The 62,800-nt window shown below is 44.8% G+C and overlaps 1 protein-coding gene across 1 annotated transcript; it reads left to right on the plus strand.

Moving 5' to 3' along the window:
• Nucleotides 1–1,499: 1,499 nt before the first annotated feature.
• LOC115458829 (retinal guanylyl cyclase 2-like) lies at nt 1,500–52,147 on the plus strand (the record flags this gene model as incomplete). The annotated part of the gene is made up of 11 exons (XM_030188648.1): nt 1,500–1,676; nt 9,982–10,138; nt 13,118–13,267; nt 15,867–16,015; nt 22,794–22,957; nt 28,852–29,044; nt 34,611–34,785; nt 38,386–38,484; nt 41,465–41,559; nt 50,326–50,411; nt 52,063–52,147. Coding segments are annotated over 11 exons (1,530 nt in total), but the record flags the coding sequence as incomplete, so codon positions are not given.
• Nucleotides 52,148–62,800: the final 10,653 nt, after the last annotated feature.

Consider the following 62,800-nt stretch of genomic DNA (forward strand, 5'->3'; position numbering starts at 1 on the left):
ATACGGGGGAGAGGGGATGTTTGGAAGACCTTATTGCATGCAGGTGAGAGAGGGAGAAACCAAATCACTTGTAGAAGAAGGTGGAGTCTGCCCACCCACCTTGGGTCCAGGCCCACCCAAACTTGGGTGTCTGGCTATGCCCCTGGCCAGAAGAGATGCGATTTGCGACTGCCGCTTTGAATGAAGGGGGCCTGGAGCCGTGGAGGCAGGCAGGTGAGACCGCAGACTGCAATGGCAGGGGGAGCGACGGGGGGGGGGGGGGGGGCGGAGACGGGGCAGCCTTGCCCTGGGCCCAGCCTAGTCTCTCGGTGGCCCTGCCCAACTTGGCCAAGTTTTGTCAACCGCCTGCATCTCTAACACATAGAAGGGCTCATTTTCAAAGCACATAGACTTACAAAGTTCCATAGGTTCCTATGGGGGCTCATTTTCAAAAGAGAAAAATGTCCAAAAAGTGGCATAAATCTGCCACTCCTCTCACCAGAATCGCTTATATTTATGTTTATTACAAGACTTGCTATACCATCCTTTGCAGGAAGCCTCAAAGAGGTTTACAAAATAGTAAAATGCTCATTGAAAAATCAGAAAATATACAGAAGAAAATCTGATGGCAGCTGGTGCCATGTCTGTTGCTGAGCCTAGTCTGTCAGACCCCAAATGGGGAGCTAAAGTAGGTGTTAAGACCAGACTTAAATCTAGACATTAAGGTGCCAATATGGAGAAGGGAAATGGGACTTGATATACTGCCTTTGAGGTTTTTTTTGCAACTATGTTCAAAGCGGTTTACATATATTCAGGTACTTATTTTGTACCAGGGGCAATGGAGGGTTAAGTGACTTGCCCAGAGTCACAAGGAGCTGCCTGTGCCTGCAGTGGGAATCAAACCCAGGATCAAAGTCTACTGCACTAACCACTAGGCTACTCCTCCACTCACAATAGTGTCCTGTCAGGTGGTGGACTGACCATTCGGTCAACCGGGCAGTGCCCAAAGGCTCTGCCCTGATGACCGGATGCCCGGCGTACCGCTGGTGATCTATTGGCCACAGTGGTGGGGGGGGGACATGTTCTTTGCTGCCCGGCCCGCTGGGCTGACACTATTTCCCCCGCTCGGCACCACCGTATTATAAAAATGGCGGCCAATACTCCCTCTTGAGACTGTCAAGACCCGCGAGACTACTGCGGGAAGTCTTAGCCGCCATTTTGAAAACATGGTGGTGCCAGCTGTCAAGGGAATAGCAGCAGCGCAGCGAACAGGAATGAAACTCCCCCCCCCCCCCCCACACACACACAGAGGCCACCAGACTACCAGGACCCCTCAGTTAGGACCAGGGCAGTGGGAGCAGCGGCGGCAGCGGCAGGGGGTGCAACCGGGTAGGGGGCCCAGACCACCCTCAGTCCGCCCCTGGGTTCCTTAGTAGTACAGCCAGAGCGCAGAAGGTAGAGTGACTGTTGTTTGCCTGCAGCTGGGACAGATTTTTATTGCAGTTTCGTTTTTCTCTCAGCTGAAAGCATTGCGGAATGAAAATGTGAACCCATTCCTGGGCTTTTTCTCCGACTGCGGCTTTTTCGCTATTGTGACTGAGCACTGCTCCCGAGGTAGCTTGGAGGACCTGCTAAGAAATGAAGATGTTAAACTGGACTGGATGTTTAAAACATCTCTCTTATTAGATTTAATTAAGGTAACTCACACTTCTCAAAGTACCTTCACCTATTTTTGTGATTGTGGATGAAAGTTTAATTTGTTTAGTTTTTTTATTTGGGGATATAGGAGGTATGATGCTCAGGCAATAGCCACATTGGTTTCGGCAGCCGTTGAGACTAAATAGTGCTCCCAGTATCAGATATCATAAAGATGTTTATCATAAAGATGCTACCAGAGCCCTTATCCGCACCCTTGTCACCTCTCGCTTGGACTATCGCAATTTACTTCTCACTGATCTTCCGCTCAGCCATCTCTCTCCTCTCCAATCTGTCCAAAATTCTGCAGCATGACTTATTTCCCGCCAGAATCGTTATACCCACACTAGCCCACTTCTCAAGTCACTTCCCTGGCTCCCTGTCCGCTTCCGCATTCAGTTTAAACTTCTCGTACTGACCTTTTAAGTGCATCCACTCTGCAGCCCCCCATTACCTCTCCACTCTCATCTCTCCCTACATTCCTCCCCGTGAACTCCGCTCACTGGACAAATCTCTCGTCGACCCCCTTCTCCTCCATTGCTAATTCCAGGCTTCGCTCCTTTTCTCTCGCGGCACCTTATGCCTGGAATAGACTTCCTGGACCTATACGTCTAGCTCCATCCCTACCTGTTTTCAAATCTATGCTGAAAACCCACATTTTCACTGCTGCTTTTTAGCTCCCATTACTCCCTCACCCGTAACTGTCTTGTCAGTCTGTATTATTTAGATTGTAAGCTCTTTTGAACAGGGACTGTCTCTTTGTATCAGGTGTTCAGCGCTGCGTGCGTCTGGTAGCGCTATACAAATGATAATAATAATAATAATGTTTATTAGAAATCAAAGAAGTCTATGAAAGACCAAGAATAAAACCATACATGGCCATGTTTTGGCAGGGATAATGTTCCAACAGGAGAAAGTAGAGACTGGCCAAAAAGACGATCCACCACAAGAGATGTAGGCAAATAACACTTTGGGCCCCTTTCACAAAGTGGCAGTAAGCCAAACACGGGCTTACCACTTGCTAAAAAGGAAGTAACGCTGGGCTATCCCCCCCCCATGCGCCATGATATCCAGCGCTACAAATATATATTTCTTTTTGTAGTGCCGGTGTGTAGCTGGCGGTAATTGGGCAGTGCCACGCTGGGTTAGCGCGGGAGCCGTTACCATTGTTGGAATGTAATTGTATTTTACATGCATTGCCTGTCACCTATTATTTCTCTGTGATTACTCTGTGACCTCTGATGTGAATTACTTAGAGAGGTCACACAGCTATGCAACTTCCTGTGGGGGTTAGATGCAGCAGATGCAGCACATGGAGCACATGGAGCTCATGATCTCTCCTAACCTGAGAGGATCTATGGTGGTGTGAGCATCCATTACCATCTAAGCACATGGAAGGAGCTGATAATACAAATGTATAGTAATATGTATATATAAGCCTGTCTGATTATAATCTAACTGCAAACTGTGAGTAAACAGATGTTTTGTTACTTCAACTTTAAAGTGACTCAGCAGTGAATTATTCAGGGGTGAATGAGAGAGAGATGAAGAAAGAAATTAACATTTCTAAAGCTGAAGCTGTGTGTACTAAAATCTGCTAATTATTTACTACAAATAATCCAACAAAAGGGTTATGGGCCCAGGGCTCAGGAATTGAAAAGAAGAGAAATATTACCAGGCAGAAAAAAGGCCACATTTTTCTCTTAAGTTTTAAAGGAAAGATTCAGTCTGTCTCTCTCCCCCCCCCCCCACACAGCAGACAGAAGGCTAAGAAAATGGCTGAGGGAAGAAATTCACCATTTTTCTATTCTCTCAAGGTGCCTAAATTAACTGAGTTTAATTATCAGCAGTGGGAACTAAGATTCATATGTCTCCTTCGAGCAAAAAGATTAGATATATGCTTAGACCAAGACAGAACAGCTGAAAATATGGCTGAATGGGACAATGCAAACTATTATGTGAAGTGCATGCTTTTGGAAGCTCTCTCAGAGAAACAAGCCATATTAGTGGAGGGAAAAGATACACCAAAGGACATTTTATATAAACTGAGAACTATGTATGCAACTACATATGCAAAGCAGCAACCAATTTGGCTGGCAGAGTTGAATGAAACCAAATTAAGGGATAAAAGTAAATGTAATGATCACATTATGCATCTTATGTCTTCATTTCAAAAGCTAGAACTTTCTGGAATTCCCATGTGTGATGCATTGAAAAGAGCATTTCTTTTTACCTCACTATCAAAGAAGTTTGATGTTTTTAGGTCTGTAAATGAGGCCATTGAAGGGCAATCTTTTGAACAGGCAACATCAAAACTAAGGCAGGAATGCATAATAAATGATTCTGAGGAGATGTGTTCTCAAAGCAAGTCAGAGAGAAATGAAACAAATTTCTTGGCAAAGAACAGAGGAAGGCGGAGCTATGGGAAAACTCCACCCAAGGGCAAGCTGATTTGCTACTCATGTGGAAAGGAAGGACATGTATCTAAATGGTGTAAGGAAACACAAAACACTCCCTCTAGCTCACCTAAGCCAATGGAACTAAAGAATTTTCAAACCAGGAAATGTATGAAGGACAAAGATAAACACAAGGGCTTTCTAATGGCAGAAAAATCTTTGACTATGGTAAATAATAATTCAAATGAAAGTACTTGGATTTTGGATTCGGGGAGCACATGCCATTTAACCAATTGTAAGGATTTCTTTCAGGAAATGTGTCCAGAGGAAGGTATTCTTAAAACTGCAAACGCAGGGACTGCTAAGATCCAAGCAAAAGGTATTGGATTCTTAAAATGCAAAGTGTCTAATGAAGTTAAAGAAATTCCTGTAAGTGATGTCTTGTATATTCCCCAAGCAGTTTGCAATATGCTTAGTGTATCTACATTAGATAAGAAGGGATTTGTGATTCATTTTGAAAACAGTAAGTGCACAATCTCTAAAAATGATGAAGTGTATGCTGAAGCTTTTATGCATAATGATGTTTATAAACTGAGCATTTCAGGTGAAGCCTCACATATGGCGCAAGTAAGGAAGAATGATGGTAAATGTAGTCTGGAAATCTGGCACCGCCGCCTGGGACATCGTGATTCTAAGGTGATCCAGGATCTTTACAGTAAGCAACTGGCCACCGGCATTCAGATAAGTGCAGATGCTGGTAAAATTGAGAAATGCATAGACTGTGTTACACAAAAAGGTGTGAGACCCTCATTTCCTGCATACACAGGAAATAGGAGTAATAAAGTGCTGGACTTATTACACAGTGACTTATGTGGACCGTTTAATATCCCATCATTGGGAAATAACAGATATGTGCTAATATTCTTGGATGATTTCTCTAGATATTGTGTGGCCTATTTGCTGAAAGAAAAAAGTCAAGTCACAGACATGCTGAAGAAATACGTAGCCATGGTGAGCAATAAATTTGAAAGAAAACCAAAGGTTCTTCAGACCGACAATGGTGGTGAGTTCACTTCACAAAGCATGCGCACATTTCTAGAACAAGAAGGCATTCAGCATATCACAACAGTAGCTTATACACCAGAGCAAAATTCTGTTGCAGAGAGAAAATTTAGGTCACTTGTGGAAATGACCAGATGTATGCTGTCAGATAGCAATCTCCCTAAAAGACTATGGGGGGAAGCCATTCTCACAGCAGTGTACCTACAAAACAGAATGCCAACTAAAGGCGCTGAGCGCACACCACATGAGACATGGCATGGTAGGAAGCCAAACCTGTCACACATAAGAACATTTGGAAGTACAGCATATGCTCATGTACCAAAGCAAAGAAGGCATAAGCTGGATTCCACAACAGAAAGGGGCATTTTAGTTGGCTATGCTCCAGGACACAAAGGATATAGAATTTTGAATCTGAAAACTGGCATTGTTGGCATAAGACATGTTACATATTTTGATGAAAACAAAAGGGTTGATAAAGGCTGGATTATCCCAGATGAGCCTTATCATCCAGAATATGAAACTAGAACCATAATAGACATGCCAGTGTATATAAATGCCATACCAAGGCAGATGTCTGAAAGCAACTCATCTGTATCTAATGAGGAACAGGCAGAGGAAGCAGACACAGAAAGGATCATTGAAGAAGACAGTATAGTTGGAGAAGGGGAATCAATTGGAGAAGGACTCTCAGATTTAGAGGATGCAGAAAGGTCGGACCAACCTGTAGTCAGACGCTCATCCAGGGAAAACAAAGGTGTTCCACCCCCAAGACTGTCTTACCTAACAAAGTCAGCAGAAGCTCAAGAGCCCTTAACATGGGATGAGATTGAGAAAATGCCAGCAGAAGAAGCTGCTGAATGGCATAAAGCTGCACAAGAAGAAATTGATGCATTGGATAAAAATAATACTTGGATTCTTGCAAAATTACCTCCTGGCAAGAAAGCTATAGGATGCAAATGGGTATTCAAGTTAAAAAGGAATGCACAAGGAAAAGTGGAAAGGTATAAAGCCAGATTAGTGGCAAAGGGATATCTTCAAAAATATGGAGAAGATTTTGATGAAGTGTTTGCACCTGTAGTGAAACACACGACAATCAGAACACTTCTGAGCATTGCAGTCTCAAAAGGCATGCAAGTCAACCACATTGATGTGAAAACAGCATTTCTTCACGGAGATATAACTGAAGACTTGTACATGGAACAGCCAACAGGTTTCATAAATACAAAACAAAGACAGCTAGTGTGTAAATTAAACAAAGGTCTTTATGGATTAAAGCAAAGTGCAAAATGTTGGAATGAAAAATTGCATGAAATATTGACAAATTTAGGATTTAAGCAAGGTGAAGCAGATAAATGTTTGTACACTAGGTGCACAAATGGACAATATGCATACATTTTAGCTTTTGTTGATGATCTGCTCATTGCAAGCAAAAGTGAGCAAGAGTACAAGGACATTGTAAAATATTTAAACCTTAATGTTGAGATAAAAGAACTTGGAAATGTGTCATACTATCTTGGTATAAAAATTGAGAAACAAAGTGATGGTTCTTATCTTCTAAGCCAGAAGCAGAAAATAAATGAGCTTATTGAAAGTTTAGGTATGCAAGATGCCCAAGTTGTAAGCACTCCCATGATCACTGATTTTCTGAAGGATGAAACAGTAAGAGAACCTTTACCAAATAACATCCAATATAGATCAGCCATAGGTAAGCTTTTATATCTAGCTACCACATACAGGGCTGATATAGCAAATGCAGTAGGAATTTTGAGCAGAAGGGTCAGCTCACCTACCAAATCAGATTGGACTGCAGTTAAAAGGATGGTAAGGTATTTAAAGGGTACCATTGATTGTAAATTAAAGATTTCAGCCAATAGTAATCCAAAGCTAATATGTTACTGTGATTCAGATTGGGCAGGGGATCATTCTGATTATAAATCCACAAGTGGATATGTGTTTATGTATGGAAATGTACAAATTTCATGGGCCAGTCATAAACAAAGTATTGTGAGTTTGTCTTCTACAGAAGCTGAATACGTGGCCGTATCGGAAGCGTGCAGAGAACTGATGTGGATTGAAAAACTTATGCTGGATTTCGGAATAGCTGAAAAGAGACCAATCCAGATAATGGAAGATAATCAGAGCTGCATCCGACTGTCACAGAATGACAAGGTTCAGTCACGCACCAAGCACATCGCAACGAAATACCACAACGTGCGAGAGTTGGCGAAAGAAGGGGTCATCAGTCTACACTATTGTCACACCAGTGAGATGACAGCTGACATCATGACCAAACCGTTACCCAGAGAACATTTTGTGAATCTGCGTATAAAGCTTGGACTTTGTATGAATAAATAATTGCATGACAGTAATGCATGAGAAGGGGTTTGTTGGAATGTAATTGTATTTTACATGCATTGCCTGTCACCTATTATTTCTCTGTGATTACTCTGTGACCTCTGATGTGAATTACTTAGAGAGGTCACACAGCTATGCAACTTCCTGTGGGGGTTAGATGCAGCAGATGCAGCACATGGAGCACATGGAGCTCATGATCTCTCCTAACCTGAGAGGATCTATGGTGGTGTGAGCATCCATTACCATCTAAGCACATGGAAGGAGCTGATAATACAAATGTATAGTAATATGTATATATAAGCCTGTCTGATTATAATCTAACTGCAAACTGTGAGTAAACAGATGTTTTGTTACTTCAACTTTAAAGTGACTCAGCAGTGAATTATTCAGGGGTGAATGAGAGAGAGATGAAGAAAGAAATTAACATTTCTAAAGCTGAAGCTGTGTGTACTAAAATCTGCTAATTATTTACTACAAATAATCCAACAACCATCACCTCAATGGGTGGCTTTATGGACTCCCCTCCAAAATGGCTGCGTGGCAAGTGATTCAGTTGCCGCACGGCCATTTCTTAAAAAAAAAAAAAAGATCTACCTTTTACCTGCTGCGGTAACAGGGGCCCTTTGTTAGCTAACAGGCTTATTTTCAAAAGAGAAGGGCGCCCATCTTTCGACACAAATTGGAAGATGGGCGTCCTTCTCCCAGGGTCGCCCAAATCGGCATAATCAAAAGCCGATTTTGGGCATCCTCAACTGCTTTCCGTCGCAGGGACGACCAAATTTCCCGGGGGCGAGTCGGAAGCATAGCGAAGGCCGGACTGGGGCGTGCTTAACACATGGGCGTCCTCTGCCGATAATGGAAAAAAGTAGGGTGTCCCTGACAAACACTTGGCCGACTTTACTTGGTCCTTTTTTTTTTATGACCAAACCACAAAAATGTGCCCTAAATGACCAGATGACCACCGGAGGGAATTGGGGATGACCTACCCCTACTCCCCCAGTGGTCACTAACCCCTTTCCACCCTAAAAAAATAAATTTTAAAATATTTTTTCCAGCCTCTATGCCAGCCTCAAATATCATACCCAGCTCTATGACAGCAGTAAGCAGGTCCCTGGAGCAGTTTTAGTGGGTACTGCAGTGCACTTCAGGCAGGCGGACCCAGGCCCATCTCTCCCCTACCTGTTAAACTTGTGGTGGTAAATGTGAGCCCTCCAAAACCCACCACAAACCCACTGTACCCACATCTAGGTGCCCCCCTTCATCCCCAAGGGCTATGGTAGTGGTGTACAGTTGTGGGGAGTGGGTTTGGGGGGCTCAGCACACAAGGTAAGGGAGCTATGCACCTGGGAGCTTTTTCTGAAGTCCACTGCAGTGCCCCCTAGGGTGCCCAGTTGGTGTCCTGTCATGTCAGAGGGACCAGTGCACTATGAATGCTGGCTCCTCCCACAACCAAATGGCTTGCATTTGGTCGTTTCTGAGATGGCCGTCCTCGGTTTCCATTATCGCCGAAAACCAGGGACGGCCATCTCTAAGGACGACCATCTCTAAGGTCGACCTAAATGTTGAGATTTGAGAGTTCCCAACCGTATTATCGAAACGAAAGATGGCCGCCCATCTTGTTTCGATAATACAGGTTTCCCCGCCCCTTCGCGGGGACGTCCTGCGAGGACGCCCTCAGGAAAACTTGGGCACCCCGTTCGATTATGCCCCTCCACATCTCCTGTGGTGGATCGTCTTTTTGGCCAGCCTCTACTTTTTCCTGTTTGTGCCTTTTTGAAGAGGTTCTTCCTGTTTGCTGTGCCTGCGTTTGGTTTCCAGGGATAACATTCTACCACATAAAAAATTATGGGGCCCACTTATGGCAATCCCATAAGTGGGCGCCTGATCTTAGGCACTGTCAACAAAAAGCAGAAGAAGCCCCCAAGCACACCAACAGAGACAACAAGAAAAGAAAAAAACGAGGGTAGACCAATTCAGTTCCAACACAAGGGTGCTTTTTATTTATATGTAATCTCAAGAACTCTTGACTGCTATGCACAATAGACTCGACACACTCCTGCGTTTTGGCACAGCAAGCGCCTGCTTCAGGAGTGAAAGCAATTCAGGTAAGTTGATAGCACAGGAACAACAGTCAATAAGTCCAAAATAAGGAAACAACTGTAACACCATCAGTATGGAATGGCAATCGGCAAACTCGTTGCTAGAGGATGTGGTAACGGCGGTTAGCGTATCTGGGTTTAAAAAAGGTTTGGACAAGTTCCTGGAGGAAAAGTCCATAGTCTGTTATTGAGAAGGACATGGGGGAAGCCACTGCTTGCCCTGGGATTTGTAGCATGGAATGTTACTAATTGGGTTTCTGCCAGGTACTTGTGACCTGGATTGGCCACTGTTGGAAGCAGGGTACTGGGCTAGATAGACCATTGGTCTGACCCAGTATGGCTATTCTTATGTTCTTATCATTCCTGTAAATGTATTCTATTATATTTTTTCACAGGGCATGAGATATTTACATCATCATGATTTCCCCCATGGACGTCTCAAGTCTCGAAACTGCGTCGTAGATGGGCGTTTTGTGTTAAAGATCACCGATTGTGGATATAATGAGATTGTTGAGGCACAGAAGTGTCCATATGTTCAGCCACATCCAGAAGGTCAGTGAACTAAGCAGGAAAAACATCTGTATAGGCTATTTTCATTTCTATCTGCAGTACTTAAACACCATCCCCCAAATTCTATAAAAGTCGCTAAAAATTCTTTGTGCAAATTTGTGCACGTGCCCAATTTGCATGTGCAATTTAATTGAATAATGATCTAATTAGTGTTGATAATTGGTTTGTTAACAAGCAATTACTGTCACTAATTAGATTTAGTTGCAATATTTATGCATAAATTTAGGCTCAGGGTCTGCACCTAAATTTTACACGTGAGTTCAAAAAGGGGGTGCAGAAATGGGAGGGTCATGGATGGAATGAGGGTAGAATGAAGGTATTCCTAAAATGTGTGTGTGCAGTAGAATAATGGGGATACACATGTAATTTAGGCATGACAATTTGTACCACGTTTTCAGTTGGCGCATATGGCATTCCTAAAATTAGGCATAAATCTTGGGCATAAGCGCTATTCTATAAACCGTGCCTATCTTTATTGGGGCCTTATACTAAGCCATGGTAGCATTTTTAGCGCACGCTAATGATTAACACTCCCTAAATGCTAGAGACGCCCAGGGTGTCTCAATCATTTATTTATTTGTTACATTTGTATCCCACATTTTCCCATCTATTTGCAGGCTCAATGTGGCTTACATAGTACCGTAGATGCATTCGCCATCTCCGGTGGAGAAACAAATACAGGTGGTATTGTGGTTGAGTAAGGAACATATGTTTCAGTTACAATGGGGCTCAAGGAGAGGAAAGATTAGGTAGTGTCTATTACAAGCTTTGGTTATGTTGTGTTGCAGAGTGCAGGCATTTATGTTGGGTCGGTGGGGTATGCCTTTTTGAACAGGTAGGTTTTTAATGATTTCCTGAAGTTTAGGTGGTCGCAAGTTGTCTTCACAACTTTTGGCAGTGCGTTCCATAATTATGTGCTTATATAGGAGAAGCTGGACGCATAGGTTGTTTTGTATTTAATTCTTTTGCAGCTTGGGTAGTGGAGGTTTAGGTATGTTCGAGATGATCTGGTTGTGTTTCTGAGTGGTAGGTCTGTAATTTCTGTCATATATCCTGGGACTTGGCCATAGATAATTTTGTGGACCAGGGTGCAGATTTTGATTGGCAGCCAATGCAGTTTTTCTCGGAGGGGCTTTAGTACATTCTAACCATTAGCACGCGCTAAAAACTCTACTGCAGCTTAGCAAAAGACCCCGTAAGTGCAGTTTATAGAATAGCACTTATTGGCCCCGTATATAAAATTCACCCCCATATCCACTTAATTCTTGTTTGGTGGGATAGGTGGTACTGAACTACAACGCAAGTAAAGATAAATATATCAAATCCCATTGAAAATCTTTTAACGATAAATCACGCTTATGGGGCCCTTTTACTAAGCCGCGTAAGTGTCTACGCGCACCCAATGCACGCCAAAATGGAGTTTACCACCCAGCTACCGCATGGCTCTTGTGGTAATTTCATTTTTGGCCCATGTCCAACATGCACATCTGAAAATCATTTTTATTTTGGGACGTGCGTATTGGATGCATACCAAGTGGCGTTTGACGCACGTAGGTCATTACTGCCCGGTTACTCCATGAGACTTTACCGCTAGATCAATGGCTGGCGGTAAGGTCTCAGACCAAAAATGGATGTGCGGCAATTTTCATTTTACCACAGGTCCATTTCGGCAAAAATTTAAAAAAAGGCATTTTTTACAGGTGCGCTGAAAAATGATTCTGCGCGCACCAAAAACCCACGTCTACGCTACCGCAGGCCATTTTTCAGTGTACCTTTGTAAAAGGCCCCTATGTTTGTTCGAGTACAAGTCCTGCATGTCTGTGCTTAGACCGCTGTAAACACTCAAGACGTGCAGACAAGTCAAGGTCAAATTTGTCCAATTTTAGCCTATTTTGACCTTGCCAGAATTTTTGGATTCTCCCCAGATCTCCTAGGGCAACTCTTATATTTCTTACCAGCAAATCTGTGGAGAATTTGAAAGAATCTGGAAGAGTTCAAAGGAGGCTGGGGAACTGGCCTTGGAGCTTTGAAAATTCAGAAAGTAAATTTGCCAATTTGACAAAATCTGAAGTAAATTTGTTTGAAAAACCCAAACCAAGCTTCAGGTTTCTTTAAGAGGTTTGATGAACCAATTTGACAAACCATTGAAAGCTTTTGATGAATTCATTATATTTTTCAATGAGGTTTGAAGGTGTTTGCCAGCCTGCATGCCAGCCTGAAATGTCATACCCAGCTCCCTGACAGCAGTATGCAGGTCCGTGGCGCAGTTTTAGTGAGTGCAGTGCACTTCAGGCAGGTGGACCCAGGCCCATCCCTCCCTTCCTGTTCCACTTGTGGTGGTTAATGTTGAGCCCTCCAAAAAAAACCAAAACCCACTGTACCCACATGTAGGTGCCCCCCTTCACCCCTTAGGACTATGGTAATGGTGTAGAGTTGCGGGGAGAGGGTTTTGGGGAGGGGGGATTTTGGGGGCTCAGTACCCAAGGTAAGGGAGCTATGCACCTGGGAGCTTTTTTTTTTTTAATTTTTAGAAGTGCCCCCCTAGGGTGCCTGGTTGGTGTCCTGGCATGTGAGGGGGGCCAGTGCACTACAAATGCTGGCTCCTCCCACAACCAAATGCCTTGCATTTCGCCAGGTTTGAGATGGCCGGGCCCGGTTTCCATTATGGCTGAAAAAGAAGCCAGCCATCTCCTCTACACCCGGCGATCGATTTAGCCGGCCCCAACCGTATTTTGAAACTACGGTTGGCTCCGCCCCCTTGTGGAGCCGGCCATCTATTTGGCCGGCGCCGTTCAATTATGCCCCTCTTAGTATGCTACATTACAATCTCAACTCAATACACAATAAACGTTTTAACTGACAGCATAGGGTATAAGCAAAGATAGAACATGTAGATAGCTAAGAGAGTAAGAGGAGTTAGAAAATAAGGAGACTTTTAAAAGAAAGTATTTTGTCTTTTAGACTTGTTTTGGATGGCTCCTGAACTGCTAAGAGATCAAATGCTGGCTAGAAGAGGCACATTCAAAGGAGATGTCTACAGTTTTGCAATTATCTTGCAAGAAGTAGTTGTACGGGGTCCACCGTACTGCATGTCAGGTCTGCCGCCTGAAGGTATGAAAAAGAAACTGATATAACAAGCAAAAGTAGTGGAGACAGCCAAGGAGTGGGATGATAGACAACTCAGGAGTCCACTACGATACAAGGATTTAGTATAAGTCCCAAAAGAACACCAAATGGTTCTTGGCATTCGCAGTGACCCGACACAGACATATTCCGGTATGATGTGCCTGCATCAGGGTCCACAGTCTGTAATATTCTCTCCCTTTACTCTCTATCTCAGTTGATAACACCCTCATCATCCCCGTCTCATCTGCCCGCAACCTCGGCGTCATCTTCGACTCCTCCCTCTCCTTCTCTGCGCATATCCAGCAGATAGCCAAGACCTGTCGCTTCTTCCTCTACAACATTAGCAAAATTCGCCCCTTCCTCTCTGAGCACACCACCCGAACTCTCATCCACTCTCTCATTACCTCGCGCCTTAACTACTGCAACCTACTCCTCACCGGCCTCCCACTTAGCCACCTATCCCCCTTCAGTCCATCTAGAACTCTGCCACATGTCTTATCTTCCGTCTTGACCGATATACTCATATCACCCCTCTCCTCAAGTCACTTCACTGGCTTCCGATCAGATACCGCATACAGTTCAAGCTTCTCCTACTAACCTACAAATGCACTCAATCTGCAGCCCCTCACTACCTCTCTACTCTCATCTCCCCTTACGTCCCTACCCGTAACCTCCGCTCCCAAGACAAATCCCTCCTTTCAGTACCCTTCTCCACCACCGCCAACTCTAGGCTCCGCCCTTTCTGCCTCGCCTCACCCCATGCTTGGAACAAACTCCCTGAGCCCATACGCCAGGCCCCCTCTCTACCCATCTTCAAATCATTGCTCAAAACCCACCTCTTCAATGTCGCTTTCGGCACCTAATCACAACACTTGTACTCAAGAAATCTAGACTACCCAACTTGACATTTCGTCCTTTAGTTTGTAAGCTCTTCTGAGCAGGGACCGTCCTTAGTTATTAATTTGTACAGCGCTGCGTAACCCTAGTAGCACTCTAGAAATGTTAACTAGTAGTAGTAGTAGAAATTCTTGGATGTTCTCAGGTTTTATCAGAACTCACAGCACATAAGTGACAGCTTCTAACAAATGCGATTAACAAAGTGAAGTTGTGCCGAAACTCCTGGGTCATCACTGCTGTTTCTTCTTGCCTTCACTTCTGCAGGGAATGTTCTTCTTGTGTTTTCTGCTCTTCATATTATAAACCACTAAAATAAGTTATAAATACACGGGGGGGAGGGGGGGGTTGAAATTCAGCTGGTGGTACTTAGCATTTTGCTCACCGTCACCGGCATTATTCCTGGACATTCAGTGCAGGACCCTGTCTGGGCTTCGAGATTGAATATCCGGTTATGCAAAGCTGACTGACACATACCGCCAGGTAACTCCCTGCATAAATATTTTACAAATATTTCTGCTAGCTCCAGAAATGGTGTTGGGCCAGCAATAAAAGGGACCCTTAACTTGCTAGGAACCGTTTCTGGCCAGTTAAAGTGCATTGAATATTGAACCCAAGATAAACATATTTCAACTGCCAAGTTAAAGCAAAATATGAAATATTGTCAAATATTGCACATATGTTTATCTAGCTAACCAGATATTGCAATATATTTATATTGGATGACCTATAATTTGTATAAATATATACAAATATATAATCACAGAGCTATCAGAGCAATTTTATAATGGACTTGAGCATATCGACCAGTGATTTACATGCTCTAATGGGATCTTATAAATTCGATGGGGGTACAGGTGCATAGAAAGTAGGCGAAGACATAGGGAACAATTCTAAAACCAGGTGCTATAATTTAGGCACTCAAGTGCTGGTCGCCTTATCGCAAAAAGATATAGCGGAATTGGAAAAGGTTCAAAGAAGAGTGACTAAAATGATAAAGCGGATGGAACTTCTCTCGTGTGAGGAAAAGCTAAAGCGGTTAGGGCTCTTCAGCTTGGTAAAGAGACAGCTGAAGACGGATATAATAGAGGTACATAACTCCTGAGCGGTGTAGAACAGGTAAGCTTAAATCGATTTTTTACTCTTTCAAACAGTACAAAGACTGGGGGACAGTCAAGGAAGTTACATGGCAATAATTTTAAGACAAGCAGGAGGAAATATTTTTTTCATTCAACGAATAGTTAAGGCCTGGATCTCGTTGCCGGAGGATGTGGTATCAGCGGTTAGTGTATCTGGGTTTAAAAAAGGTTCCAGGAGGAAAAGTCCATAGTCTGCTATTGAGACAGACATAGGAAAACCACTGCTTGTCCCTGGGGTCAGTTGCATGAATCTTGCTACTCTTTGGGTTTCTGCCAGGTACTTGTGACCTGGATTGGCCACTGTTGGAAGCAGGATACTGGACTAGATGGACCATTGGTCTGACCCAGTATGGCTATTCTTATCTTCTTATGCTTTTAAATGGCATGCCAATGTGGCTGCCCTGTTAAAGGATTGCCCTTCATGTGCCTTCATTTACTTCTCTATACGAGACTTTCTTTTGAGAACTTAGAGCGGAGAAATCTTACACTTTTCTGTTCCGCACACCACAATTTCCTCTTGGATGGCTGATACAATTTTCCCTTTGTTCCAGAAATTATAAGAAAAGTGATGAAACCCCCACCATTATGTCGCCCAACTGTGGCCCCTGACCAGGTCCCCATGGAATGTATCCAGCTGATGAAACAGTGCTGGAGTGAACTGGCTGAAAGGAGACCCACGTTTGATGAGATTTTTGATGAGGTCAGTACATGAGACCTTCCACCACTGTTCCCTCTAAGCTGAGTGGGAGTGCTCCACCTATAGTCCTGCTAGTGTCTGTGTGTGTGGGGGGGGGGGGGGGGGAGGGGGTGCTGTTTCACTATCACTTTCTCACAGTGAGAGACAAGGCCAGCTTTGCAGGACTCCAGGGAACCTGCCTGTCCATAGCAGTAGCGTACCGAGGGCGGGCCGGTAGGGCAGTCCACCCCAAGTGGCACACTGCAGGTGGGGTGCAGGGAGCAGTCGCATGGCTGTCGGCTCTAGCAGTTTCCTGCTCCCTCTGATATTACTTCCTGTTCCGGGTCAGAGGGAGCAGGGAACCAGCGGAGCCGGCAGCCACGTGGGTGCTCCCAGCAATAAGAACAGTGCACCTGGGGGGGTGTTTCAAGGTGATGCACCTGGGGAGGACGATGCTGCACCCTGGGGGGAGGGGGTGCGCGGGCGGCAATCCGCCACCAGGTGGCAGCCAACCAAGGAACACCACTGGTCCACAGTGATTAAAACACAGTATTGAGCAACCACCCCCCCCCCTGGCAGGAATACAATTGGAGGGACTGCGCAGCTTAGAGGGAACAGTGGCTTCCACTGCACTAGAGTTACCATATGTCCTGATTTACCCGGGCATGTCCTTTTTTTGAGGGCATGTCCGGGCAACCGGGCGGGTTTTGCCAACCTGCCTGTTTATCCAGAAATCCGGACAAACGGGCAGATTGTAGCCTCCCCTCCCCTTACTTACTAGTGCTCTGGTGGTCTAGTGATCTCTACCGCCTTCGGGGAAGGAAAGAGCCCCTCTTTCCTGCCCGGAGCGCTGCTCTGCGTGCAACCTTCCTGTTGCTGATCCTCGGCGCCGATTCCAAATGGCCGCCGAGAGTTGAAGTGACCTCGTGAGACGTCAACTCTCGGCGGCCATTTTGAATTGGCACTGAGATCAGCAACAGGAAGGATGTATGCAGGGCAGCGCTCCGTGCAGGAAAGAGGGGGCTCTTTCCTGCCCCGAAAAGGTCACTAGACCACCAGGGCAGTAGTAAGGTAAGGGGAGGGGGGTGACGGGGAGGGGGGGGCGATGGGGTATGTGACAGGGGGGAAGGGAAAATGTGACAGGGGGTGGAGCGAGGGTGTGAAAGGGGGCAGGGCAGGGTGTGAAAGGGGGTGGGGTGGGTGTGTGGTGGGACGGGGCATGTGTCCTCCTTTTGGGGGGACAAAATATGGCAACCCTACATTGCACCCTGGCTGTAAAGGCCTCTTCTCTTAGGCCCAGCACTGACAATTTGCACAGTGTAGCTTCTTGGTTTGAGTTTCTTAGGGTCCCTTTACTGAGCTGCGGCAACACATGCTTATCGTGGGCTGTGCTCAGGCGTCCCGCGGTCATTTTGGGTTGTGCACATGCTACCCACATGCTAAGAAATAGAATTAATTTTTTAGCACTGGGTCTGGGGATGTGGACTAGGCATGTTCTGGGCTTATCAGTGTAGCTACATTGCCGAGCGCTGACCAATTGTTGTGTGGTTAACACACGAGACTTTTTCTGCCTACAACATAGGTGGCAAAAAGAAAATATCCCCCAAACAAAACAGGGATGAAATAATACTGCAAATCAAAATAAACTGAATTAAATGAATGCGAAGAAAATGGTGACTCTCAGTTATCTAAGCAATGACGCACACAGCATCTAAAGCAAGAAGGACTCTGAGCCGTCTATTTCAGGCTCTTAGATTTGGTGTCCAGATACATCCTTGAGTTCACCATTTCCATGCATGTATATTCAAATTGATTAATCACCTCTCAATAATGGCACAGCCTAGTGGTCTACATGGCAATACACATGTAGGACTGGATTCAGTAAATGGTGCTCAAAATTCAGCGCTAAAAAGAAACTTGGCACTCATTGCTATTCTGTAAAGGATGATCTGGGATGGACGCCCTTTGGATTTATTACTTATAACCTGCCCTTATTCAGGGTGGTGAAACAATACTACTACTACTACTTATCATTTCTATAGCACTACTAGATGTACACAGCGCTGTACACTTGAACATGAAGAGACAGTCCCTGCAGACAGAGCTTACAATCTAATTAGGACAGACAAACAGGACAAACAAGAGATAAGGGAATATTAAAGTGAGGATGATAAAATTAGGGGTTCTGAACAAGTGAATCAGGGTTAGGAGTTAAAAGCAGCATCAAAAAGGTGGGCTTTTAGCTCAGATTTGAAGACGGCCAGAGGTGGAGCTTGACGTACCGACTCAGGAAGTCTATTCCAGGCATATGGTGAAGCAAGATAAAAGGAACAGAGTCTGGAGTTGGCGGTGGAGGAGAAGGGTGCAGATACATACATAAAATCACAATAAAACAATCACAATAACTTCTTCATAATACACAGTCAAAAAAGAAAACTAAAAAGATTAAAAAAAAAAACAATTTCCAGATTCTCTAAATGGATAAAGAATCAAGACCAGCGAGCACATAGTGCACTAAACATAACTTATGTGATTTCAATTGTCGCTTAAATATTTGTGCACGACGCTCATTTTAAAGTCCACTTGGCAGCTTATTCCACTTCGATATCCAATTACTGAAAACGTTCCTCTTCTAGTTATATCCAAATATACTCGGGTTGAAGTAGAATAGCGTATAGCACCAGGATCCATGGCAAACTTTGGGCATGAGGATTTACACCAACTGAAACCCTCACACATTTATTAGGCGCAGGTCCCCGGAATTCTGTAATACTGCGTGTATCTTTAGTTAACGTCCCGGACCTGTCCATGGCCACACTCCCTTTTCACTTGTACACTAAAAAATTTGCATGCGCATCTTTATAGAATAGCGCTAAGTAAGATGTACATGCACATCCTAATTGGAGCCAATTAACTGCAATAATTGCTATTACACAATCATAAGCTCAACCCATACATATATGCAGACGATGTCATGATCTACATTCCATTCAAACACGACCTAAAGGAAATCACCAATGAAATCAACCAAAGCTTTCAAATCATGCACTCATGGGCGGACGCATTTCAACTGAAACTCAATGCAGAAAAAACACAATGTCTCATAATAACCTCACAACACAATACAAACAAATTCACCACCATAACCACCCCAAACGTCTCCCTTCCCATTTCAAACAACTTGAAAATCCTGGGAGTCACCATTGATCGAGACCTCACACTTGATAATCACGTGAAGAACCCTACTAAGAAAATGTTCTATTCCATGTGGAAACTCAAAAGAGTAAAACCTTTCTTCCCAAGGGACATTTTTCGGAACCTGATACAGTCAATGGTAAGAAGTCACCTGGACTACTGGAATGCACTTTACACCGGTTGTAAAGAACAGACCATCAAAAAACTTCAAACAGCCCAAAATACCGCAGCCAGACTCATATTTGGGAAAGCAAAATATGAAAGTGCAAAACCCCTAAGAAAGAAATTACATTGGCTCCCACTTAAAGAACATACCACATTCAAGATTTACACAATTGTTCATAAAATCATTTACGGAGATGCTCCGACCTACATGCTAGACCTCGTCGACCTTCCACCCAGAAATGCTAAGAAATCTTCCCACACCTTTCTTAATTTACACTTCCCCAGCTGTAAAGAACTGAAATACAAACTAACACACGCAACCAGCTTTACTTATATTAGTACGCAGCTATGGAACTCACTTCCAACCCACCTGAGAAAGATCAACGAATTAACTAACTTCCACAAAGCCTTGAAAACTTACCTCTTTAACAAAGCCTACCAAGAGAACCCTTAACTAACTACAACACAATACCAATCCTACTTTATTCAGGATGTATCCTTCTACAATTGCTTGAACAAACCCTCTTGTCTTCTTTAACTTTAACTTCTTTGTAACACCAATTGTATGATGTAACCTGGTCTGGCATTGCCATAACGGGTCGCTGTAAGCCACATTGAGCCTGCAAATAGGTGGGAAAATGTGGGATACAAATGCAATAAATAATAATAATAATAATTGATTGTTAGTGCCCAATTATTGCTAGTTATTGCTCGTTACTCAATTTTGGCTGCAATATATAGAATCCAGGGATAATAATTAAAGCAAATTAAAATACAGCTGGGTCCAATATTCAAAAGCACTTATTCAGATGGCAGCATCTGGTATCCAAGTAAGTGCCACTGACCAGGATATCCGTCTAATGCTTCTACAATACATAAAGGGGCATAATCGAACAGGGACAACCATCTCTAAGGGCATCCAACTCTAAGGACGTTCCAGCGAAGGGACGGGGAAACCCGTATTATCGAAATAAGATGGATGTCCATCTTTCATTTCGATAACACGGTCGGGGATGCCCAAATCTAAACATTTAGGTCGACCTTAGAGATGGTCGACCTAAATGTTGAGATGGTCGGCCATAGAGATGGTCGTCCCCGGTTTTCGGCGATAATGGAAACCGAGGACGCCCATCTCTGAAATGACCAAATCCAAGCCATTTGGTTGTGGGAGGAGCCAGCATTCGTAGTGCACTGGTCCTCCTCACATGCCAGGACACTAACCGGGTACCCTAGGGGGCACTGCAGTGGACTTCACAAATTGCTCCCAGGTGCATAGGTCCCTTACCTTCGGTGCTGAGCCCTCCAACCCCCCCCCCCCCAAACCCACTCCCCACAACTGTACAACACTACCATAGCCTTTAGGGATGAAGGGGGGCACCTACATGTGGGTACAGTGGGTTTTGGGTGGGTTTTGGAGGGCTCACATTTACCACCACAAGTGTAACAGGTGTGGGGGGGCGGGGTGGGCCTGGGTCCACCTGCCTGAAGTGCAATGCACCCACTAAAAACTGCTCTAGGGATCTGCATACTGCTGTGATGGAGCTGGGTATGACATTTGAGGCTGGCATAGAGGCTGGAAAAAATGTTTTTTAATTTTTTGGGGGGTGGGAGGGGATTGGTGACCACTGGGGGAGTAAGGGGAGGTGATCCCCTATTCCCTCCGGTGGTCATCTGGTCAGTTCGGTCACCTTTTCGAGGCTTGGTCGTGGAAAAAAATGGACCCAAGTAAAGTATGCCAAATGCTTGTCATGGACGCCCTTCTTTTTTCCATTATCAGCCAAGGACGCCCATCTCTAAATCACGCCCCAGTCCCGCCTTCGGTACGGTGCCAACATGCCCCCGTGAATTTTGGTCATCGCCGCGACAGAAGCAGTTGAGGACGCAAAAAAATCGGCTTTCGATTATGGCGATTTGGGCAACCTCGGGAGAAGGACACTCATCTCCCGATTTGTGTCAGAAGATGGGCGTCCTTCCCTTTCGAAAATAAGCTAGATAGTATCATAGTAAGTGACGGCAGATAAAGACGTGAATGGTCCATCTAGTCACATCATTCTCAATTCAAGATTAATTACGTTTAGTCTGCTGAGTCTTCTAACCTTATTATGCTCAATGAGAATTGTAATTATAGTTGGCGGGTCCGCTAGCAACTTGTATGCTGTGGCTCTTACCTACATTGATTCTAACAACTGAATGCTGTTTTTATTTGGCGGGCATGCTGATTTTATCTTGATTTTATTTTGAAGCATAAATTCTATGAAACAATTACAATTCTCATTGAGCATAATAAGGTTAGAAGACTCAGCTGTGTTCTCCTGATGAAGGCTTTTATGCCGAAACACGGCCTGTGTTGAGGACACCTTGTGTACCTTGCAAGAATAAAGTGTTTTTGCCTTATCCATCCTGGTATTTAGTCTTCTTCTAGTCCTATGGTTCCCTTTTCTAATGGGTTATGCATGAGAAAGGGTCTTTCTCTATATAGTGCCCGTCAAGTGTTCACATAGGTATCAATATAGTCACTGTGAATTTTTCTTGCTGGCTGTAGCTATTTCAGGTACTTCCTGCCACCTCATGCTGCTGTTTCAGCAGGCCCTGCTACAATTAGCCCTGCATCGTATAATAAATAGTTTATTTATTTATTTATTGCATTTGTATCCCACATTTTCCCACCTCTTTGCGGGCTCAGTGTGGCTTACAATAAGATATGAAAAATGGAAATACATTTGTTACAACTTGGTTATGGGTTACATTGTACAAGTTGTGTGAAACCATCGAAGTATCATTAAGAATATAACAATGGGACATCAACATTGAAACGTTGGAAAGAGACAATGGGAAGCTTAAAGGGCAGTATTAAGACACAGAGACATATGGTGTACATATTCCTGTGAGTAAATGTATGAGTGATGTGGAATTACGGGGGATGAGGGTTAGAAGTGGATGTATGATGCATTGATGATCAGTGATTGTGGACTCTATGTGTTTTTGCTCTTGCCATAAATTGTTTCAAACAGATGGGTCTTCAGTAATTTGCGGAAGGAGGCTTGTTCATAAATCATTCTTAAGTTGCGCGGCAGTGTATTCCAAAGCTGCGTGCTCGTGTGAGAAAAGGTTGACGCGTGTAGCGTCTTGTATTTCACGCCCTTGCAGTTCGGGAAGTGGAGGTTGAGGTATGTTCTGGATGATCTCTTAGCATTTCTGGTTGGTAGGTCTATCAACTCGGACATATAGGCAGGGGCTTCACCATGAATGATCTTGTGGACTAGTGTGCATACCTTGAAAGTGACGCGTTCTTTAAGTGGAAGCCAGTGTAGTTTCTTTAGTAGTGGTGTTGCCCTTTCATATTTTGGTTTTCCGCTCTTTTGGTTGTAATAAAGCTTTTTCTTCTCTTTGACTATTGTAGTGGTATGAAGGAAAATAATTAACACCCTGGTTTGACTTTCAGTTTAAAACCATCAACAAAGGCAAGAAAACCAACATAATCGACTCCATGCTGAGAATGCTGGAGCAATATTCAAGCAACCTAGAAGATTTAATTCGAGAACGGACCGAAGAGCTGGAAATTGAAAAGCAGAAAACAGACAAACTTCTCTCACAAATGCTTCCTCCGTAAGTCACATTTGCAACATGTTTTGAAATAGCCATTTTTGCTGCGTGCCAGGGCCCCTTTTACCACAGTGGGGCATAAATCCCCCCCAAAAGAAATGACCGTGAGGTAAGTTCACACTTGCCGTGTGGCCATTTCAAAGGGAGCGCTTACCACCAACCACCGAAGTGGCGGTAAGGACTCCCGCGTTAACCCAGCAGTCACCGAGCAGCATGCGGCACTACCCTATTACCGCCGAGTAACCCCCTGCGTGAATATTTTTCAAATACTTCCGCTAGCGCTGGGCTGGTGATAGTTCCGGATTGCCGTGGGGCAACCTTTTAGTAAAAGGGCTCCAAATTCAGTTACGGTTGATTCCTCCCTCTCTCGCTCTCTTTCTTCCTTTCTTCTTTCTCTCTTCTCTTTCACCCTATATCTTCGAAGCTTCTTTCTTTCTTTTCTTTCTCCCATTTCTTCTTTCTCCTATCTTCTCCCTTTCCCATCTTTTTCTTTCCAACTCATTTATCACTCTTATGAAGCTGTTTCTTTAGAACCAAGGATTTCTCTAATTACAACAACAAGACTCCATAGGCTGAGAGATGGTATGGATGAAATCTAGAATGGAAAACCCAATCCAGTCTTGAGCTTGGAAATAACTGTTCTGAGACTGTCTGATCTGCCGAAGATGACCTTTATTGAGTAAAGAAGCTCTTGATCTGTGCAATATCGAATTTGAACATATGGTTAAAAGGTGGGGATTTTTTTAAGCCCAGTGATTTGATTTAAGGGATATCTCGAATTATAGGGGGAGCCCATAAGTTTATTGATATAGTCACTGAGGGGTCCTTTTACCAAGCTGCGGGAAAAAGGACCCTGCGCTAGCATCGGGAGCCATTTTCCCCGCAGCAGGTAAAAAGCCCCCAGACAAACATGGCCATGTGGTAAGAGAACTCTTACTGTGTGGCCAATGCGGTGGAGAGCCCTTAGCGCCACCCATTGGGCTGGGACTTTCCCGTTTTCAGTATATCTCCCCTTGTTTGAAGCGCTTGAAGTGGCTGCCAATGCAATGAAGGATATTGTACAAATCGCTGATTAATTACTGTGTCTTATTCTATAGTCTTAAACCAGAGGAGCGGCCAGAAGTTGATGGGGGGGGGGGTACCAGAGTGAGGACTGGGTGGCCAAGCATTTCTTCTCAAGTCCCTCCTCGCCCCGCTGCCACCATTGCATAAACGCCAGATTTGGAATCTTTTACCTAGCGCGCACGCGAGTCACTTTTAATAATAAAGCCAAAGATTTCACGGAGCCGGATGCCTCGGCTAATTACTTGGAGGAAATACCTCCGCGTAAAATAGACGTATCGTGACAGTTTAACTTTCAGCATTATTACCTAGTACTGCTCTCCGGGATCCAGATCCAAATCATGCAATATGCAGTTTAAGATGGATATAAATTGCATACGCAAGTCTACTCTCTTTTCTATACAAAGCAAGGTTGATTACCTGTATCAATGCTGTCATAATGTTTTCCTGTCAAATTCATACTTGAGTTGTGTAATCTCATTCACTATAAATGATATATTCATATAAGTCAGTAATTACTATTATTTTACTGTAGTAGTTGTTGATATGGGACATTACTCTGAATGCGAGATATGTAACAAAGAAAACAAAATGGTGGGAGTCTCTCCTAATGCGCATTCTCTTTCTCTCTTTCCCATGTGTTCTTCATCCTGTACCATGATACTTGTGCATTTCCGTTTTTTTATGCACAAGATTAGCAGTTATGCACGTCTAAGTATCATCTTCATTCGATTGTTAAGATGTCTCTCATTCTCTTTGTTATGTCACAGTGTTTATTCTAGAACAAATTTCAACAGAATATCCCTAAAATTCTTAGAATGTTCAGTGCAATAATATCTTTTAACTAGTAAAACAGGCCCGTTTCTGACACAAATGATATGGGCGCTAGCAAGGTTTTCCTCGGAGTGTGTATGTTTAAGAGAATATGTGTGAGATTGACTGCGTGAGAGAGAGAGTGAATGTGCGAGTGTGTGTGTGTGTGACAGAGAGAGAGACTGCTGGGTGTGAGTGTGTCTCCTCTGTCCCCCCTCCAGCCACCCAGCGATTCTGCTCTCTCCCCTGCTCCCCCTCCAGCCACCCAACGATTCTACTTTTTCCCTTGCCCCCCTCCAGCCACCCAGCGAGTCTCCTCTCTCCCCTGCCCCCCTCCAGCCACCCAGTGATTGTCCTATCTCCCTGCCCCCTCCAGCCACCCAGTGATTCTCCTGTGTCCCCTGCCCCCCCTCCAGCCACCCAGCGATTCTCCTTTTTCCCTTGCTCCCCTCCAGCCACCCAGCGATTCTCCTTTTTCCCTTGCCCCCCTCCAGCCACCCAGCGATTCTCCTCTCTCCCCTGCCCCCCCTCCAGCCACCCAGTGATTGTCCTATCTCCCTGCCCCCTCCAGCCACCCAGTGATTCTCCTGTGTCCCCCGCCCCCCCCCTCCAGCCACCCAGTGATTCTCCTGTGTCCCCTGCCCCCCTCCAGCCACCCAGTGATTCTCCTCTCTCCCCTGCCCCCCCTCCAGCCACCCAGCGATTGTCCTATCTCCCCTGCCCCCCCCCCTCCAGCCACTCCTCCACTTTAATCAGCATATATTAAATTCCCTCCATGTGCTACAGAAAAGCACCAAGCACATCCTATATAACAAAAAGCACCTCCAACGTTCTGAAGCCGTATTTCCGGAACATTGCAGGAATGCTTCAAGGCTTGAAGGCTTCACTTTCTCGGCTTCAGAGCGTTGGAGGTGCGCTTTATTATATAGGATGTAAAGGGCTTAAAGAATCCTATCAAGAGAAAAAAATCTTAGCTCATATTTCAAAATTAACTCCTGATATAATTATGTTCCAAGAAACTCACTTATCTGTAATCGAGTCTAGTAAAATTTCCATTAAAAATTTCCTACCTCCTATATTTTCCCCAGCAGTAGGGAATACAAAATGGTGTTATAGTGTTAATTAAAAAAACATAAGGAGTTGGATATACTTTCTTATAAAACTGACCATATGGGCAGATGGGTTAAAATATTCAATAAAAACAATTTCCTTACTTAATATCTATGCCCCCAATATTGATTCAGCTGAAGTTTTTCTATCTTTAGCAGATCTGATTGCATCTGAAGGTAATACTCCTTGCATAGTAGGTGGTGATTTCAACCTCATACTAAACCCTTCGCTAGATAGGAAGTCTCAATATCCATATAAAACTCCTAAAGCATGGCAAACACTTCAAGATCTAATGTCGCAATTTAAGCTCTGTGATGTTTGGAGATTAACACATGCATCAGAGAATGATTATACGTCTTTTTCTAATCCTCATAATTCTTACTCCAGAATTGATTATTTCTTAATCAATGGAGGAGTGGCCTAGTGGTTAGGGTGGTGGACTTTGGTCCTGAGGAACTGAGTTCGATTCCCACTTCAGGCACAGGCAGCTCCTTGTGACTCTGGGCAAGTCACTTAACCCTCCATTGCCCCATGTAAGCCGCATTGAGCCTGCCATGAGTGGGAAAGCGCGGGGTACAAATGTAACAAAATAGATGCTATTGGAGATTCTACATGGAATGTTGCTACTATTGGAGATTCTACATGGAATGTTGCTATTCCACTAGCAACATTCCATGTAGAAGGCTGCGCAGGCTTCTGTTTCTGTGAGTCACGTGCAGGACGTCAGACTCACAGAAGCAGAAGCCTGCGCGGCCACATTGGTGTGACTCTGGGCAAGTCACTCAACCCTCCATTGCCCCATGTAAGCCGCATTGAGCCTGCCATGAGTGGGAAAGCACAGGGTACAAATGTAATTAAAAATATTGTCTTCCCTGTTACCTGATGTCTATCATACCAGTATTGGTAATATATTATTATCTGACCATGCTCATATCACTCTCCAACTTCATAAAGGTCATTCATCAGAAAATAGACCTCGTTGGAGATTTAATTCTTTATTACTAACTAATAAGAAGTTTATAGAAAATATTTCTGAGGAAATACAAGAATATCTTTCCTTCAACTCACCTAACCATACCTCTTGGCATAATTTCGCCTTCAAGGCTTTCATTAGAGGTGCCATAATTTCATTTGCTGCATCGAGAAATAAAGAAAAAAATAAAGAAATTATGCTTCTGGAAAATAAAATAAAATCCTTGGAAGCTAGTCATATATGTGATACTGCTAATATACAAATATTAGAAGACCTCAAATCATCCAAACTTAAATATAACTCATTACTTGGCTCTAGGGCCAGTAAGGACATCTTTAGCAAAAAGGGTCAATACTACTACGAAGGTAATAAAGCAGGCCATCTACTAGCCAATTATTTGAAACCTCGTAAAAAAAAGAATGCCATTTCATTAATTAATGATGAGAATAATAAACCCCTAACCAATAACATAGAGGGGCATAATCGAACGGGGCCACCCATCTAAAAGGGCGCCCATCTCCGGGGACGGCCCCGGGAAGGGCCAGCCCCAACCATATACTCGAACAAGGTGGGCGGCCATCTTTCGTTTCGATAATACGGTTGTGGCCGGCCAAATCTCAACATTTAGTCAACCTAAATGTTGAGATCGCCGGACTTAGAGATGGGCGGCTTCGGTTTTCGCCAATAATGGAAACCGATGCCGGCCATCTCAAACCCGGCCAAATCCAAGGCATTTGGTCATGGGAGGAGCCAGCATTTGTAGTGCATTGATCCCCCTCATATGCCAGGACACCAACCGGGCACTCTAGGGGGCAATGCAGTGGACTTTATTAATTGCTCCCAGGTACATAGCTCCTTTCCCTTGGGTGCTGAGCCCCCCCCCCCCCGAAAACTCACTCCCCACAATTGTACAATATTACCATAGCCCTTATGGGTGAAGGAGGCACCTAGATGTTGGTACAATGGGTTTTCGGGGGGTTTGGAGGGCTCAACACTTACCACCACAAGTGTAACAGGTAGGGGGGGATGGACCTGGGTCCACCTGTCTAAAGTGCACTGCACCCACTAAAACTGCTCCAGGGACCTGCATACTGCTGTCATGGAGCTGGGTATGACATTTCAGGCTGGCATAGAGGCTGGCAAAAAAATGTTTTTTTGGGGGGGTGGGAGGGAGTTGGTGACCACTGAGGGAGTATGGTGAGGTGATCCCCGATTCCCTCCGGTGGTCATCTGGTAAGTTGGGGCACTTTTTTGAGTCTTGGTCCTAAAAGTAAATGGACCAAGTAAAGTTGTCCGTGTTGATTACGCTCTCGGAACAATTGAGACTCTATTCCTTATCAAAGGTGCTACACTGTGACAGTACCACCTACAATTTTTGATCAGGATTAGCTGACCCCTCAGGCAGGCGCCAGTGCACCGAAACACAGCTCGTGTCGGGTCTATCCGTCAATTAATAAACAAGAGACTTTGATCATCTTAATTCTGAAGGCCCAGTGTTGCTTTTTTTGTTTCTCCATCATATCAAGGAAGGCAGCAGCGGTAGAGTCTGGAGTTTCGATGTGTAGGTTAAAGTCTCCCATGATCAGTAACCTAGGGTAGCTCAGGATTACCTCAGTAACATGGCGTAACTGGGTACACCCAAGTGTTGGCTTGTAATTGTCGACTTACCCTACTATTCTATTATTGATTAGGCATATACATTGGCATTATAGAATACTGGCTTAGCACACACATTTTTAGCGCTCTTTCTAGAACTGCCTCCAAAATGTTCATCCTCCCTTCCATTGTTTCAAGGTTTCCCATGACTCTGCAGCAACTGAAAGTGGCCCCTTAGCCTACTCAGGAAGGACTCTTTGATAGGGTTACATTTCGGACCATTTTATATTGTATCATGCATTTGGTATATTTCTTTTATTTTTATTGTCTTCTGTGATTTCAGATCTGTGGCAGAAGCTCTTAAAACCGGTGGCACTGTTGAACCAGAATATTTCGATCAAGTCACCATCTATTTCAGTGATATTGTTGGATTCACTACAATCTCAGCATTCAGTGAACCGATCGAGGTGGTCGATCTCTTAAATGACCTTTATACTCTGTTTGATGCCGTTCTCTGCAATCATGATGTTTACAAGGTATAGATTTGGGCACTGTAAAATTATAAAAAGAAATTAGATACAGCATTCTATTGCCAACAAGCATTTCATATTGTGCGATTAAAAATATAGCAGTGAAGGATAAATACCTGGACTGTTGCAGTCAAATAGAGCGAAAAGCACTTTAAATGGAAAAATAACATGAAATGTTTATTTATACTGAGATTTTGGTGCCATGCTTCTGAGTGTCATGTAGGAAAATGTAACTGTATCAGTGGTCTGGCAGAGATTTAGAGGTCCAGTATAAAGAGGAACCCAAAGGTTTCTTGGCATACACCCAACTCCAAATTTTGCAGAAAATAGCTTTTAAATGTACATGTAGTTGTATAACGCTTTGGGATCTGTTTACTAACCTGCAGTAAAGTTTTGCACTTCTGCCCTGTAACTGCAAAACTATCAGGTGAATTTTCGAAAGAGAAGGATGCCCATCTTCCGACACAAATCGGGAGATGGGCGTCCTTCTCTCAGGGTCGCCCAAATCGGCATAATCAAAAGCCGATTTTGAGCATCCTCAACTGCTTTCTGTCGCGGGGACGACCAAAATTCACGGGGGCGTGTTGGCACCATACTGAAGGTGGGACTGGCGCATAATTTAAAGATGGGCGTCCTCAGCTGATAATGGAAAAAAGAAGGGCGTCCCTGACGAGCATTTGGCCGACTTTACTTGGTCCAATTTTTTTTCACGACCAAGCCTTGAAAAGGTGCCCAAACTCACCAGATGACCACCAGAGGAAATCGGGGGTGACCTCCCCTTACTCCCCTAGTGGTCACAATCCCCTCCTACCCCCCAAAAAATTTTTTTTTAAAAACATTTCTTTCCAGCTTCTATGCCAGCCTCAAATGTCATACCCAGCTCCATCACAGCAGTACGCAGGTCCCTGGAGCAGTTTTTAGTGGGTGCAGTGGACTTCAGGCAGGCGGTCCCAGGCCCATCCCCCACTACCTGTTACACTTTCCTCTCTGAGCACACCACCCGAACTCTCATCCACCTCCTTATTACCTCTCACCTTGATAACTGCAACCTACTCCTCACTGACCTCCCACTTTGCCACCTATCCCCCCTTCAGTCCGTTCAGAACTCTGCTGCACGTCTTATCTTCTGCCTGGACTGATATACTCACATCACCCCTCTCCTCAAATCACTTCACTGGCTTCCGATCAGGTACTGCATACAGTTCAAGCTTCTCCTACTAACCTACAAATGCACTCGCTCTGCAGCCCCTCCTTACCTCTCTACCCTCATCTCCCCTTACGTTCCTACCCATAACCTCCGCTCTCAAGACAAATCCCTCCTTTCAGTACCCTTCTCCACCACCGCCAACTCCAAGCTCCGCCCTTTCTGCCTCGCCTCACCCCATGCATGAAACAAACTCCCTGAGCCCATACGCCAGGCCCCCCTCCCTGCCCATCTTCAAATCCTTGCTCAAAGCCCATCTCTTCAATGTCACCTTTGGCACCTAACCACTTTACCTCTATTCCCGAAATCTAGACTACCCCAACTTGTCATTTCGTCCTTTAGATTGTAAGCTCCTTTGAGCAGAGACTGTCCTTTTTTGTTAAACTGTACAGTGCTGCGTAACCCTAGTAGCGCTCTAGAAATGTCAAGTAGTAGTAGTAGTGGTAAATGTTGAGCCCTCCAACCCCCCCCCCCCAAAACCCACGGTACCTACATGTAGGTGCCCCCTTCACCCCTTAGGGCTATGGTAGTGGTGTACAGTTGTGGGGAGTGGGGTTTGAGGGGGGTTTAGGGGGCTCAGCACCGAAGGTAAGGGAGCTATGCAGCTGGGAGTAATTTGTGAAGTCCACTGCAGTGCCCCCTAGGGTGCCCGGTTGGTGTCCTGGCATGTGAGGGGGACCAATGCACTACGAATACTGGCTCCTTCCACGACCAAATAGCTTGGATTTGGTCATTTTTGAGCTTGGCGTCCTCGGTTTCCATTATCGACGAAAACTAGTGACGACCATCTCAAAAACAACCCAAGGACGACCATCTCTAAGGTCGACCTAAATTTCATGAGTTAGGCGTCCCCAACCGTATTATTGAAACGAAAGATGGACACCCATCTTGTTTCGATAATACGGGTTGCCCCGCCCCTTTACGGGGCCGTTCTGCGAGGATGCCCTCATGAAAACCTGGGGGTGCCTCATTCAATTATGCCCCTCCACATGTATAGTAAGTGTAAATGCTGTGCGTTAAGTGTAGGGGGTGTACCTACAGTGTCTTCAGTTTTTCCCTTGTGAGTTTGATTGGTTATTACCATCAGAATGAGCTGATCAGCAGCAACAAGTAACACAACACTTCTCCAACTCCAGCAGTGACAAAGGAAGAGGGCAGAGAGGAGAGTGCAAGAGTGATATGTGTGTGGGGGAGGGGGAGGTGCAGCAGGAGAAGAGAGCAAGTGAGTGAGATGGATATAGAGAGGAGGCTGTCTGAGTCTGAGAGTTCCATGGATATATGGGAGGTGTAGAAAGAGGGAAAGTCTGTACATCCAGGGCCACCCACGTCCATGCAATATGGATGCCCAAATGCTGGTTTTCAGACGTCCAAAACACGAAATGGAGCTTCTAAAAGAAGGGTCTTAATCTCTTAGGATCTGTTCTCCATCTTACCCAGTCCCAGGTCCTGCTTCTTCTACCAAATCTTAAAGTCCATATTCTTGTGTTTTCCTACCTAATCTCCAAGTCCCTAGGAAATACCAGAATGACTGCTCTCACCCTCTCCCCAAACACCCATCTAACACCCAGGTCTCTTTTCTCCTTCCCAACTACCCACCTAATCCAAAGTTCCTGCTCCTTCCCTCATAAGAACATAAGAGTTGCCCTACTGGGTCAGACCAAAGGTCATCTAGCTCTCTATCCTGTTTCCAATAGTGGCCAATCCAAGTCACAGAACCTGGCAAAGTCCCCAAAGTAGCAAGGTCCCATGCAGTGTCTCTCCCCAGGTCTCCCTTAATGGTTTATGGACTTTTCCTCCAGGAATTTGTCAAAACCCTTTTTAAACCCAACTACATGAACTGCTTTTACCATTTGCTCTGGAAATGAGTTCCAGAACTTAATTACACATTGAGTGAAAAAAAATGTTTTCTCCTTGTTTTAAATGTGCTGCTATAGAACTCCATGGAATGTTCTATAGTCCTTGTACTTACTGAAAGAGTAAACAATCAATTTGCATTAACTCATTCCACTCCACTCAGGATTTTCTTGTCTTCCCTCAGCCATCTCTTTTCCAAACTGAAGAGCCCAAAATTCTTTAGCCTTTCCTCATATGAGAGTTGTTCCATCCCCTTAACCATTTAGATTGCCCTTCTCTGCATCGTTTCCAGTTCCACTATATCTGTTTTTGGAGCGATAGAGAGACATGATATTTCTTTGACTTATTCTTTATTCCTTTCCTAATAGTCCCTAACATTCTGTTTGCTCTTTTGGTCACTGCGGCACACCAAGCAGATTTCAATGTGTTGTCCACAGTAACACCTGAATCCTTTTACTTGGTGCTGACCCCTAATGTAGAAACTAGTATAATATAGCTGTAATTATTCTTCCCAATTTGTATCACTTTGCAAATCTCCACATTAAATGTCATCTGCTGTTTGGATGTCCAGTCTTCCAGCTTCCCACAGTCCTTTTTCAAGTTCATAGAGACCACATGAATTTAATAACGTTGAATAGTTTTGTCTCATCTGCAGATTTCATCACCTCACTTATCATTCTCATTTCCATATTATTTATAAATATATTAAAAAGCACTGGCCTTACAGTTCTCCACTATTTACCTTCCTCCATTTAGACAGCTGGTCATTTAACCTACTCTCTGTTTTCTATCTTTTAACCCGTTCCCAACCCACAAGAGAATATTGCCTCTTATCCCATGGCTTTTTCATTTTCTCAGGAGTCTCTCATGAGGGACTAGGTCAAAAGTTTTCTAAAAATCTAGATATACTACACCAACTGACTCACTTTTATCCACGTTATTCACGCCTTCAAAAATTGTAGCAAATTGGTGATGCAAGACTTCCCTTGGCTGAATCCTTGTTGACTCTGTCCCATCAAACCATGTTTGTCTATATGTTCGGTAATTTTGTTCTTTATAATAATTTCTATTGGAACCCTTTTTAAAAATTGGTGTTATATTGGCCACCTTTCAACCTTCAGTTACTGTGGACGTTTTTAATGACAGGTTACAGATTACTTGAGTTTTTTCAGTACTCTGGGGTTTATCCCATCTAGTCCAACATCCAAGTGATCTGCTGATATTTAACTTGTCAGTTTGGCTTACTACAGCTTCCAGGATCACCAAGATTTGTTTCACTTCCTCTATGCCATTGAATCAAAAGGGCGACCCCCTCAAGTCAAGCCCTCTCCCCTGGAAGACTCCCCCAGTAAAAATTCTGCACCTGGAAGATTCTTCACCCATGTCATTCCTCTCCTCTCCAGAAGGTCTCCCAAGTAGCAAAGGCCCCCACCAGCATTCCATAACCCCTCTCCCCTGGCCTATGTTCAACTTCAAACATCTCTGGACAGGACTGTTTCCTAGTCATTCTTGCCCTTAAGGGCCAATGCTGTGTTCAAAATGGCAATAGCGACCTCTAGTGGCAGTTTTGCAGTAGTACTTCTGGAACAGTACCATTATTCCTATACCACACGAATCAGTAACTCCTTAGTGACTTAAGGCATGGTAAAAGTCAGACTTCTACTGCACCTTGATAACTTCCCCACTTAATATATGTATTGGTTTCAAGGTACACTGTACTCAAACTTATATTTTCAATGCTTTTTTAAATCACAGGTATTTAGACATCCTGTGTGGTTTTGATGTACCTTGTTATACTGAAGTGTCTTTTTTTTTTTTTTTTGGTTTAAAGTAATTTTATTGATAACTCAAAGTTAAGCAACACAACACACAACATACACAATATTGCCAACTTACAAACAATAAGATACTATGCATGAACCATACAGCTTATAAACTGCCCATACCCCCCCACCCCTCCCCTCCCCTTCCCATCCCCTCCATCCCACCCCTGTACCACTCAATTTCCAAAAACTCCATATGAATTCAAGGAAGTACAACAGTACCAATAATCCAGAACTGTTTGGCAGGCTACAGATTATGTGGTGACCTCTGTACTCTATGGAAAGCAGCTTATTACGAGGCAGAGAGGAGGTGGAACCCCCCCCCCCCACCCACCCACTCCACAACCAAAATCAACAAGCATTAATAAGTAAACTCCGACCCCTTGGGCTTAGAATCTGAAGATAAGGCATCCAGATCTGAAGAAATTGTTTTCTACGTTTAGGCGACATCTGAAGTGTCTTTTTATCCAGCCCATCTGGATAATTGATGCTTCCAGAAATAGGAGTTCCCCTATATTGTCAGATAATGGGAGTATGTTTTTTTTTTCCCATGAAAAATAAGAAAACAGAATGTAAACAGAAGCTCCAGTGTTTTCTAGATATTCAGAATTTTGGATAAAGCACATTCGAATAATCAGTACCTTACTTCAGGGGGTTTTTTTCCCCTCTAAAAATCATGTGTGTGTTCCAGGTAGAAACAATCGGCGATGCCTATATGGTTGCATCAGGGCTTCCGAAACAAAATGGAAACAAGCATGCTGCTGAAATAGCTGACTTGTCTTTAGATATTCTCAGCTCTGTGGGCTCCTTTCAGATGAGACACATGCCCGATGTGCCTGTCAGAATACGAATAGGCTTGCATTCAGGTAAGTGACCAGTGCGTTTGACAGTAAAGTGAATCTCATGATTTAGACAGACAAGTTCCTATCCTTAGGAACCATAGACCACCAGGTTTATTGAAAGTAGGCCCGGGAGCCTACAAGGCTTGGGGGGAGGGGTTCTTGTTGGATCTATTTCATCTTTGGTGGGGGGGAGGAGAGGGATTTGAATCAGGGGACAAGGGGAATGGAAAGGAAGAACTGAATTGTGGAGGTCAGCTATTGTTCTGGGGGGGGGGGGGGGGGGGGTCAGGAGGGAGGGGAAACCAGATAACCCTTCAAGCCACTACCCAGAAGTTATCCGGGCATCGGACAATATTCAGTGCCGATGGCCAGATAACTAACTGGACAAAGAAAGGACTGCTTTTCAGGGCTACTGGGGGGGGGGGGCAAAATTCCCCGGACCTGGCCTCCAAAGGGGGGGGGGGCAGCACTGGCAAGCTTCTTTTTCTGCCTGCCTGCTTCCAGCTCTGTCCTCAGGGGCGTACCCAGACCTCGGCAGGAGGGGGGGGGGGGGGGCTAGAGCTCGAGGTGGGGGGGCACTGTTTAGCCGCCAACCCCCCCGCCACTTTGGACCCCACCCCCCAGAAGAGTCTTCTTTAGCGCCGGTCGACTCCGGCGCCTTCGTTGTGTGATCTTCTGTTTCTGATGCCTTACATCCTGCACAGGGCTACATGCACGGTGCAGGACGTAAGGCATCAGAAACAGATGATCACACAACGAAGGTGCCGGAGTCGACCAGCGCTGAAGAAGACTCTTCTGCTGGCGGGGTTTGGGGACCCCCGCCAGCAAACAAGGTACCTGATACGGCGGCGGGGCGGGCGACGGTGGGGGGGGGGGGTCAAATGTAGAGGGGGCCAGAGCATAATCTTTGGGGGCCCATGCCCCCGTGGCCCCACGTAGCTACGCCCCTGGTCTCTCTCCTGCTCTTGCATACCAGGACCAGGAGAATTGCATTAATGCGATATCATGTTAATGCAATCATCTGGGTCCCAACACGCAGGAGCAGGAGATGACAGATTGAGGCAGAAGGAGCAGTCAGACACAGGTAAGGAGGTATCTCCTTGGATACAAGATGCAGGGGTGGTGCAAATGTGGGGAGTGACCCGAGTGGGAGGAGTGCAGCACAGCGGCAGTCCAGGTGGGAGGGGGGGGGGGCGGTCCTGCCCCAGGCCCAACTGTGTCTCTTGGTGGCCCTGCTGTATTTTATATGGCTCTGTCTGCCAAGTTACCTATCTGGACATCAGTACTATGGGCTCTGCTGCAGATAACTCAAGGTAATCTTTCGTAAAAGACCCCCCCTGGATTTCCTGTGCAGTTATTAAATCAAATCTGATCATGTTATGATCAGCACCATTACTTCTTTTTTTTTTTTGTACCCCGCGCTTTCCCACTCATGGCAGGCTCAATGCAGCTTAGGTACTTATTTGTACCTGGGGCAATGGAGGGTTAAGTGACTTGCCCAGAGTCACAAGGAGCTGCAGTGGGAATTGAACCCAGTTCCCCAGGACCAAAGTCCAGCACTTTAACCTCTAGGCCACTCCTTCACTGTTGTTACTATTTGAGATTCTACATGGAATGTTGCTATTCCACTAGAAGTCGGCCGTTGCAGACCACCAATGTGGCCGCGCAGGCTTCTGCTTCTGTGAGTCTGACGCCAGACTCACAGAAACAGAAGCCTGCGCAGCCTTCTACATGGAATGTTGCTAGTGAAATAGCAACATTCCATGTAGAATGTCCAATAGTAGCAACATTCCATGTAGAATCTCCAATAGTATCTATTTTATTTTTGTTACATTTGTACCCTGCGCTTTCCCACTCATGGCAGGCTCAATGCGGCTTACATGGGGCAATGGAGGGTTAAGTGACTTGCCCAGAGTCACAAGGAGCTGCCTGTGCCTGCAGTGGGAATCGAACCCAGTTCCCCAGGACCAAAGTCCACCACTCTAACCACTAGGCGACTCCTCCACTCTTGCACCTGATTATGCCTTCCACTAAGGACTAGGTCTAGAATTGCTCCCCCCTTTTGTTGGTTCCTGAACCAGCTGCTCCATAATTTCATCTAGGAACTTTAATCTTCCAAGTATGCCCTGATCTTACATTTATCCAGGGGCAAGTTTGGGGGAGGGGTGGAGAGTAGGTGTTCCCAGTGCTAATCAATTAATGCAGCTACATTGATGTTCACCAACCGATTAGCACATGGTTAGCAAGTGAGCCTTTTCCGCCTACTAAATAGATAGTCATAAGAGAAAAGTTACACAAGATTAAAAATCAAAAACAAAAAATATAAAGACATTATAAAAGAGTACCAAAAAATTATTAGTCAGAATTGTCATATATGGGATTTGGAGGTTTTTTTTGGGTGAGCCGATGATTGAGCACAGCCGACCCAAGTACGCTTGAATTGTACAGTTCCTTTAGAACATTGTCTTGCTTTTGGAAATTACTGAGGCTCTTTTTCCTCCACCTGAAAGACATACGGAGTTTAAATTTCCTGAACATACTAGCAGGTTGGTGTGGATCACCATTTCTCTTTTCAGCCTTTTTACCTGCTGCAGTAAAAAAGGGCTTCAATGCTTGGCAAAAATGGCCGCCACCACTAGAGTAGACCCCTTTTACCGCAGCTTAGTAAAAGGGCCCTTTTATGGAGTGAGGTTAACTGGGGATCAGTCTAAATATCAGCCAGTGCCTAGTTAACCTCCAGGTAGCAGCTGATAAGGTCCAGCAGTAGCCCTCCCTTCTGATCCCCCTCCTCCCCCCAGAAGTTCTGAATCTCCTTTCCTTAAGATCCCCCCTCCCACCCACCTCCTGAAGAAACTATAAGCTGGCCCCAGTCCCCAATCCCTCCTCCATAGGTCTCCCAAGACCTACCTTTGCTGATCACTGGTGTTCTAGGTAGAAATGATAGGAGCAATGATCACTCGTTCCTGCCCAGCACAGCTGACACTTCAAAATGGCTGCTGCAACCTCACAAATACTTCTTGGACCAAGAAGTAGACCAGAGGAAGGAAGAATAGAGCAAAAACATAGAGAAGAAACACTGATGTAGAAGAGTACTGTTGTGCTAGGTAATGACAAGTGCTTTGGATGAGGTCTATAAAATAATGAGTGGAGTGGAACGGGTAGATGTGAAGCGTCTGTTCACGCTTTCCAAAAATACTAGGACTAGGGGGCATGCGATGAAGCTACAATGTAGTAAATTTAAAATGAATTCGTTGCCAGAGAATGTGGTAAAGGTGGTTAGCTTAGCGGAGTTTTAAAAAGATTTGGACGGCTTCCTAAAGGAAAAGTCCAAAGACCGTTATTAAATGGACTTGGGGAAAATCCACTATTTCTGGGATAAGCAGTATAAAATGTTTTGTACATTTTTGGGATCTTGCCAGGTATTTGTGACCTGGATTGGCCACTGTTGGAAACAGGATGCTGGGCTCGATGGACCTCTGGTCTTTCCCAGTATGGCAATACTTATGTACTTACGAGTACTGATGAGAACAATAATAGGAGACAACTGTTAACTTGCTGCTGTCATGTACAAGATAGCGTTCCATAACCTCCATGTCATGGATTTATGCTCTTGTTCTTCTTCAGGGCCATGTGTGGCAGGGGTCGTGGGTCTCACCATGCCACGTTATTGTCTGTTTGGAGACACGGTAAATACAGCATCACGCATGGAATCCACAGGGCTGCGTAAGTAGTGAGAATGATGACTAGACCTGCAGAAGTACAAGCGTGCCAGTGTCTTCTCCTCCTTGCTTATACGAATTCCAAATTGGCAGAAAGCATAATATCAAATCGATGTCACTGTAAGAATACGTCAGGAAGTTTGTAAGACTAGACTCCAAAAATGTAGGGGCCCTTTTACAAGACAGTGGTAAAAGGTGGCCTCAATGCACCCTTACATGGGTCATTCCCATGTGCTAAGGCCGTTTTTACTACTGGCATAAAATGGGCAATTTTCCAGATTTTTCGTAATAATGGCAATGCATTAATTTTCCCATTAGCTCGTGGCCATTAGCGTGTGAGTCCCCTACCACCGTCTATTTTGTAGGTGGAAGGGACTCACATGCTAAACTCACGCTAATTGGTTAGCACATGGTAATGCCCATGCGCTAACTGATTAGCACAGAACATGACCACTGTCTGCCCCCAAACCTGCTCCCACTGCTAGCACGTGGGTAGCATGTACACATCCCAAAATTACAGCGGGACTCTCAGCATGCCCTGCGATGAGCCATTTTTTTAATTGCAGTAAGCATGTGTTAGTGCTTTGCTTACCTCAGCTTTATAAAAGGGCCCCTTTATGACAATGAAAGGGGGGGAGGACAGGGAAAGCATAGGAATCACTCACCACAGTTAACACGTTACCATAATGTGTACTTTCTAGCACAGAATTAACACGTTAATGGTTTGTCCCACATTTTAATGTCACAGCTGATTTCTCCAAAATGCCAACTACTCCTCCAAACATTACAATGGAGGTCTTGCATTTAACAAGTGTTCAAAATTGACTTTAACATGCAACAAATGCCTTACCACATTTAGGTAATAAGACCCTTATTTATATTAATGAATTATTCAGGCTCTGACTTCCCTGTGACTTCCGGGCCTTAACTATTCTGTGTAGTAGATACAAACTCATAAAACGTTACATGGAAACCGTGATAACAAAAATGCAAAAACGTGTGTCATCACAGCATAGAGAATCATCATGAGTAGCCGTACTGGGTCAAACCAATGGTCCATCTAACCCAGCATCCCGTTTCCAACAGTGGATGTTATTTTACTATTAATCCCAGTTACTAGCAACTAGCTCTCATTGCAATGAGATAGAACCTGTGCTAAAAACAGCATGAGTTTGTAGTGAAATATCACATCTTAATAGTAGCCCATGTTGATAGCTTCCCCTTCCCCCCTTTAGTGTGAAGAATTTCACTCTCTAGTAACCAGAGCTGATATTGTGATGTCATAATGCCTCATTCCACCAATACCTAAAAGCCAACCTCATCAGTGATGTCACAATGACTTGATTGCCCAATACTTGGCTCAGTATTATTACATATAGCAGTGATTTCAATTTCTAGTGACATTTCTTTTTTTCTTTAATTAAGAGGGAAGTTATCAAATGGGCTTCCATTAATAGGGCTGGTCTAAGCAATTGCAGACCAGTTCGGCCGGGCCCCCTGCCCCCACCTAGATCCACCCCTTGTTGACAAGATGTTTTAAAATGTTTTATTTCGAATAAAGACAAATCAAGCAAAACTTGTACAGAAAAACTAATTCAAATAAGCAGAATGCTATCATAAGAAACCTTTGGTTTAAAAAGCAAAACCATGTGCATATAAAGACTGGATAAATTAATTAAAACAAATGCCCTTAATATGTAATACTTGGTAGCAATAATGAAACAGTGATTGAATATTTACATAGCAAGCAGCCTGAGCCAACAGATTTATTTTCCACTGAACATAATTAACGTTGTATGAACTTGGTGGCTAACAGTGTGCTGAACTGGACAATGTTGGCACTTTTAGACTGACTCTGGACAGTTCTGCACAAAGGAAATCCTCCCCTCATTATTCAAAACCTTTTCTGTGAAACAGTAGTATTAAAAAAAAAAAAAGGCAAGTACATTTTTATAATATACCACTGCATTCCACAAAGCAAAAGGAGCAAGTTCCCACATGCCATCTTTTTTTCTTTTGATGTAGGCACAGGAAAAATTAAAAAAATATTTTAAATGCTCCCAGGCTTCAACCTAAGTCATGTTTAATGTGGGATATAAATGCCATAAATGCACCTGATTCTCATAACATGATGTCTGTTTAGTGGCCCTTTACCAGGAGAAAAAAATCTCTGCACGAATAGAAACATAGAAACATGACGGCAGATAAAGGCCAAATGACCCATCCAGTCTGCCCATCCTCTGTAACCCCCAATTCTACCTGTTCCTAAGCGATCCCACATGCTTATCCCATGCCTTTTTAAATTCTGGAACAGTCCTTGACTCCACCACCTCCACCGGGAGGCCATTCCACGCTTCCACCATCCTTTCTGTGAAATAATACTTCCTTAGGTTACTCCTAAGCCTATTCCCTCTTAACTTTGTCGTATGCCCCTTCATTCCAGAGCTCTCCTTCATTTGAAAAATGCTCTCATCCTGTACATAAATGCCCTTGAGATATTTAAACGTTTCTATCATGTCTCCTCTCTCCCTTTAACCAGCCCCTCCAACCAACCCCTTTAACCAGCCCCTCCAAATGACACACTGATTACGATGTATAAACAATTACTACTTTACCTATAAAATGTTATTCTGTTATTATATTTCCTCTGTGCACAATCCGTATGCACAAGCTGGCATATTTGTAAATCTAAGTGAGATTAAATGAAAAATTCCACCAACAATAAAGAAAGACAACGTGGATGCAGCAGCTCATAGGTTTCCTTGCTTTGTTTTGACCGCACAGAGATCTGGCTGCACGAAGAAAGGGAAACAGATGTGACATTTTTCTTGAATATTAAACAGATTTTGTGTATATGCAGTATTACACATCAGCACCGAAAAACCTCATAGTGCTCTAGATAAAACACCAAAAGGTATATAGGGAATCACAGCTGGATAATTTCAAGCCATGAAAACAATAATAATAACATTTTACTTGCTCAGCTTACAGAATTCACGTCAATCAAAGTACAGTGAAAATACTTTTTACTCTAAATGAAGGTTATAAAGTAGAACTTCGAGGAAAAACGGAGCTGAAGGTAAGAAAATTGAGCGAAACAGTAGATTCAATAGTCCATTTCTGCTCATGGATTATTCGTTTCTTACTTTAGTGTTTCTATTATTAAAATTAGTCTTTCTATGCATCCATTTTGAGGAACGAACGAGGTGACCATAGGCAGATGTCTGTGCTCAAAGTGCTATTATATTTCTAACCGGATTCTTTGCAGGTTGTGAGACCTTTTATGGAACCAACACAAGACTTATCCAAAGATGATTATGTACACAGAGCTCTTCCCCAGACTGCGGCCAAAAGACAGGGCCAATGTAGTTTCGAAAGGTCGAGTACAGTTCTTTGTATAACTTTCTCATTCACCCATTATAAGGCCACAGAACCTGCAAAGAGTTTGGGTTTCTCCAGGACCATTATACATAATCCCTGTGGTCAAATTTGGACACTGAAATTTTGGCGCGAATCGAAGATATGCTCACTAATAAATTGTTTAACGAGCTATTAACAAGCAATTAATTGATGTTAACAATCAATTATTGCAATTAATTGGCAATAATTAGGATTTGTGCATACTAAGATTGAGCACCTAAATCCTTTAGTTTGCAAGTCAGAAGGGAGCATGGCCAGGGGAGGGGCAGAGGCATTCTGAAAAGGGTAAAGCAAAGATGTAACATATAGAAGGGTAAGAAAGTAGGAAGAGTTAGAAAGTAAGTTGATTGATTTAAAGAAAGTTGCACATGAAGCCAGAGAAATGGTTAAATGTTATCTCAGCTAGAGTAGGAGTGGATAAACATGTCCTGCTGCAGTAACATAGTAGATGACGGCAGAAAAAGACCTGCACGGTCCATCCAGTCTGCCCAACAAGATAACTCATATGTGCTACTTTGTGTGTATACCCTACTTTGATTTGTACCTATGCTCCTCAGGGCACAGACCGTATAAGTCTGCCCCGCACTATCCTCACCTCCCAACCACTATCCCCGCCTCCTAACCACCAGCCCCTCCTCCCAACCACCGGCTCTGGCACAGACCGTATAAGTCTGCCCAGCACTATCCCTGCCTCCCAACCACCAGCCCCGCCTCCCACCACCAGCTCTGGCACAGACCGTATAAGTCTGCACAGCACTATCCCCGCCTCCCAACCACCAGCCCCACCTCCCAACCACCGGCTCTGGCACAGACCGTATAAGTCTGCCCAGCACTATCCCTGCCTCCCAACCACCAGCCCCGCCTCCCACCACCGGCTCTGGCACAGACCGTATAAGTCTGCACAGCACTATCCCCGCCTCCCAACCACCAGCCCCACCTCCCAACCACCGGCTCTGGCACAGACCGTACAAGTCTGTCCAGCACTATCCCTGCCTCCCAACCACCAGTCCCGCTGCCCACCACTGGCTCTGGCACAGACCGTATAAGTCTGCCCAGCACTATCCCCGCCTCCCAACCACCAGCCCCGCTTCCCGATCTTGACTAAGCTCCTGAGGATCCATTCCTTCGGCACAGGATTCCTTTATGCTTATCTCACGCGTGTTTGAATTCCATTACCCTTTTCATTTCCACCACCTCCCGCGGGAGGGCATTCCAAGCATCCACTACTCTCTCCGTGAAAAAATACTTCCTGACATTTTTCTTGAGTCTGCCCCCCTTCAATCTCATTTCATGTCCTCTCGTTCTACCACCTTCCCATCTCCGGAAAAGGTTCATTTGCGGATTAATACAAAGAAGGAAAAACAATTAAGAAATGCAGAAATACAGTATGAAATGCAAAGTGTTGCCACAGGAGCCATATATCGAATCTAGGGGTCCTTTTACTAAGCCACAGTAAAAAGTGGTCTACGGTAGTCTAGGCGCATGTATTGGGCGTACGCCGGGCCAGTTTTTACCGCCTCTACAAAAAATGTTTTTGGTTCTTTTTTAATGGGACGGAAAAAGGGCCTGCGGTAAAAATGAAACCAGCGCGCACCCAAAACGACCTCAGCCCTTAACGCCATCCATTGATCTAGCGGTAAAGGCTCATGGGCTACATGCGTGATGACCAGTTGGCACGTGCCAAGTGCCAATTTGCACTGGAACTGGTGTGCGCAGGAGGAAATGAATAAATAATTCATCCGGGCATTATGGGTTCATGCCAAATCTGAAATTACCACCAGGAAGGTGCACTGGCATGGCAGTAGTCTCATTTTGGCGCACACTGGGTGCCAGAAACGGTGGTGGGAGGCGGGACTGGTGGTTGGGAGGCGGGGATAGCGCTGGGCAGACTTATACGGTCTGTGCCAGAACCGGTGGTGGGAGGCGGGGATAGTGCTGGGCAGACTTATACGGTCTGTGCCCTGAAAAGGACAGGTACAAATCAAGGTAAGGTATAAACAAAAAGTAGCACATGTGAGTTTATTTTTTTGGGCAGACTGGATGGACCATGCAGGTCTTTTTCTGCCGTCATCTACTATGTTACTATGTTACACTGTGTGTGCGTAGAGCCTACCGTGGCTTAGTAAAAGGGCCCCCTAGATACGTGAATGGTGATACAAGAGGTGGACTGAAACCAAAGAATGAGAGATTGATAGTTGCAGCACAGGACAGTGGATCATGGACAAGATGGTTCGTAGCAGGCATAGATCAGCACGCACGTTCCTGAATCTTCACCACCCTAGCTGCAAAGGACTAAAATATAAATCAACCTATGCATCCAGCTTCTCCTACATAAGCGCGCAACTATGGAATGCCCTGCCGACTGCCATCAAAACAATACACGACCTAACAAACTTCCGAAAGTTATTAAAAACCAACTTGTTCGAAAAGGCATACCACAATGATCCATCCTAAATACCAGAACGGGACAAAACTGAACTCTCGACACTGGATTGCTTAACTGTACTTTGGCACAAATGAACTTTATCGTTATACCACTCTACTTCTCATTCCAGAAACGAACTCTCTACACTTGATTTCTTATTCTACTCTGTCACTTAAGAACCATTTTGTATTTCTCAATCCAGAAATGGCGATCGCCATTACGGCATTATGTAAGCCACATTGAGCCTGCAAAAAGGTGGGAAAATGTGGGATACAAATGCAACAAATAAATAAATAGAAAAAGTTGGGAAAACTGACATCTGTAAGGAAGAGCTGGAAATGGTTTCTCATCTCATGGGGGCCCTTTTACTAAAGGGTTGACGCCCGCCAATGGGCTTGACGCATGTCATTCAGGAACTACCGCAGGAGCCCAGCGGTAGATCCCACCTCAAGCATGCGCCATTTCCGGCTTACCAGGCCATAATCAGGCAGCATATGGGTTAGCGTGGGAGCCCTTACCGCCACCTCAATGGGTGGTGATAAGTGCTCCCCCCCCCCCCCAAAAAAAATAGCTGCGCGGTAAGTGGTTCACTTACCGTACGGGCCATTTCTTGAAGAGAAAAAAAAGACAGCCTTTTACCCATTGCGGTAAAAGGAGACCCTCAGAGCGCATGAAAAACACACGCTGATGCTAGCGCAGGCCCTCTTTTACCGCAGCTTAATAAAAGGACCCCTCAGAGCACACTAATTCCATTAGCCCGTGCTAAGCTTTAGTAAAAAGGCCCCATAGTTATCTGTGAATTTCTCATGGGAGAAGGTTTATATACAGAAAGGCACAATAGGTTGACACATCTCATCCATTGGAAATTTTGCATTATAATATCGCTGTACTGGAAAAAAAACAATTGGATCATGACCCTTAGAGAATTATGGGAAAAGATGAGGGTTATGATCACTTGGGACATTCCCTTTTCAGTGCTAAAACTGATCTGTGACAAACAGATAAGCAGCATTTTGAAGTTGCAGCGTGGGGGCGTTTCTGGTAGCAGACTCTGTGAATCATGACCCAGAGCTGTCTTTTGAAGTTAAGCATTTGAGGCACTTTAACTCCAGAGGAAGCCATAAATTGGTGAAGCACTGGCCTTTGTCAAGGTTGCCTAAGATAAATGCTCCACTGATTGTTAGAATTGACAGCATTTTGTGTTTGAGTGAAATTCACAAAAAAATGTTTGGTGTTTGGCAGGGACGGACTGATCATTTGGGCAACCGAGCAGTGCCAGAGGGCCCAGAGGCTCTAGAGAGCCCAGAGGTTCTGCCCGGTTGCCCGCCCCCGCCACAGCACATTGCAGCCCTCCCTGGTTCTACCCTGAACGGCCTGCTTGTCTAGTGGCTTCTGCGGGGGCAGGAAAGAATCCCACTCTTTCCCGCCCTCTACCACTACCCTGCACGGCATTGCCGTGTTTTAAACTTGGCTGTTGAGACTGCTGACACCCACGAGACTACTGTGGTAAGTATTGACTAGGGTTACCATAAGTCCAGATTTACCTCTTTTTGAGGACATGTTTGGGCAACCGGGCAGGTTTTGCCAATCTGCCCGTTTGTCCGGATTTCTGGACAAACGGGCAGGCCGGTGGACGGGCCGTCCTATAGGACGACCTGCCCGCCAATCTGCCCGGGCAGATTGTAGCCTCCCCTCCCCCTTACTTACTAGTGCCCTGGTGGTCTAGTGACCTCTTCCTCCTTCGGGGCAGGAAAGAGCCCCCTCTTTCCTGCCCAGAGTGTTGCCCTGCAAGAATCCTTCCTGTTGCTCATCCTCGGTGCTGATTCAAAATGACCACCTAGAGTTGAAGTGACCTCGTGAAACTTCAACTCTCGGCGACCATTTTGAATCGGCGCCGAGATCAGCAACAGGAAGGATTCTTGCAGGGCAGCGCTCCGGGCAGGAAAGAGGGGGCTCTTTCCTGCCCCGAAGAGGTCACTAGACCACCAGGGCAGTAGGAAGTTAAGGGGAGGCAGTGATGGGAAGGGGGGTGACAGGGGACAGGGCGGGGTGTGAAAGGGGCGGGGCATATGTCCTCCTTTTTGGGGGACAAAATATGGTAACCCTAGTCTTGACAGCCATCGCTACCACCATGCAGAGTAGCAGCAGCGGGCAGGAAAGAGTGGGATTCTCTCCTCCCCCTAAGAAGCCACTAGACCACCAGGCACCTGTAAGGTAGGACCAGGGAGGGCTGCGGTGATGATGCAGGAGGGGGACGGCAGCGCAATGTGGGGTGGCGGACAGTGGCTGATGGGGCCCCAATGACTTTTACTGCCCAGGGACCCTGACCATTGTCAGTCTGCCCCTGGTGCTTGGAGTGAAAAATACAAAAAAGTATAAATTAAAATTAGTATGAGCACTTAAATTTTAATTTTGACACATATTGGAATCTTTTAAAGGAGGTTTTTTTTTATGACCTGTGAATGATATTGGAACCAGCTTGACATAGACTTTTCAGAGCCTAGCTTTGATGATTTCTGAGGTCTTTTCCCTCCTTTGATGTGGTCTCCTATCCAGTGATAGCATTGTGTGATTTACCAGTTTTTTTGGATCTGATTGAATCTACGTTGTCTGGAGACATTCCCATTCCAACCCATAAAAAGCTCAATGCAAGAAAACCAGACATCGTGGTAAAGGAGGAAAAATATGAGAACATCATTTAAAAATAAAAATCTCACTGACCAGTGATTATTCTGTGCATCGAGTGAAGTACTAAGCAATGCAGTCGGAGACCAACAAACATGGCAGAAAGATGTAGAAATCTATTTCTGATTGTGTTTGGTAACAAAAAGTACAGAAAACAAACTAAAGGTCTTGTTTACTAAGCAGCGTTATAGGCGCGTTAACATTTTTAGCGCGTGTTAACCATGTACGTGCCTACAATATAGGCGCCTACATGGTCAGCACGTGTGCCAGGGTACGTAGCCAGACCTCGGCGGGAGGAGGATCCAGAGTCCGAGGTAGGGGGGGCACAGGTTAGCCCGCGGCCGACCCCCACCCCCCACCACCACCACTCGACCCCCCCCCTCCCGTCACTGACCCTCCCCTGTCACCGCTGCTGCCGCCAGGTACCTTTTCTGGCTGGAGTACCCAACCAGTGGGTGTCAGTTGGAGCGGAGGAGTAGCCTAGTGGTTAGTGCAGTGGACTTTGGTCCTGGGGAACTGAGATCAATGCCTGCTGCAGCACCTTGTGACTGTGGGTAAAAGTCACTTAACCCTCCGTTGCCCCAGATAAATCTTGTTTTATATTTGTCTTCAAGATAAAGACAAATATAAAACAAGAGAAGTCGAGCACTTGCACCCAACGGCGGCCAGACCCATTTCACTCTAACGGCTTCTTCAGGGGTTGTGTTTCGACACTGAAGTAACAAAGGATGGTATCGTTCATTCAATGATCACCTAAAAACCATATACCATTTGAATACAATTTAAAAGGGAAGCAGAGAAACTAACTTCTATTATACATAACAAATCAATCATGTACTTTGTGGTTAGCAAGCTGTCGTAAGTATTTCAGAAAAGATTCAACTCATGTATCATCTTGCTGACTGCATGCAGTACAAAAATGTCAGAGACTAGATTTTAAAAAAAGGGGTATTGATATTTAAAATCACTTAAACAATTAAGTCGTGGCCAATCGTGAAACAGTATTTTCGAATTTCAAAAGCATTGGCTATCGCCACATCTTCCATGCTTAATTGATTATTAATTAATTAATTGATTGACTAAACCGCACCATTCATTATAGCTGCCAAATCCCTAGACTTCATTCGTTATAGCTGTCAAATCCTTAGACAGTAAGTCAATCTGGTAGGATGCAAGGACTATGGCAGGCATTAGTAATAGATTTCAGATCACGTTCCCTGGCTCCAGAGTGAGGTTCATTACAGTCATGGGAAGCAGAGATCTAAACGTCCAAGAAGGAGCAGCCAAACAGACCAACCAGTGGCTGAACAGTTTAATAAAGTTTATTTAAAAGCAATCGTGGATAGAACAGTGTGCTTATATTGTCCTACCATACAGACGTGTTAAAAAGCCCGATGTGTTTCGGCAGCAGACTGCCTGCATCAGGGGCACGTTAGATCCTTATCATAGGGACAAGTAACACACCTAAAAACAATAACATAAATCAGAACAGGTACATATAATGAAAATTATAATCTAATATAATAATTTGCTCCTGCAACGTTCCAATGTCTCTCACTGCGTTCATAACCATCTCCTGACGTCACTCTCCCGCAGCAGAAGTCTGCTTGCCTGACGTCAGGAGATGTTACTACTCTCTGTCTCTGTGGCCTCCGAGTGCAAGGAGGACGTGTGCGAGTGCCCCAGCCATTCGTACGTGGCAGCTGCTGTTTAAAAAGTTTTACCTCCTGCTCGGCCGGCAACACTCAAGTCCACCAAGTACAGATGCCGCTTCAGACAGGCTGTGGTTCACTGTTCCTGTAGTCCCGCCCTTCCGCAAACAGGAAATGTGGGCAGGCCACAGAGACAGAGGGAGGGAGGCGCTGGGTGGCAGAAATTGGAGAGGAGGGTCCTGAGACGAGGGGGGGGGTTCCTGAGATGAGAGGGGGAGTTCCTGAGATGAGAGAGAGGGGGGAGGGGGTCCTCAGATGAGAGGGGGGAGGGAGAGGGGGAGGAGGAGTGGGGAGAGGGCCCTGGAACCTTGCTAGCGCCCGTTTCCTTTCTGTTGGAAACTAACCTTTTTTACTAGTTATAAATAATATGGACATAATTAAAATTCGTATTTATAGTGGAATCAGGAACAGCAAACAGGAAAAACTTCCACAAAGCAAATATAACCAAACAGGAGTAGAGGATGGCCAATAGATGCTCCAACACAGGAAATTGTGCTTAAAAGATGCTTTATTCACCACATGGACAGAAGGACCTGACACGGGTTGTATTTATAGTGGAAGCATGTACATATGAAGGAGCCAATCCATGCTTAAATGTTAGCAATAACATCTTAAACGTTGCCCATCGTTCCACTGATAACCGATGAAGCTGCAGAAAACATGGGAAGAGATGGGAGGATAGAGCACCAGACAGTGAGGGAAGCAGGGCAGAGAAAAGGAGTGATGGATGGTATCGAGGAAGAGAACAGCAGAACCTGGAGGGACAGAGAGAAGAAATATGAGCACCAGATTTTTTACCAGATCACTGGGGGAAATCCAACAGCTTTCTCTCAACAGATCTAGAGCGATCCAAACGTCCCCATGGAACTGAAACCAGGCTAAAACTCACCTGAAAGTACCTGGAATGGTGGAAGATTTGCACAATTTTGTTTTGCTAGAACCGTCAAACAACTACTACTACTACTATTAAACATTTCTATAGCGCTACTAGACTTACGCAGCGCTGTACAAATTACAGCGCTGTAAAAAGACAGTCCCTGCTCAACAGAGCTTACAATCTAAATTGGACAGACGAACAGACAGCTAGGGGTGGGGAAATTGCAGTGGTAGGGGTGATAAGTGAGGGTGTTGAGTAAGAGAGTCATGGTTAGGAGTCGAAAGCAGTAGCAAAGAGGTGGGCTTTAAGCCTAGACTTGAAGACAGCCAGAGACTGAGCCTGACGTACCGGCTCAGGGAGTCTATTCCAGGCATAGGGAGCAGCGAGATAGAAGGAACGGAGCCAGGAGTTAGCAGTGGGGGAGAAGGGGGACGACAGGAGACATTTACCCAGCGAACGGAGTTCACGGGGAGGAGTGTAGGGAGAGATGAGAGCGGAAAGGTACTGAGGAGCTGCGGAGTGGATGCTCAAGGTTTTATTATTTATTTTTGGAAAAACGTTAAAGAAATAATTCAGGAGGTTCTTTACCTTTGCTGAAGTTAGGTTTGTGCTCCTAATTCATCTAATACCCTACCTCAAAAGAGAAGTCGTTTTCAGTCTGGAATTGTAGCCCATTCTGCGTAGCATATGGAAGCTTTTTAAAAAGGATATTTGCTTTCACTTTAGGGTAAAGGAGAAGAAGATACATTTTGGTTAGTTGGAAAAGAAGGCTTTACCAAACCATTACCAAAACCTCCAGATCTGAAGCCTGGGTAAGTAGAGTTTATTATTAAATCTATTAAATACATTCAATAGCAACTTGGCCAGTGGCTTGGTGACAGTGCTGCACACTGTCATGTGGAGGACTTGAATTCAATCCCCTGGTCAGATTCGCAGTTTCAGTGCCCTATTAGGGCTGGTGCAGAGGAAGTATTCATAGCCTCTGGTGCCAAAGAATCCCAATTATCATGCAACAGAAGCACCCAGTGGCCAGATACGGTGCACATGACCGCAGGAGGCAGCCTAGAACAGTGGTCTTCTCCAATTTTTAAGTTGGGACCATTTTGGATACAAATGAGATGAAGGAGAGTCTCCAATATCTTCCCATGAGAGGCCACAACACTGCTGACCAGTGTGGGTCAATCTGGCAAAATGGTGAGCAGACCAAAGTTAGAACGAAGTATTCCAAGTTAGTCCAAAGACAACTTTAATGAGCATCAACATCGGAGGGGTGAAAACTGTGCTCAATCTGGCCAGATTTTGCCCTACCAGGCTGCCTTAGGGACCGGGCAAAACTTGACCAGGTCAGCTGCAATTTACTCCCCTCCGCTCATTAAGACGTCCTTTTACTAAGCTGCGGTAAAAAGTGGCCTGTGGCAGTGTAGGCGCGTGTTTTTTACCGTGATTGCAAAAAAGGGCCTTTTTTTATGGGACGGAAAAGGGCATGTGGTAAAACTGAAACCAGCACTTGTCTAAAACCGGCCTGAGCCCTTAACACCACCCATTGATCTAGCGGTAAGGGTTCATGTGCTGGTGACTGGTCAGCACCCGCCAACTGCTCATTACCACCAGAAATGGTGCATGTGGGAGAAAATAGACAAATAAATCATCCAGGCATTATAGGCACGCGCCAAATCTGAAATTTCCATCGGGGGGGGGGGGGGGGGCGCGGTAGTCTCATTTGGGCATGCGTGTAAAGCCTAACGCGCTTTTGTAAAAGGGCCCCTTAAGTTGTCTTTGGACTACCTTGGAATACTTCGGTCTGTTTTTGGTCTGCTCACCATTTTGCCTGTCTGGCTTTTGTAGACCGTTTGCCTATTTGTTTTCTGGGACCAGTGTGCATCAATGGTATCCACCCCATTCAATTTTTTATTGGGCATATCCTCAAGGAGGTGATCATTTCCAAATGCACTCTCTTCATCTATTGAGAAATGCCTTGTCCTTCAAGCACGTGGCTCTACCTCCCATCCATTTCCCCCTTTCTGTGGTGAACTTGGGCAAAGAGTATCAGAAAAAAAAACCAGAATGATGATAAGGGCCACCTCAGAGGTCTCCAGGGGCTGCCATTGGTCCCTGGGCCTTGCAGTGAATAGCAATGGCTTAGAGCAGGTCCCTGAGATGAGCTGGAATGCAAAATACAAAGGAAAAAAGTTCCCCAGGTAGTTGCAAATGAAGCCTTGCAGCACCAGATCTCAGTCTCGTATTTGATTGACCCACAGGAAGAACAAACAAACAAACAAAAAATGGTTAGATTCATTCTGAACTCAAATTTTATTGCAGTTGATTTCATGGTTTTAAAATTACCCTCAATTTAAGAACTTGGAAGACTGCATATCTTGTCAAGTGAAACTGGCACTTTATTGATCTTACAAAGTACGGAAAAAGTATTTCTTTACTAACAATGTCCTCATACCTGTGCTGCAGGTGTTGTGCGCATGGCTTGACAACTGATGAAATTGCAGAATTCAAGAGGAAAAAAGCTGAAAGACTTCTTGGAAAAAAAGCTTAGAATGAGGTACTGATACGTTTGTAAATAAATATGGACAGTACATTTTCTTGGGGGCTTTAGTAATCTGTAATTGTCATGTTTTCTTCCTTTTAATTGGAAGTGGAAGGGCTTTTTCGAAAGAACGCCCACATCAGAATTGGGATGACCAACTCATAATGTCCAAAAATACAACCCCCGTCCATCTCACAGCCGTTTTCAAACAGGAAAAACGTCAGGATTTCCGGTTCAAAAATATGTGTGAAGGTCCAAAGTGGCACTGGTGTACCAAGGGGGGGGGGGGGGGCGGTGGGGGCGGTCCGCCCCGGGTGCACGCTGCCGGGGGGGGGGGTGCCGCGCGCCGGTCAGCTTCCTTCGTTTCTATGTTCCCTCTGCCCCGGAACAGGAAGCATGGAAACGAACGAAGCGGACAGGCACGCGGCACCCCCCAGTGGCATGCACCCGGGGGGGTTCTTTTGCTGGGATGGGAGGGTGTCCTTTCGCCGGGGGAGGGGGCATGCTGCACGGGGGGTGGGCGCTACACCCAGGGGGTGGGGCGCATCAGCGATCCGCCCCGGGTGTCAGCCCCCCCAGGAACGCCACTGCAAAGTGAACAGCCATTTTCCAAAATAAAAAGCCCATCTTAACCAGAGTGGGACCAGGCTGCTGGCATCGGCGTTTAAGAAGGAGATAGAGCAGCTTTTAAACTAGAAATGGGGGGAAGGCCAACAGTCACTCAAAAGAGCATGGTTCGGGATAAGGTATCTTTCAAAGATATCACCATAACAGGGAAGACAGAGTATCCTGATAGTGAGGTTGCAAAAGAGATTGTAGTAGATCGGGTATCTTTAAATAACAATAAAAATCAGACAAAAGATTGCCAATTAATACTGTCAAGTACTAAGCATGATGTACTTAGGAACAACAAACAGTTTGAAATGTCTATATGCGAATGCCAGGAGCCTAAGAAATAAGATGGGGGAGTTGGAATATATTGCACTAAATGAAAAATTAGATATAATAGGCATCTCTGAGACCTGGTGGAAGGAGGATAACCAGTGGGACACTGTCATACCGGGGTACAAATTATATCGTAGTGATAGGGTGAATCGGATTGGTGGAGGGGTAGCATTGTATATTAACGAGAGCCTTGAATCAAATAGATTGAAAATTCTGCAGGAAACAAAACACTCCTTGGAATCACTGTGGATTGAAATTCCATGTGCAAAGGGGAAAAGGATAGTGATAGGAGTGTACTACCGTCCACCTGGCCAGGACGAACAGACGGATGCGGAAATGTTAAAGGAAATCAGGGACGCAAACAAACTGGGCAACACAATAATAATGGGGGATTTCAATTACCCGCATATAGACTGGGTTAATGTAACATCTGTACACGCAAGGGACATAAGATTTCTTGATGAAATCAAAAACAGCTTCATGGAACAGCTAGTTCAGGAGCCGACAAGAGAAGGAAAAATACTAGACTTAGTCCTTAGTGGTGCTCATGATCTAGTGCAGGGGGTAACGATACGAGGGCCGCTTGATAACAGTGATCATAATATGATCGGTTTTGATATTGGCATTGAAGGAAGTGAAACTAGGAAATCAAGTACGCTAGCGTTTAACTATAGAAAAGGTGATTACGACAAAATGAGAAAAATGGTGAAAAAAAGACTGAAAGGAGCAGCTCGCAGAGTAAAAAACTTGCATCAGGCGTGGATGCTGTTTAAAAACACCATCCTGGAGGTTCAGGACAAATATATTCCACGTATTAGAAAAAAGGGAAAAAAGACTAAACGTCAGCCGGCGTGGCTAAACAGTAAGATAAAGGAAATCATTAGAGCCAAAAAACAATCCTTCAGAAAGTGGAGAAGAGAACCAACTGAAAGTAACAGGATAGATCATAAGGAATGCCAAGCCAAATGCAAAGCGGAGATAAGGAGGGCAAAAAAGGACTTTGAGAAGAAATTAGCGTTGGAAGCAAAAATACATAGTAAAATTTTTTTAGATACATTAAAAGCAGGAAACCGGCCAAAGAGTCGGTTGGGCCGCTGGACGAAAATGGTGTTAAAGGGGCGATCAAGGAGGACAAAGCCGTAGCGGAGAAATTAAATGAATTCTTTGCTTCGGTCTTCACCGAAGAGGATTTGGGGGGGACACCGGTGCCGGAAAGAATATTTGAAGCGGGGGAGTCGGAGAAACTAAACAAATTCTCTGTAACCTTGGAGGATGTAATGGGTCAGTTCAGCAAGCTGAAGAGTAGTAAATCACCGGAACCTGATGGTATTCATCCCAGAGTATTAATAGAACTAAAAAATGAACTTGCGGAGCTACTGTTAGAAATATGCAATCTGTCCCTAAAATCGAGTGTAGTACCGGAAGACTGGAGGGTAGCCAATGTTACTCCGATTTTTAAGAAGGGTTCCAGAGGAGATCCGGGAAATTATAGACCGGTGAGTCTGACGTCGGTGCCGGGCAAGATGGTGGAGACTATTATTAAGAATAAAATTGCAGAGCATATACAAAAACATGGACTGATGAGACAAAGTCAGCACGGATTTAGTGAAGGGAAGTCTTGCCTCACCAATCTAATGCATTTTTTTGAGGGGGTAAGCAAACATGTGGACAATGGGGAACCGGTTGATATTGTATATCTGGATTTTCAGAAGGCGTTTGACAAAGTGCCGCACGAAAGACTCCTGAAGAAATTGCAGAGTCATGGAATCGGAGGTAGGGTATTATTATGGATTAAGAACTGGTTGAAAGATAGGAAGCAGAGAGTAGGATTGCGTGGCCAGTATTCTCAGTGGAGGAGGGTAGTTTGTGGGGTCCCGCAGGGGTCTGTGCTGGGTCCGTTGCTTTTTAATGTATTTATAAATGACCTAGAGATGGGAATAACTAGTGAGGTAATTAAATTCGCCGATGACACAAAATTATTCAGGGTCGTCAAGTCGCAGGAGGAATGTGAACGAATACAGGAGGACCTTGCGAGACTGGGAGAATGGGCGTGCAAGTGGCAGATGAAGTTCAATGTTGACAAGTGCAAAGTGATGCATGTGGGTAAGAGGAACCCGAATTATAGCTACGTCTTGCAAGGTTCCGCGTTAGGAGTTACGGATCAAGAAAGGGATCTGGGTGTCGTCGTCGATGATACGCTGAAACCTTCTGCTCAGTGTGCTGCTGCGGCTAGGAAAGCGAATAGAATGTTGGGTGTTATTAGGAAGGGTATGGAGTCCAGGTGTGCGGATGTTATAATGCCGTTGTATCGCTCCATGGTGCGACCGCACCTGGAGTATTGTGTTCAGTACTGGTCTCCGTATCTCAAAAAAGATATAGTAGAATTGGAAAAGGTACAGCGAAGGGCGACGAAAATGATAGTGGGGATGGGACGACTTTCCTATGAAGAGAGGCTGAGAAGGCTAGGGCTTTTCAGCTTGGAGAAGAGACGGCTGAGGGGAGATATGATAGAAGTGTATAAAATAATGAGTGGAATGGATCGGGTGGATGTGAAGCGACTGTTCACGCTATCCAAAAATACTAGGACTAGAGGGCATGAGTTGAAGCTACAGTGTGGTAAATTTAAAACGAATCGGAGAAAATTTTTCTTCACCCAACGTGTAATTAGACTCTGGAATTCGTTGCCGGAGAACGTGGTACGGGCGGTTAGCTTGACGGAGTTTAAAAAGGGGTTAGATGGATTCCTAAAGGACAAGTCCATAGACCGCTATTAAATGGACTTGGAAAAAGTCCGCATTTTTAGGTATAACTTGTCTGGAATGTTTTTACGTTTGGGGAGCGTGCCAGGTGCCCTTGACCTGGATTGGCCACTGTCGGTGACAGGATGCTGGGCTAGATGGACCTTTGGTCTTTCCCAGTATGGCACTACTTATGTACTTATGTACTTATGTACTATGTCAGGCTCAATGCGGCTTACAATGTTATACTCCACAGAAACAGGCGCCAATGTAGTAAATTGAAACTAATACAGCAAACCTACAAGAGATAATGGGGAAGAATAGGGATGAATGGAGATAGAGGGCAAACTGTGAGGGAAGAGGGAAGGGGGATATGTCCAAATGTCTTTAGGTCGGTGTGTTTCCAGCAGTGGAGTCACTGGGAGACCCCGCAGGGTAGGCACTTCTGAATAACATGGTCTTCGGTGATTTCCGGAAAGTTAGATGATCTGTAGTGGTTTTGATGGACCTCGGCAAAGAGTTCCAAAACTGAGTCCCAATGAAAGAGAAGGAGGTAGCGTACGCAGGAAAATGGCCACACAGATATCCCCGCAGAGCAGGGGGGTAGCCTAGTAGTCAGTTCAGTGGGCTTTAATCCAGGGCACCCAGGTTCATATTCCACTACAACTCTCCTATTTTAAATGGTGAACCCTCCAGAGACAGAGAAATACCTATTGTACCTGACTGAATACCACCTCAACAGCCCTCAGGCGTGCAGGTGTCTTTAATATGTAGGTACAGTAAGTATATGTTGATGAAGTGGGATTTGAATCTGAGTCCCTTGGTTTATAGTCTACCACACTAACCACTAGGCTACCCTTCAGACTTACTTGTGATGGTGTTCAGCATGTCTGTAATATCTGATGTCAGTTTCCATTTTCCAGTGTCACTTTCAGGGGTGAAGGAGGGGGACAGTGACCTCTGGGGGATTCATGAGGGGGTCATGTCTTAATCCCTCCAGTGGTCAGCTGCTCAATCAGAACACCTTTTTGTATCCGGAACGTGCTTGAAACAGGCCTAAATAAAAATGTCCTTCTTTTGAGACTTGGATGTTTCTTCCCATTAAATTATCGCCAGTCCTAATTTTGGGCCCTCCCTAGTCCGCCTAAAACACACCCACACACACATCCCCTTGCTATTTGGATGCATTGCAAAGTAAGACATCCAAATTCTGCCGTTCCAAAATCACAATTTGGACAATTCGGGCAGATGAATGGGATTTTTGGGGCATTCTGAGGTGTCCATCTACTTTGAAAATGAGTGCCTTGGAGGGGCATTTTCGATACATGACGTCTAAGTCCGATTTTGGACATTTTGCACAAAACACCCAAAATCCGAATAGGAAAGAAGGTCATTTTCAAAAAAGAAAAACATCTGTCTTTTTTTTCCGAAAATGCTGATTCAGTCCATTTTTGAAAAGAATAAATGAATAGGTGCAAAACGTAGAGATTCATGCCATTGGGATGTAGGAGGAGACGGCATTTTTAGTAGAATGGTCCCACAGACATCCCAGGAGAGCAATTCGGCACCCTAGGGGGCACTTCTGTGCACTTCATAAAAATGCTCCCAGGTACACATCTCACCTTTGCTCCCTTATCTTGACCCCTGAGCCCTCCAAAACCCACCCAAAATCCACTGTCCACCACTACAATAGCCCTTATGGGTGAAGAGGGCACCTATATGTGGGTACAGTAGTGTTTTGGTGACTATGGGAGGGGTTGCAGTTTCCACCACAAGTGTGACAGGTAGAGGGAGATAGGGACCTGGGTCCCCCACTGTGTACTGCACCGACGACTACACTACTCCAGGGACCTGCATGCTGCTCTAATAGACCTGACTTTAACATCTGTAGTTGTCATATAGGCTGAAAAGTCATATTTTTATTCACATTTGGGGTGGGGGGGGGGTGGGAGGTAGTCATTGACCACTAGGGGATATGGGGGGGGGGGGGGGGTCACGCCTGATTCCCTCCAGTGGTCATCTGGTCATTTAGGGCACCACTTTGTGCCCTATTCGTTCTGAAAACAGGTCTAGACCAAAACATCTTGGTTTTATTATTATTATTATTTATTACATTTGTACCCCGCGCTTTCCCACACATTGCAGGCTCAATGCGGCTTACATAGTTAATACAATTCCAATTCCAATAGCAAAGTCTTAGAGGAGAATAGTATAAGCAGTGAAAGTGAGGTTTTGAGAATGAGTAAGTTGAGTATGTAAAGGCAAACAAAGGTAGGATAAGCAAAAGGAGAGGAGATTGGGAGGGGTGAGGAGAGGAAGGACGAAGAGGGAAAAGATAAAGGGCAAAGGACGGAGAGGAAAAAGATAAGAGCATAAGGAGATTGGGAGAAATAGTCTAAGGTGTAGTAAACATCAGGATCGGGATTAAGAGGAAGGGTTTAAGCTGTCTTGAAGAGATGAGTCTTCAGCATTTTCCTGAAGGGTAAATGGTCGCCAACTGTTTGATGGATCTTGGCAGAGCGTTCCAAAATGTTCCAAACGTTCCAGAGCGTTTTAGTCCTAGACGGTTTTGTTTTGTTCCATTATGACTGTAAAACGACCAAGTGTTAGGTACGCCCTAATCCCGCCTTCGAAACACCTCCAACACACCTCCTTGTGATTTGAATGCACTTCTGACGGACTTCATAGAAAAAAGTCTAAAAATAGATTTTGAAAATACCGATTCGGGCGTTTTTCTGAGAAAAATGTCCAAATGCTGCTTTATGCCACTTTTTAGACGTTTTTCTCTTTCGAAAATGAGCCCCTTGGTCTCTTAAAATTCAAATTTTTTCTACAAATCCTGTATAAAGCTTTGAGTATGTTGCTCAAGTCAAAGACTCGATGATGGGTTTGCATTTTTCAGAATGTTGAATTTCTTGGCTATAAGGTTAGAATAGTTCCTGATGTATGTAAAAAGACCCAGGAGCAAAATACAATTGGGAGAAGTATTTTATGAACCTGTACAATTGCGAACCTCGAAATCAGGTATAGGGGCTTCCTTCCAATATTAATGTGTGAGCTTTGGATAATTTATTTATAGGCTTTAGATAACCAGTGGGCCTTTCTTTTTGATTATTTGTTATTTTAAGATAGATCTCTATGGCCCCCTTTAACTAAGGCGCCCTCCCTTTTTTAATGTGCGCTAAAAATGTGAGCGCGCCTTAGTAAAAGGGGGCCTATGTTTTTCAGTTCTTGGATTCTCCTCATATTGCGGACTGAAATGTTCATTTTCTTTATGAGGCTGATGCAATATATGTATACAGTGAAACCTCGGTTTTCGTTGACTTCGGTTATCGTCGGTTTCGGTTTTCGTTGATTTTTTCAGTGAAAAATTTGTCTCGGATTTCATCGGCTGCCTAGGTTTTCGTTGGTGTGCCCACGTGACCTTGCTGCTAATTTTGCGAAAACAAAGGCGACCCACGCGTTCTCCTGCTCATTGTGGCGTTGTTTCTCGTTGTGTGAGCATCAGCCCACGCGTCTAACGCAATGCACGCAAGATAAAATCACATGTGCTCAAATCTCATTTTCCCTGTTAAGTGTTTCCCTTGTTAATAAGTTAACCCTTTCCCTTTAGCTCCATCATGGGACTATATTTATTCTCTATAAAATGTGTTTTTGGTATGTATTTTGGAGTGTCTAGAACAAATTAATTGGATTTACATTGATTCATATGGAAATAATTGCCTCAGTTTCAGTCTGTTTCGGTTTTCGTTGATTGTTTTTGGACAGATTATCAACGAAAACCGAGGTATCACTGTATTTTCTTTGCAATCCTTTTCTAGAATTTGAAAAATTCCAATTTGAGATTATTGTCTTGGGGCCCCTTTTACTAAGCCGCGTCTTTGCGTCCTACACATGTCAATTTTGAACTACCGCCCGGGTACCACGTAGCCTAGGTGGTAATTTCTTTTTTACGCACATCCGCTATGCACGCTGGAAAAGTTTCCAGCATGCGGCGCTAACCCGGCGGTAATCGGCATTGTATGCACGCTGGCGGTTACCGCCTGGTTAATGTGTAACACCTTACTGCTACGTCAGTGGGTGGCAGTAAGGTCTCAGGCCCAAAATGGACATGTACCAATTTCGGCCCCCCAAAAAAGAGGCCTTTTTTTGCAGGTGCGCTGAAAAATGGACCCGCACGCGTCCAATACATGCGTCTAAACCAGCACAGGCCATTTTCAGTGCACCTTAATAAAAGATCCCTTGATGTACATTATTAAAATGGATTAAAAGAAAATTTTTAAAAAGGAAAGAAAATGGGAAGATAAGAACTTGGGAAGAAAACATTTTTAGATGTGAATGTTTTTGTCCAGGTGTTGTCTGTGACTCTCTGATATGTGCAGACATGAGGCCTGTTCAATTTCTGCTGCATATGCTGGGTCCTTGGAACATAAGTACCAGGGCTTTTTTTGAGGGGGTACTCGGGGGTACTGAGTACCGGCACCTTTCCCAGTGTCTGCTAAATTTGACCCATGGACCACAAGTTTTAATGAAAGAGCTCAGGCTCAAGACACCAATTCTGCCTTGTCATAGATTCTGGGACTGGTTGCAGGGGGCCTGGCATTTGAGTACCGGCACCTTTTTTGCTAGAAAAATTGCACTGATAAGTACATAAGTACATAAGTAATGCCACACTGGGAAAAGACCAAAGGTCCATCGAGCCCAGCATCCTGTCCACAACAGCGGCCAATCCAGGCCAAGGGCACCTGGCAAGCTTCCCAAACGTACAAACATTCTATACATGTTATTCCCGGAATTATGGATTTTTCCCAAGTCCATTTAGTAGTGGTTTATGGACTTGTCTTTTAGGAAACCGTCTAATCCCCTTTTAAACTCTGCAAAGCTAACCGCCTTCACCATGTTCTCTGGCAACAAATTCCAGAGTTTAATTACGCGCTGGGTGAAGAAACTTTTTCTCCTATTTGTTTTAAATTTACTACACTGTAGTTTCATCGCATGCCCCCTAGTCCTAGTATTTTTGGAAAGCGTGAACAGGCCTAGGAAGTTTACTAAATGGGAGCAGTAACTGCTGCTGATAACAAGGAAAGAGCCAAGTAGGACACAGGAATTCAGGGGGTCTTTTATGAGGCAGCGGCAAGTCCAACACGGGCTTACCGCTCTCTAATCCGTAACTACCACCAGGCTAGTTCCCACCCCCAGCAAATGCCATTTCCAGCACTTCAAAAATATTTTCATTTTTATAGTGCTGGTGTTTACCCAGCGGTAATCGGGGAGTGCCTCACGCTGCCCGGTTACCTCCAGGTTAGCTTGGGAGCCCTTGCTGCCACCTCAATGTTTGTAAATCGTTCCTGGTACTGTTCAAAGTAGGGTTATTGGGATGAAATCTCAAACAGCATTTCTTTGTTCCCTCTTATCTTTTGCAGGCAGAACGGGCAAGGAAGAATGAAGAGAGAAATCAAATCAGTCTTTTGGGAAAGTACAGTAGCTTAAGAATTTAAACTAAGGCAAATTGAGAAAGCCACGGGAAGGAAAAGAAATGATTTTGCTGTAAGAATGGAAAATAAAACCACTGCACTACTGACCATCCTGGTTTCTTCTCTTTTTCTCTCTTTTGTAACCATAGGATTATTGGTCCAGCTTAATCTTTTCTAACAGAGTAGAGGGATTGTTAATTAATGCAAAAGAAAGACCTGCCGGAGAATATTAGTTCTGATTTTTTTACACTTAAAAATTTTTTTTTAAATACCTTTATTATCAAAAAGCAGAAATACAAGAGTTCTCAACAATATGACATTTTTGAAATACACACTGTGACAAAGCCCAAGGAGCCCGCTCCCACCCACCCTGCAGAACAAACCACAAAATATAATGCAAAAGTTACGCATTTTGCAAGCAACAATAACCACCCAGTGGAGCCCCATATCTTCCGCAATTCCAGAATGCAACCTTGCTCAAGAGCAGCAACTTCTTTGTACTTGCCTACAAGACAAACCCCAGTCCACCAAGCATTCATGGACAAAACGGAGCTGCCCTCTCCTGCTGAAGTCTGTGGACTCATTTGCAACTCTGAGGAGCCTATACTCCAAAGCAGGACTTCTTAACCCAGTCCTTGGGACACACCTAGCCAGTCAGGCTTTCAGGATACCCAAAATGAATATGCATGAGGCAGATTTGAATACAATAGAGGCAGTGCATGCAAATTTATCTCAAGCATATTCATTGATAGGGTTACCATATTTTGTCCTCTTAAAAAGAGGACACATGTCCTGCCCCTGTCCTGCCCCCGCCCCTTTTGCATCATCGCCCCACCCCCTATCACATATTCCCCTCTCCCCGGGTCACATATTCCCCTCCCCTCCCCCGGGTCAAATATTCCCCTCCCCTGTCCCCCCATCACCTCCCCTCCCCCTTCTCACATATTCCCTTCCCCTCCCCTTACTATCTACTGCCCTGGTGGTCTAGTGACCTCTTCGGGGCAGGAAAGAGCCCCCTCTTTCCTGCCCGGAGTGCTGCCTTGCCCTGCATCCTTCTCGGTCTCGGCTCGGGATTCAAAATGGCCACCGAGAGTTGAAGTCTTGAGAGGCCGCTTCAACTCTTGTCCCCCCTGTCTCCCCCTCTCGGCGGCCCTGGACAACAGATTTTGGGTGGGTCTAGGCAAGAAGTGGGTGGGCACCAAGTGTTCTCCCCCCCCCCCAAAAAAAAATATCTCAGTAGGCGGGAAAACACTTCTTCCCACCTTGGCAGTCTGCAGCAGGCATGCTTTGAAAACTGAGCATGCACAGGTGCCGGTATCATGAAGAGTAGCGTTTTCATTATCATCAGTGGGAAGTCTTCAGCTGGCAGAGGATGGGATCCCCACCAGCTACCGCTAAAAGTGTGCTACTGTTGGGTGGGCCTGAGCCCTAGGCAGGTGGGCCCTCCCTGGCCCACCCAGGCCCACCTGTGGCTATGCCACTGCCTCCAGCATTTACACCAGATC

Source organism: Microcaecilia unicolor, unplaced genomic scaffold (genome assembly GCF_901765095.1).
Source record: "Microcaecilia unicolor unplaced genomic scaffold, aMicUni1.1, whole genome shotgun sequence".
Classification (NCBI taxonomy): Eukaryota; Metazoa; Chordata; class Amphibia; order Gymnophiona; family Siphonopidae; genus Microcaecilia; species Microcaecilia unicolor.